The sequence below is a fragment of the Triticum urartu genome, chromosome 3A (assembly GCF_056163025.1).
Source record: "Triticum urartu cultivar PI428250 chromosome 3A, HENAU_Tu73, whole genome shotgun sequence".
Classification (NCBI taxonomy): domain Eukaryota; kingdom Viridiplantae; phylum Streptophyta; class Magnoliopsida; order Poales; family Poaceae; genus Triticum; species Triticum urartu.
This window is the reverse complement of record NC_141875.1, coordinates 510,139,732-510,211,820: the sequence shown is the minus strand read 5'-3', so window position 1 is coordinate 510,211,820 and position 72,089 is coordinate 510,139,732. Positions and strand designations below refer to the sequence as shown.

Here is a 72,089-nt window from a genome sequence, read left to right as displayed (position 1 = left end):
GGATGTTATTTATGTACTTTGATGTGACATGGCGAGTGTAAGCCAACTATGTTTCTCCCCCTTTTATTATGCTTTACATGGGATGTTGTAATGATTGCCTAACTTGCGACATTGCTTTCAATGCGATTATGTCTCTAAGTCGTGCCTCGACACGTGGGAGCTATAGTCACATCGAGGGCGTTACAAGTTGGTAATCAGAGCCTTCCCCGACCTTAGGAGCCCCATTGCTTGATCGTTTTAGCAGCCGAGTTGTGTCTAGAAAAAATGTTTTGAGTCTTTAGGAATTATATATCGGAGAGCTTAGGAATTCTTTTTACTTCCCAGTCTCCTCATCGCTCTGGTAAGGCATCCTGACGTAGAGTTTTGACTCTTCTCTTCTCAAATTTCACTAAAAAAAATTTTAGGATCACGCGAGTATCTTGGAATCGTTCCGATGGCTTATGATGAGAACATTGTCTTGGTGCCTCCTGTCAGGGGTTTAGTGGAAGTGTCCCGGGGAGTTGAGCTCTGAGGTGTTGTCATCATAATTTTATCGTTGCAATTCTGGAATACTTGAGATATGTTCGCCGACATCGAAAATCTCTTTTATGCAGTTCGTTGGTGAGATAATCTCGACGCCACCCAGTACTGGGGCGGGAGTTCGGGAGTATCGCCATAACTTGTATAACGGATGCTTTTCGAAGGTTGAGGTAGATGGTTTCCGAAGTTTTCTTGGTTATGTGTTGAAGGATGGATACAACTGGATGTAGGATTTGCTAGTTTGGGTGAGATATTATGCTTCCCCTGTATCCCCAACACCTGATTGCATAACCGGAAAGGTTCGGGAGTTTCATAGGTGGGAATTCTAGTAGCTCTAGTTCTTCTTCCACGGATATTGGTTTGAGATTGGGATTTCTTACCGATTATTCGTTCTTGATCCGTACCTTGTTGATTTATTTCTCTACCTTAATTCTACGTGGCTTCTCAATTTATGGATATGTGACCATTTGAAGAGGAATGCATTCATTCATTTTGTTCGGATGTGAAGACTTTATGTTGCAATTTTCATTCCGTTGGTTTCAGCTTCATTTATCTGTCTATGTGCTAACGGTGGTCAACCTCTTCAGGATGGCTCCCGCTAAGAGCACCAGTCAGAATCAGAATCAAGATCCGCCACCGCCTCCACCTCCTCCAAAGGCATGGCAAGCTGTGATGGCCGCAACCAATGCAAACACTCAGCTGATCATGCAAATTCTTCAAGAGCGCAATCAAGGCAGCAATCAGAGTCACTTTGCTACACTCAACCAGTTCCTTGCTAACGGGCCAAAGACTTTCAGCAATTGTGTTGAGGCAACCGATGCTGATGATTGGCTTGTGGATCTGTGTAAGCATTTCGAGTGCAGCAACGTCAGGCCTGAGGACTTTGTGAAGTTCGCTTCCTTCCAACTCAAAGATCAAGCTGCAGAATGGTTCCAGCAGTACAAGGATTCCAGAGGTGGACGTGTTATCACTTGGGATGATTTCCGTCAAGATTTCCGAGCTCATCATATTCCACAGAGTGTGGTTGAAAGCAAGCGTGAGGAATTCCGCAATCTGAAGCAAGGTTCTTTGTCTGTCTGTGACTACAACAAGTTGTTCCAGAAGCTTGCCCGCTTTGCCAAGCAGGACGTGCCTGATGAGAAGAGCATGATATACCAGTTCAGGGGCGGTATCAGAGAAGATATTCAGCTCGCTCTTGTTCTCTTCGAGCCCTTGAGATACGATGAGTTCTACAACATGGCACTGAAGCAAGAGGCTGCTCAGTTGAGGTGTGATGCTTCCAGGAAGCGAGTCAGAGATGTTACTCCTTCTTCCTCTACTCAAGTGGCCAAGCAGCAGAAGTTTTGTCTTCCTCATCCTCCGTTCCGTCAGCCGTATCAGCAAAAGAGCAAAGGTGGCAGTGGTTCTTCCCACCCACCCAACCCTGGCTTTCAGAACAAGACTTCGTCTCAAGCTCCAAGATCGAGTGCTCCGTATCACCGTCCGCTTTCAGAGGTCACGTGCAACAAGTGCCAACAGAAGGGTCACTATGCCAACAAGTGTTTCAACCAGAGGCGTCTTCCTCCTCCTCCTCCTGTCAGATCGGCAAGTACAGCTGTGGTCAAGCATAACCCCAAGCATGCTAAGGTCAATTTGATGGATGCAGCTCAGGCAGAGGACTCGTTAGATGTGATCATGGGTAACCTTCCTGTTAATGATATTCCAGCTAAAGTACTTTTTGACTCTGGTGCATCGCATTCCTTCATGTCATTCCCATTTGCATCGGAGAACAATTTTACTACTAAGGCTTTACCTAGAGCTATGCAAGTTGTCTCTCCAGCTAAGCGTCTGAGTTCCAGTTTGATGGTTCCGGATATTTCTATCTTGATGGGTGACTTCAAGTTTCTGGCTTCTCCAATGGTTCTTGGTAACTCGGATATTGATCTTATTCTCGGGATGGATTGGCTTTCTAAGCACAAGGCTCAGCTTGATTGTGCAGCCAGACAGATTCAATTGACTCATTCGTCTGAGGATGTAATTGTCTTTGCCGCTCGGGATAATTCCATCCGTCTGTTTTCTCTCAATGAGAAGGGTGAATTGGACGGTATTTCGCAAATTCCAGTCGTTTGCGAATATCAAGACGTCTTTCCAGAAGAGCTCCCAGGAATGCCTCCGCACCGGCCAGTTGAATTCGTTATTGAGCTTGAGCCTGGCACGGAACCTGTGTGCAAACGCCCTTACAAGCTCGGACCTGAAGAGTTGAAGGAGTTGAAGAAGCAACTCGATGAGCAAGAAAGAATGGGTCTCATCCGGCCTAGTTCTTCTCCGTGGGGTTGTGGTGTTCTTTTTGTGAAGAAGAAGGATGGAACGGACCGACTTTGTGTTGATTACCGTCCGGTGAACAAGAAGACCATCAAGAACAAATACCCACTTCCCAACATCAATGAGCTGTTCGAACAACTCAAAGGCGCCCAAGTATTCTCCAAGCTTGATCTCCGTATGGGTTATCACCAGATTCACATTCGTGAAGAAGATATTCCCAAGACAGCATTCAGAACAAGCTTTGGTTCATATGAATACACTGTCATGTCTTTTGGCCTCGCCAACGCTCCTCCGACGTTCTCTCGCATGATGAACTTCATTTTCAACGCCTACACCAATGACTTCATTTTGGTCTATCTCGATGACATTCTGGTTTTCTCGAAGAACAAGGAAGATCATGCCAAGCACTTGCGTTTGGTTCTTGATAAGCTCAGGGAACATCAGTTCTATGCCAAGTTCTCCAAGTGTGAATTTTGGCTCGATGAGGTTCTTTATCTTGGTCATATCATCTCTGCCAAGGGCATTTCCATGAATCCCGAGAAGGTGTCCGCAATTGTGAATTCGGAACCTCCTCAGAATGTGAAGCAACTCTGCAGTTTTCTCGGTCTCGCTAGCTATTGCCGAAGATTCATTGAAAACTTTTCCAAGATCGCGAAGCCTCTCTCTAATCTTCTTCAGAAGCACGTCAAGTACGTTTGGTCTCCGGAGTGTGATATTGCTTTCAACACTTTGACAGAGAAGTTGATCACTGCTCCAGTTCTGACTCCGCCTGATGAATCCAAGCCGTACGAGGTCTTTTGTGATGCCTCTCTCCAAGGTCTTGGCGCAAGAGAAGAAAGTTGTTGCTTATACATCTCGCCAGTTGAAGCCTAATGAGAAGAAATACCCCACTCATGATCTCGAGTTGGCGGTAGTTGTGCATGCTCTGTTGACTTGGAGACATCTTCTATTGGGAAGAAAAGTGGACATTTTCACTGATCACAAGAGTCTCAAGTACATCTTCACTCAGCCTAATCTCAACCTCAGGCAGACTCGATGGGTCGAAATGATTCAAGAGTATAATCCGAGTATCGAGTATACTCCAGGCAAGGCCAATGTGATTGCTGACGCTTTGAGCAGAAAGGCTTACTGCAACAGTCTGATTCTTAAGCCTTATCAACCCGAGCTTTGTGAAGCTTTCCGCAAACTTAATCTGCAAGTTGTTCCTCAAGGTTTCCTCGCCAACCTTCAAGTCTCTCCTACCTTAGAAGACCAGATTCGCCAAGCCCAGCTTCTTGATGCTATGGTGAAAAAGGTGAAGATTGGGATTGCCAAGAGTCAGTCCAAGTACAAGTGCTACCGCCTTGATGACAAGGACACTCTCTTCTTCGAGGATCGTATTGTTGTGCCCAAAGGAGAACTTCGTAAAGTGATCATGAACGAGGCTCACAATTCTCTCCTCTCCATCCACCCTGGGAGCACGAAGATGTATCAGGACCTCAAGCAAGCTTATTGGTGGACTCGAATGAAGCGCGAGATCGCTCAATTCGTGAATGAATGTGATGTCTGCAGAAGAGTGAAGGCAGAACACCAAAGGCCAGCAGGTCTCCTCCAACCTCTTGCCATTCCAGAATGGAAGTTTGACCACATTGAAATGGACTTCGTGACTGGGTTTCCAAAGTCCAAGCGTGGCAATGATGCTATATTCATTGTCATTGACAAGCTCACCAAAGTGGCTCACTTTCTGCCTATCAAAGAGTCGATCACTGCAGCTCAATTGGCGGAACTCTATACCTCTCGTATTGTCTCTCTGCACGGTATTCCTCAAGTGATATCTTCAGACCATGGCAGCATCTTTACCTCGAAGTTTTGGGATTCTTTTCAGAAGGCCATGGGCACCAACATCCGCTTCAGCACTGCTTTCCATCCTCAAACAAGCGGTCAAGTCGAGCGTGTCAACCAGATTCTTGAAGATATGCTCAGGGCTTGTGTGATCTCCTTCGGCATGAAATGGGAGGATTGTCTTCCTTATGCTGAATTTTCCTATAACAACAGTTTTCAAGCAAGTTCGGGCAAGGCCCCATTTGAAATTCTGTATGGCAGGAAGTGCCGTACCCCTCTCAACTGGTCTGAAACCGGTGAACGTCAGCTGCTGGGTAATGACTTAATCACAGAAGCAGAAGAAATGTGCAAAGTCATTCGTGATAACCTCAAAGCAGCCCAATCCCGCCAGAAGAGCTACTATGATAGTAAACACCGTGATTTGGCTTTCGAGATCGGAGATCATGTTTACCTCCGCGTTTCTCCTATGAAAGGTACTCAGCGCTTCGGTATCAAAGGGAAGCTTGCCCCTAGATACGTGGGACCTTTCAAGATTATCAGCAAGAGAGGCAACCTCGCCTATCAACTCGAGCTTCCTTCAAACTTTGCAAATGTTCATGACGTGTTCCATGTCTCTCAGCTTCGAAAGTGCTTCAAGACTCCTGACCGCACCGTCAACTTCAAGGACATTGAGCTCCAAGAAGATCTCTCTTATCGTGAGCACCCAGTTGCTATTCTTGAAGAGACTGAACGCAAGACTCGCAACAAGTCAATCAAATTTCTCAAAGTCAAGTGGTCACACCATTCCGACCGTGAAGCTACCTGGGAACGCGAGGATCACCTCCGTTCTGAGTACCCGGAGTTCTTTCAGTCCTAGATCTCGGGACGAGATCTTTTCGTAGTGGTGGAGTGTTGTAACACCCCGGATGTAACTTTCGCTTTTTGTACTCCAACTCTTGTCGTTTCCGGCGTTAAGTTATATTTATTTCACGGGTTCGGGTCTTTGTCTCGTGTGTTGTTTTCGTTGTCATGCATCTCATATCATGTCATCATGTGCATTGCATTCGCATACGTGTTCATCTCATGCATTCGAGCATTTTCCCCGTTGTCCGTTTTGCATTCCGGCGCTTCGTTCTCCTCCGGTGGTCATTTCTAGCTTTCTTTCGTGTGTGGGGATTAAACATTTCTGGATTGGACCGAGACTTTCCAAGCGGCCTTGGTTTACTACCGGTAGACGGCCTGTCAAGTTTCGTATCATTTGGACTTCGTTTGATACTCCAACGGTTAACCGAGGGACCGAAAAGGCCTCGTGTGTGTTGCAGCCCAACAACCCTCCATTTTGGCCCAAAACCCACCAAACTCTGCTCCATCTCCTAGAGCGTTCGATCACAATCGCGTGGCCGAAAACCGCACCTCATTTGGACTCTCCTAACTCCACTTATGCCTATAAATAGCCCCCCCCCCCCCCCCCCGTTTTCGGATCTCTCTCCCCCTCTCGAAACCCTAAAAATCCCTCTCCGCCGCCGCCGGACGTGTCCGGACGAGCCGGACAACGTCCGGATTCCGCCGCCGCCACCCAGCACCCGCCACGTGGCACTCGTCGCCACCTCGCCGCCGCGGGCCCGAGAGCCCATCGCCGGCCCGCTCCCGCGCCCGACCGGGCCACTCGCCGCCTTCCCAGCTCGCCCGCGCCGCCGCCCGTCTTCCACGGCTCCGGGATCCCGCGCCACCACCGCGCCATCGACGCCGGCGCCGGAGCCCGCCGCCTCCTCTGCCCGACGCCTCGCCGCCTCCCCGGCGCTCGCCGCCGCCCGCCGCCCGAGCCGGCCTCGCCTTCCCTCTCTCTGGCCGCCTCGGCGTCCACACCGGCCGGCCATCTCCGGCGACGTCGAGCTCGCCGGCGTCCTCGGTTTCCACGTCGATGAACAGTGCAGCCGGCCAGATCTATATCCAAAACAAATATCTCGGTTGACTTTTCCCTCTCCCCCCTAATTTTTATGCCTACTTTGACCTATCGTAACTTTGCATCCGTAGCTCCGATTTGGGCATATAGCATATCAAAATGTTCGCCTCGACGAGTACATCATTTCATTACATTGCATCATTTTCATTTGAACTCATCTTGATGACCAAAATGCTGTTAGAAGGAGGCTTCGTGAGTTAATTGTCAGATCTGCTAGTTCATCTTAGACTTTTGTCATTTTTGCCATGATTATTGTGTGCATGATATGCCTGTGAGTCCTTCATATGTTTTGTTAAGCATTTTGTCTTCTTTCCAAAGGTGCAACCCATGCATTTTTAGGATGTGTGTGGTGACTTGTGCAAGCTTGCGAAGTGAGGCACCCGGTAAATCTGTTTTCAGGGACTTAGTTGTTTTCACTAAGTCTGGGATATTTTAGTTCATGATGCCATGTGTTCAGCTTGTTTCCTAGTGATTCGTGCCTCTTTTGAGGATGATAAGTAAAGGAGTTTTGTTAATTATGTTATGCTCTATCCATCCATATCTTTGTTTGCAATTATGGAGCACCCTAGCTTGAGTCAATCGAGCTCTACTTTTGCTTCGTGGTGAATCTGGGCAGATCGTCAACTTGTTTGCGATTTTGCCGGTGCTATTGTAGTTGATCCGTGCATGCCATGCCATTGTTCTTGCCATGTATAGCTAGAATTTTGTGCCTTCTTTATGGATGTATGCTTGCCTTGCCATGACTTGCACCGTAGTGAGTGCATCGAGCTTGTTTACATGCCATCGTGAGTTATATTTCAGCATGTCTCAGTTTTCACTGAGTCTGAAAACTGATTGTGTTTTAGCTATGTTCGTGTGCGCGTTAGTATATTTTGTGATCCCTTTTGGCCCCAGGTCACTTTGGGACTTTTGTTAAGCTTGTTGAGTAGCTCCATGCCATGTTCTTACTTGTCTTAATCAGGTCATGTATCATGTTGTTTTGCTGCTCCGAAGAGGGCTTCGTGATCTGAAATTTCAGACTAGTGTTAATTTCACTAAGTCTGGAATCTGTTTTGCATTTGCGTTTTTGCCATGCTTGTTTGGACCTCATAATGGATGAATTGGCCGTGGCTCAGTGCTAGTCTTTTGTTAAGCATCTTGTGTGCATCCCTGCCATGTATTTTGTTGTCATGTTTGGTGGCTGTAGCATGTTCGTTGCATTGCATTTAGATGCCTACTTGCTGTAAATCGCAGACCGGTGTCATATCTTAAAACGCTTGCCATTTCCAAACCGTAACTCCGATTCCAATGATCTTTATATTGTTTTCAAGCGATTTCATCCCCTCTTCCAGTGGCACACTTGGTTTTCCAAGTTGAGGCCAGGTTCATGCATTTCCTGTCATATCTTGCATTTTGCATCCCGCATCGCATCCCGCATAGCATATCATCGTTGCATATTATTGTTTGAGCTTGCACGTGGTTGATTGTATCCTTGTTGCTTGTTTGTCTTGTTTGGGTAGAGCCGGGAGACGAGTTCGCTACCGAGGAGCCCGTTGAGTTTGCTTGTGAAGATCCAGTCAACTCTGACAGCTTTGCAGGCAAGATGATCATACCCTCGAAATCACTACTATCTTTGCTATGCTAGTTTGCTCGCTCTTTTGCTACGACAATGCTACGATGCCTACCTTTTGCTTGTCAGCCTCCCAGTTGCCATGTTGAACCTCTAACCCACCTTGTCCTAGCAAACCGTTGATTGTCTATGTTACTGCTTTGCTCGGCCCCCTCTTATAGCGTTGCTAGTTGCAGGTGAAGGTTGGAGGCCGTTCCTTGTTGGAACATCTTTTATTTGCTTGTTGGGATATCATTATATTGCCATGTTATCTTAAAGTATCTATATACTTGGTAAAGGGTGGAAGGCTCGGCCTCTCGCCTAGTGTTTTGTTCCACTCTTGCCGCCCTAGTTTCCGTCATATCGGTGTTATGTTCCCGGATTTTGTGTTCCTTACGCGGTTGGGTTATAATGGGAACCCCTTGATATTTCGCCTTGATTAAAGCTTTTCCAGCAATGCCCAACCTTGGTTTTACCATTTGCCACCTAGCCTTTTCTTTCCCTTGGGTTCTGCAGACTCAAGGGTCATCTTATTTTTGCCCCCCACGGGCCAGTGCTCCCTCTGAGTGTTGGTCCAAACTGAGCTGCCTGCGGGGCCACCTCGGGGAAACTTGAGGGTTGTTTTTACTCGTAGCTAGTCTCATCTGAGTGTGCCCTGAGAAAGAGATATGTGCAGCTCCTATCGGGATTTGTCGGCACATTCGGGCGGTGTTGCTGGTCTTGTTTTAACCTATCGAAGTGTCTTGAGTTACCGAGATACAGAGTCTGATCGGAACGTCTTGGGAGGAGTTCTATTCCTTCATTGACCGTGAGAGCTTGTCATGCGCTAAGTTGGGACTCCCCTGCAGGGATTGAACTTTCGAAAGCCGTGCCCGCGGTTATGGGCAGATGGGAATTTGTTAATGTCCGGTTGTAGATAACTTAAACCTTAATTAATTAAAATGAATCAACTGTGTGTGTTACCGTGATGGCCCCTTCTCGGCGGAGTCCGGGAAGTGGACACGGTGTTGGAGTTATGCTTGCGCAGGCTGTTCTTCTAGTTTCTCGCTCGCGCCTTGCCTCCTCTTCTCGCTCTTTTTTGCGTATAAGTTAGCCACCATATATGCTAGTCGCTTGCTGTAGCTCCACTTATATTTGCCTTACCCATTCCTATAAGCTTAAATAGTCTTGATCGCGAGGGTGCGAGATTGCTGAGTCCCTGTGGCTCATAGTTACTATAAATCCAGATGCAGGTCCAGGTGATTCCGCTCCAAGTGACGAGTACGAGCTCAAGTGGGAGTTCGACGAGGACTCTCAGCGTTACTACGTGTCTTTTCCTGATGATCAGTAGTGGTGCCTAGTTGGGGTTTGATTCAGGGCCTTGTCGCATGTTGGGTTTTCTTCTATTTTGGCGCCGTAGTCGGGCCATGAGTGTTTGTATGATGGATGTTATTTATGTACTTTGATGTGACATGGCGAGTGTAAGCCAACTATGTTTCTCCCCCTTTTATTATGCTTTACATGGGATGTTGTAATGATTTCCTAACTTGCGACATTGCTTTCAATGCGGTTATGTCTCTAAGTCGTGCCTCGACACGTGGGAGATATAGCCGCATCGAGGGCGTTACAACTTTACTAGTGTTTATAGCAACCCCTCAGTATTTGATACTAGTTCAGTTGCTAAGATTAGTAACTCGAAACCGGAGTTGCAGAATAAACAGAGACTAGTTAAGGGTGAAGTGACGATGTGTGTTGGAAGTGGTTCCAAGATTGATATGATCATCATCGCACACTCCCTATAATTTCGGGATTAGTGTTGAACCTAAATAAGTGTCATTTGGTGTTTGCGTTGAGCATGAATATGATTTGATCATGTTTATTGTAATACGGTTATTCATTTAAGTAAGAGAATAAATTGTTGTTCTGTTTACATGAATAAAACATTATATGGTTACACACCCAATGGAAATAGTTTGTTGGATCTCGATCGTAGTGATACACATAATCATAATATTGAAACCAAAAGATGCAAAGTTAATAATGATAGTGCAACTTATTTGTGGCACTACCATTTAGGTCATATTGGTGTAAAGTGCATGAAGAAACTCCATGCTAATGGGCTTTTGGAATCACTTGATTATGAATCAGTTGATGCTTGCGAACCATGCCTCATGGGCAAGATGACTAAGACTCTGTTCTTCGGGACAATGGAGCGAGCAACAGATTTGTTGGAAATCATACATACTGATGTATGTGGTCCGATGAATATTGAGGCTCATGACAAGTATCATTATTTTCTGATCTTCACAGATGATTTGAGCAGATATGAGTATATCTACTTGATGAAACATAAGTCTGAAACATTTGAAAAGTTCAAAGAATTTCAGAGTGAAGTGAAAAATCATCATAACAAGAAAATAAAGTTTCTACGATCTGATCGTAGAGAAGAGTATTTGAGTTACGAGTTTGGCCTTCAGTTAAAAACAATGTGAAATAGTTTCACTACTCACGCCACCTGGAACACCACAATGTAATGGTGTGTCCGAACGTCATAACCGTACTTTATTAGATATGGTGCGATCTATGATGTCTCTTACCGATCTACCACTATCTTTTGGGGTTATGCATTAGAGACAGCTGCATTCATGTTAAATAGGGCACCATCTAAATCCGTTGAAACGACACCGTATGAACTATGGTTTGGCAAGAAACCTAAGCTATCGTTTCTTAAAGTTTGAGGTTGCAATGCTTATGTGAAAAAGTTTCAACCTGATAAGCTCAAACCCAAATCGGAGAAGTGCGTCTTCATAGGATACTTCTATCACAGATCCGAAGGCAAGATATTCGTTGCTTTGAATGGATCCTTTCTAGAGAAGGAATTTCTCTCGAAAGAAGTTAGTGGGAGGAAAGTAGAACTTGATGAGGTAGCTGTACCTGCTCCCTTATTGGAAAGTAGTTCATCACAGAAATCTGTTCCTGTGACTACTAGACCGATTAGTGAGGAAGCTAATGATGATGATCATGTAACTTCAGATCAAGTTACTACCGAACCTCGTAGAAAAAAAACAGAGTGAGATCCGCACCAGAGTGGTACGGTAATCCAGTTCTGGAGGTCATGTTACTTGACCATGACGATCCTACGAACTATGAGGAAGCGATGATGAGCCCAGATTCCGCGAAATGGCTTGAGGCCATGAAATCTGAGATGAGATCCATGTATGAGAACAAAGTATGGACTTTGATTGACTTGCCCAATGATCGGCGAGCCATTGAGATTAAATGGATCTTCAAGAGGAAGACGGACGTTGATAGTAGAGTTACTATCTACAAAGCTAGAATTGTCGCAAAAGGTTTTCGACAAGTTCAACATGTTGACTACGATGAGAGTTTCTCACTCGTATCTATGCTTAAATCTGTCCAAATCATGTTAGCAATTGCCGCATTTTATAAAATCCGGCAAATGAATAAACAAAACGGCATTCCTTAATGGATTTATTAAAGAAGAGTTGTATATGATACAACCAGAAGGTTTTTTCAATCCTAAAGGTGCTAACAAAATGTGCAAGCTCCAGCGATCCATCTATGGACTGGTGCAAGCATCTCGGAGTTGGAATATGCGCTTTGATGAGATGATCAAAGCATATAGTTTTATACAGACTTGCGGTGAAGCCTGTATTTACAAGAAAGTGAGTGGGAGCACTACAATATTTCTGATAAGTATATGTGAATGACATATTGTTGATCGGAAATAATGTAGAATTATTCTACAAAGCATAAAGGAGTGTTTTGAAAGAAGTTTTTCAAAGAAAGACCTCGGTGAAGCTGCTTACATATTAAGCATCAAGATCTATAGAGATAGATCAAGACGCTTGATAAGTTTTTTTCCAATGAGTACATACCTTGACAATATTTTGAAGTAGTTCAAAATTGGAACAGTCAAAGAAAGAGTTCTTGGCTGTGTTACAAGGTGTGAAATTGAGTAAGACTCAAAGCCCGACCACGGCAGAAGATAGAAAGAGAATGAAAGTCATTCCCTATGCCTCAGCCATAGGTTCTATAAAGTATGCCATGCTGTGTACCAGATCTATTGTATACCCGACACTGTGTTAAGCAAGGGAGTACAATAGTGATCTAAGAGTAGATCACAGGACAACGGTCAAAATTATCCTTAGTGGAATAAGGAAATATTTCTCAATTACGGAGGTGACAAAAAGGTTCGTCGTAAAAAGTTACGTCGATGCAAGTTTTGACACAGATCTGGATGACTCTAAGTCTTGATCTAGATACATATTGAAAGTGGGAGAAATTAGCTAGAGTAGCTCCGTGCAGAGCATTGTAGACATAGAATTCGCAAAATACTTACGGATCTGTATGTGACAGACCCGTTGACTAAAATTATCTCACAAGCAAAACATGATCACACCTTAGTACTCTTTGGGTGTTAATCACATAAACGATGTGAACTAGATTACTGACTCTAGTAAACCCTTTGGGTATAGGTCACATGACAATGTGAACTATGGGTGTTAATCACATGGTGATGTGAACTATTAGTGTTGAATCACATGGCGATGTGAACTAGATTATTGACTCTAGTGCAAGTGGGACTGAAGGAAATATGCCCTAGAGGCAATAATAAAGTTATTATTTATTTCCTTATATCATGATAAATGTTTATTATTCATGCTAGAATTGTATTAACCGGAAACATAATACATGTGTGAATACATAGACAAACAGAGTGTCACTAGTATGCCTCTACTTGACTAGCTCGTTAATCGAAGATGGTTATGTTTCCTAACCATGAACAAAAGAGTTGTTATTTGATTAACGGGATCACATCATTAGAAGAATGATGTGATTGACATGACCCATTCCATTAGCTTAGCACCCGATCGTTTAGTATGTTGCTATTGCTTTCTTCATGACTTATACATGTTCCTATGACTATGAGATTATGCAACTCCCGTTTGCCGGAGGAACACTTTGTGTGCTACCAAACGTCACAACGTAACTGGGTGATTATAAAGGAGCTCTATAGGTGTCTCCAAAGGTACATGTTGGGTTGGCGTATTTCGAGATTAGGATTTGTCACTCCGATTGTCGGAGAGGTATCTCTGGGCCCTTTCGGTAATGCACATCACATAAGCCTTGCAAGCATTACAACTAATGAGTTAGTTGCAAGATGATGTATTACGAAAGGAGTAAAGAGACTTGCCGGTAACGAGATTGAACTAGGTATTGAGATACCAACGATCGAATCTCGGGCAAGTAACATACCGATGACAAAGGGAACAACGTATGTTGTTATGCGGTCTGACCGATAAAGATCTTCGTAGAATATGTGGGAGCCAATATGAGCATCCAGGTTCCGCTATTGGTTATTGACCGGAGACGTGTCTCGGTCATGTCTACATTGTTCTCGAACCCGTAGGGTCCGCACGCTTAAGGTTTTGATGACAGTTATATTATGAGTTTATGCATTTTGATGTACCGAAGTTTGTTCGGAGTCCCGGATGTGATCACGGACATGACGAGGAGTCTCAAAATGGTCGAGACATAAAGATTGATATATTGGAAGCCTATATTTGGATATCGGAAGTGTTCCGGGTGAAATCGGGATTTTACCCGAGTACCGAGAGGTTACCGGAAGCCCCCGGGAGGTATATGGGCCTTAGTGGGCTTTAGTGGAAGAGAGGAGAGGTGGCCAGGGCTGGGCCGCGTGCCCCTCCCCCCTAGTCCGAATAGGACAAGGAGAGGGGGGCGGCGCCCCCCCCCCCCCTTCCTTCTCTCTCTCCTCTTTCCCCCTCCCGAATCCTATTCCAACTAGGAAAGGGGGGAAATCCTACTCCCGGTGGGAGTAGGACTCCTCCTGGCGCGCCCTCCTCCTGGCCGGTCGCACCTCCCCCTGCTCCTTTATATACGGGGGCAGGGGGCACCCCTAGACACACAAGTTGATCCACGTGATCATATTCTTAGCCGTGTGCGGTGCCCCTTCCACCATAATCCTCGATAATATTATAGCGGTGCTTAGGCGAAGCCCTGTGATGGTAGTACATCAAGATCGTCACCACACCGTCATGCTGACGGAACTCTTCCCCGACACTTTGCTGGATCAGAGTCCGGGGATCGTCATCGAGCTGAACGTGTGCTAGAACTCGGAGGTGCCGTAGTTTCGGTGCTTGATCGGTCGGGCCGTGAAGACGTACGACTACATCAACCGCGTTGTGCTAACGCTTCCGCTGTCGGTCTACAAGGGTATGTAGATCACACTCTCCCCTCTCGTTGCTATGCATCACCATGATCTTGCGTGTGCGTAGGAAATTTTTTGAAATTACTACGTTCCCCAACAGGCAATCCATAAGTGGCTCTCATAATAGATTCATAAGGTAATTTAATCTTCTTTCTAGGAAAGTGTTCCATGCCTTTCCTTAACGGAAATTGGAATCTAATATTTCCTTCCTTCATATCAATAATTGCACCAATCGTTCTAAGGAAAGGTCTACCAAGAATAATAGGACATGAAGGATTGCAATCTATGTCAAGAACAATAAAATCTACGGGCACATAATTTCTATTTGCAACAATAAGAACATCATTAATTCTTACCATAGGTTTCTTAATAGTGGAATTCGCAAGGTGCAAGTTTAGAGAGCAATCATCAAAATCACGGAAACCTAACAAATCGCACAAAGTCTTTGGAATCGTGGAAACACTAGCACCCAAATCACATAAGGCATAGCATTCATGATCTTTAATTTTAATTTTAATAGTTGGTTCCCACTCATCATAAAGTTTTCTAGGAATAGAAACTTCTAATTCAAGTTTTTCTTCATAAGATAGCATCAAGGCATCAACGATATGTTTAGTGAACGCTTTATTTTGACTATAAGCATGAGGAGAATTTAGCAAGGATTGCAACAAGGAAATACAATCAATCAAAGAGCAATTTTCATAATTAAATTCCTTGAAATCCAAAATAGTGGGTTTAGCAACATCTAGGGTTTTAATTTCTTCAATCCCACTTTCATTAATTTTAGCATCAAGATCTAAAAACTCCGAATTCTTGGAACGTCTTCTAGGTAAAGGTGGATCATATTCAGTCCCATCATTATTTTGATTCATATTTCAAAACAAAGATTTAATAGGGGACACATCAATAACTTTTAGATCTTCATCTTTATTTTCATAGGAACTAGAAGAACACACTCTTATAAAGGCATCTTTCTTAGCACGAATCCTAGCGGTTCTTTCTTTGCACTCATCAATGGAAATTCTCATGGCTTTGAGAGACTCATTGATATCATGTTTAGGTGGAACAGATCTACGTTTCAAAGAATCAACATCAAGAAAAATTCTATCAACGTTCCTAGCCAACTCATCAATCTTAAGCAATTTTTCTTCAATCAAAGCATTGAAATTCTTTTGCGAGGTAATAAATTCTTTAATATTAGATTCAAAATCAGAGGGCATCTTATTAAAATTTCCATAAGAATTGTTGTAGGAATTACCATAATTATTAGAGGGATTACTAGGATAAGGCCTAGGATTGAAATTTCCTCTATACGCGTTGTTACCAAAATTGTTCCTACCAAAAAAATTTACATCCATAGATTCATTATTATTCTCAATCAAAGTAGACAAGGGCATCTCATTAGGATCGGAAGAAACACTCTTACTAGCAAATAATTTCATAAGTTCATCCATCATTCCACTCAAAACATTAATTTCTTCTATCGCATGCACCTTTTTATTACTAGATCTTTCAGTATGCCATTGAGAATAATTAACCATAATATTATCTAGGATTTTAGTAGCTTCTCCTAAAGTGATTTCCATAAAAGTGCCTCCCACGGCCGAATCTAAAAGATTTCTAGAAGCAAAATTCAATCCGGCATAAAAATTTTGTATAATCATCCACAAATTCAAACCATGAGTAGGGCAATTATGTATAATTAATTTCATCCTCTCCCAAGCTTGTGCAACATGTTCATGATCAAGTTGCTTAAAATTCATAATATCGTTTCTAAGGGAGATGATCTTAGCGGGAGGAAAATACTTAGAGATAAAGCATCTTTGCATTTATTCCATGAATCAATACTATTTTTAGGCAAAGACGAAAACCAAGCTTTAGCATGATCTCTAAGCGAAAAAGGAAATAGCTTCAATTTAACAATATCATTATCCACATCTTTCTTCTTTTGCATATCACACAAATCAACGAAGCTATTCAGATGGATAGCGGCATCTTCACTAGGAAGGCCGGAAAATGGATCTTTCATGACAAGATTCAGCAAACCAGTATTAATTTCACAAGATTCAGCATCTGTAAGAGGATCAATCGGAGTGCTAATAAAATCATTGTTGTTGGTATTGGTAAAGTCACACAATTTAGTATTATCTTGAGCCATCGTGACAAGCAAGCAAACTAACACACAAGCAAACAAAAAGCAAGCGGGCAAAAAGAGGCAAATAGAGAAAGAGAGGGAGGATAGAGAGAGAGAGAGGGTGAATAAAACGGCAAGGGTGAAGTGGGGGAGAGGAAAACGAGAGGCAAATGGCAAATAATGTAATGCGGGGGATAGGGATTGTGATGGGTACTTGGTATGTTGACTTTTGTGTAGACTCCCCGGCAATGGCGCCAGAAATCCTTCTTGCTACCTCTTGAGCATTGCGTTGGTTTTTCCCCGAAGAGGAAGGGATGATGCAGCAAAGTAGCATAAGTATTTCCCTCAGTTTTTGAGAACCAAGGTATCAATCCAGTAGGAGGCTACACGCGAGTTCCTCGTACCTGCACAAAACAAATAACTCCTCGCAACCAACACGATAAGGGGTTGTCAATCCCTACACGGCCACTTACGAGAGCGAGATCTGATAGATATGGTAAGATAATATTTTTGGTATTTTTATGGTAAAGATGCAAAGTAAAATAAAATCAAAGTAGAAAGCAAAGGAAATAACTAAGTATTGGAAGATTAATATGATGAAGATAGACCCCGGGGCCATAGGTTTCAGTAGTGGCTTCTCTCAAGAGCATAAGTATCCTACGGTGGGTGAACAAATTACTATTGAGCAATTGACAGAATTGAGCATAGTTATGAGAATATCTAGGTATGATCATGTATATAGGCATCACATCCGAGACAAGTAGACCGACTCCTGCCTGCATCTACTACTATTACTCCACTCATCGACCGCTATCCAGCATGCATCTAGAGTATTAAGTTAATGAAAATAGAGTAACGCCTTAAGCAAGATGACATGATGTAGAGGGATAAACTCATGCAATATGATGAAAACCCCATATTGTTATCCTCGATGGCAACAATACAATATGTGCCTTGCTGCCCCTACTGTCACTAGGAAAGGACACCGCAAGATTGAACCCAAAGCTAAGCACTTCTCCCATTGCAAGAAAGATCAATCTAGTAGGCCAAACCAAACTGATAATTAGAAGAGACTTGCAAATATAACCAATCATACATAAAAGAATTCAGAGAAGATTCAAATATTATTCATAGACAGACTTGATCATAAACCCACAATTCATCGGTCTCAACTAACACACCGCAAAAAGAAGATTACATCGAATAGTTCTCCACAAGAGAGGGGGAGAACATTGTATTGAGATCCAAAAAGAGAGAAGAAGCCATCTAGCTAATAACTATGGACCCGTAGGTCCGAGGTAAACTACTCACACTTCATCGGAGGGGCTATGGTGATGATGTAGAAGCCCTCCGTGATCGATGCCCCCTCTGGCGGAGCTCCGGAACAGGCCCCAAGATGGGATCTCATGGATACAGAAAGTTGCGGCGGTGGAATTAGGGTTTTGGCTCCGTATCTGATCGTTTGGGGGTACGTAGGTATATATAGGAGGAAGGAGTACGTCGGTGGAGCAACAGGGGGCCCACGAGGGTGGAGGGCGCGCCTGGGGGGTAGGCGCACCCCTACCTCATGGCCTCCTCTTTTGTGTCTTGACGTAGGGTCCAAGTCTCCCGGGTCTTGTTCGTTAAGAAAATCATGTTCCTGAAGGTTTCATTCCGTTTGGACTCTGTTTGATATTCCTTTTCTTTGAAACCCTAAAACATGCAAAAAACAACAATTCTGGGCTGGGCCTCCGGTTAATAGGTTAGTCCAAAAAATAATATAAAAGTGGATAATAAGCCCAATAGTGTCCAAAACAGTAGATAATATAGCATGGAGCAATCAAAAATTATAGATACATTGGAGGCGTATCACTGATCATCTCCCATTGCTCATCACGGCGCCCACAAATCTGGTAGATAGTATCCTTAAGGTCCTTTTGGTAAACTTCTCCAATGCGTCCCATGGTGATGTGAGCTGCCATACTCTTTCCTAGACTCCAGGTTGGTGCATCAAAGGAAAACTCTATGGGCTTAGTGACTGGCGTGAATGTCCTTCCTGGAACTTGAACTTGAATCATCCATTGCTCCTCTTTTGGTAAAGTGGCGGTGTAAGTCCCGGTGAAGCTTGGTATTCCTATGTTCAGGTACCTAGTGACTTCCTTCAAGTGTCATCCAAAAGGTGCGTCTTCATCCGGTTGTGCAAACTTGGTCCTTGCAGCCGCCATTCTAAAGAGTAGAAAATGGAGAGGAGTCAGAAATGAGAAGAGAATAGTGATCTAGGGCTTTAGCTTAGTGGTCGTGTCCTACACTCAGCGTGTGCTCTGATACCATCTTGTAGCGACCCGACCTCAAACGGTCAAGTCTCTGTGCTTGAGTGTCGTCCCTGGATCGGTAATGCTAACACACACAGTACTCGAGGATTTATAACAGAGTAGCAATCACACACTTATTACATCGAATGTCTCAAAAGAGAACTTATTACAATAAATATGGCTTAAGGCCATCTAATACGATAACAACGGAAGGCTTGGAAGATAAAGTGAGTCCATCAACTCCAACGGCATAGCTGAGCTGCACGGCAACGACCTAACGAACCTTACTCCTTGTCTGAAAAGTCTGCAACATAATACGTTGCAGCCCGAAAACGGGTCAGCACATTGAATATGTTGTCAATATAACACAGTAGAGCAAGAACAGAATAATGCTATCACTACATGCATATTTGGCTGGTGGAAAGCTCTATGGTTATAGTTTTTGCGAAAAGCCAATTTTTCCCTACAACAAAGGAATAGATTTTATTTAACTATCATGGTAGTTGAAACATCATTGAGAAGGTTCCTCCAACTCAATCCCAATTAAAAGTAATTATCAACCCAACAATATTAATTTAGAGTGATGAGATACACATGATAATCCAAGTACTAGATACTCAAGAATTGTCCATAACCGGGGACACGGCTAACCATGATTAGATTGTACACTCTGCAGAGGTTTGTGCACTTTTCCCCACAAGACCCGATCTCCTCCGTTGGATTTCTCGCACTACAGGGTGTTTGAGAAACGGATGACCGAGACACAGCCTTTCAGAAACATTTACTCTTTACTCCGGGTAGACCGTACCAACCTACATCCATCTACATGCTGATCCACCTCTTCGAGAGCTCATGTAACTTACTCAGCTATGCTAGATACCATAATAGCATGTGGCTGCACACGGAAGTTTCTAGCATGAAATATCCCAGTTCCCTTTGAGCCTGGGTGGCGGACCTTAGGATTATCACACGGGTACTCCGGGATATCCTAGGACAACACTGGATTCTGCAGGTGCCCGACAAACAATCCACCCAGATGTGTATTCAAGTTGCCACCTTAAGTTGAACCATTAATTAACAATCTCACATCTGTCATGGATTTCACTCACCCAAACCACGTCTACGAGCATAGCATAGCAATGTAAGCAATACGTAGAAATAACTCCCAAGGGTTTGATAATAACAGGGCAATAGGTTCTACCTCATTAACTACTTCCCAACCCACATGTTAATCACATCCTAATCATGCAATGTTTGAGGATTGGAGCTAATGCATAAAAACTGGGTGATAAAGGGGTATGATCAAAGTGTTACTTGCCTTGCTAATGATCGGCAAAACCTAAAGATTCGAAGTAGCACGCTTCGCACTCTGGGTGTTCTATCGCAAACAAGCAATAGCATACATAAGCAATCAAGCAAAGAAGCATGGATAAAACTCAAATAAGAAGGTCTAACCAGAAAGTTCAATTTAAGAACTCTGGTTTGCAAAAAGAATCAAATCAAACGGGGCAACGAAACTCAAACTGCGAAAGAAACAAGGTCCGTTTACTATTCTGGACTAAAGTCAAATTTTACAGTATCAAAACCTTGTTCAAGTTGATTAAACAGAAAGAGGGTTTCGAGACGAAGATCTAGGCATTTGAATCGCCTGATTCCGACAAACGAGCGAAAAGATAAACTAAAACGAAAATCGGATCAGAAATCGCGATCGAAAATAATCGCGGAAAATCCGAGAAAAAGAAAAATTGACGAACAGACTAACGAACGAATGTTCGCTGTCTGAGGCTAACGAGTGAACACCATTCGTTAAAACGAATGTACGGACGAACGTCCGCTAAATAACTAAGCCGAGAAAAAAATCGACGAACCGATCTATTCAAAAAAAACCTAGGGTTTTCAAAAAAACCGGATCGGTTCTTTAAAAAAACTGAACGGCGGCTTTACCTCCGGCGAGGCAGGGCGGCGACTACGGCGAGGCGGGGCTGCGGCGGTGGGCAGCGCGGGTGGCAGGGGCGGCGTGGCAGCGACGCTCGGCGGCGGTGACGTGGCAACGGGCGGCGGCGGCGCGGCAAAGGCGGGGCGGCGCGGGGCGGCTCCGGTTGCGGCGGGGTGCGGCGGTGGTGGCGGAAATCAGGGCGGGGCGGGGTACTTATAGGAGGGGGTGCTTGCTTGGGCGAGGGGGCAAGCGGCGCGGGGAGGGAGAGTCCCGGCCGGACTCGGCCTCGCGGGCGGCGGCGCGCTCCTGTTCTCCTCGAAGGAGACGGCGCGGGGAGGTGGGCCGGCTGACTTGGGCTTCGGCACAGTCGGCGGAGGAAACTTTTTTTAAAATAATTTTGCCAAACTAAAAAAATCCTATAAAATAAAATAAAAAAACTAACAAATGTCAAAACAAATTTTCTCCGTCTAAATAAAATATTTAGAACGAGATGAACATTTTCTTGGCCCTAAAATGCAACTTTGAAAAACGTGCAATTTTTCTAATTCAAATAAAATAGCAATAAACTCCGAATAAAATCAAATATTTGGTTTTAATATTTTTCCTCCAATATTTCATTTATTTTGGAGAAGTCATATTATGTCCTCTCATATATTTTAATATGAAATATTTTCGAAGTGAAAAATAATTAAAACCAAAAATCCTTATTTCAATATTTGATAAAACTCAAATATGAAAACAGGGAAATCCCTAACTCTCTCTCCGAGGGTCCTTGAGTTACTTAGGATTTCGAGGATCGCGAAACGAAATGCAATAAAATATGATATGCATGAATAATCTATGTATAACATTCCAAATTGAAATTTTGGGATGTTATAGGCCCGCCCCCTCCCCTAGTCCAATTCGGACTCCCTATAGAAGGAGGGCGCGGCTAAACCTGGCAATGGTCATATAACTAAACTAAACCTAAACCATAACCAATCAATGCGGAGTTTAAATCAAAACTAAACCAAACCTCCAATCACCATGCACAACCAAAACCAAACCAAACTGTACGCTCTATCCACCTTCGCCAAAACCAAACCACTCTTGGATCTATGGGCTTAACCTGGTTCTTAGTTTTGGGTTGAAACCAATTCAATCTGTTGTATGTGCAAGCTAACCGGCAAGCAAGCTAGCTAGAAACGTAATTGATCTATAGTAGCAGCTCAATACGTGTGTCCAGCCGAGTCGCGTAACGTATGTACGTGTCTGTCCAGTCGCGGCGTGTCGTGTGAGTACGTCCAGTTTAAGAACCGGTTCTAAACCACGATTCACAACTGTCAATGACCAAACCATTTAGGCCCAAACCCAGCTATACTCAACTTGTTTTTACGCAAAACCAAACCAAACTAAACTGATAACAGTCTGGGTCCATCACAACCCAAACCAATCAAGCCTAGGGTAAAAAAACCAAACTATTGGCCCCGGTTAATCAAAAACCATTCTCAGATATAGGCACGGCACCCCTTCTGGGCTGCTTCCCCTCTCCCCATATGGCCCATGAAGGTCCATTACTTCTCCCGGAGGGTTCCGGTAACCCCCCGGTTCTTCGATAAATATCTAAAACATCCCGAAACCATTCCGGTGTCTGAATACCTTGGTCTAATATATCAATATTTACCTCTCGTCCATTTCGAGACTTCTCATCATGTCTGTGATCTCGTCCAGGACTCCGAAATATCTCCGGTCACCAAAACACATAACTCGTAATACAAATCGTCATCGAACATTAAGCGTGCGGACCCTACGGGTTCAAGAACTATGTAGACATGACCGAGACACATCTCCGGTCAATAACCAATAGCGGAACCTGGATGCTCATATTGGTTCCTACATACTCTACGAAGATCTTTATCGGTCAAACCGCAATGACAACATACATTATTCCCTTTGTCATCGGTATGTTACTTGCCCGAGATTCGATCGTCGGTATCATCATACCTAGTTCAATCTCGTTACCGGCAAGTCTCTTTACTCGTTCTGTAATGCATCATCCCGCAACTAACTCATTAGTCACATTGCTTGCAAGGCTTATAGTGATGTGCATTACCGAGAGGGCCCAGAGATACATCTCCGATACTCGGGGTGACAAATCCTAATCTCGATCTATGCCATCCCAACAAACACCTTTGGAGACACCTGTAGAGAATCTTTATAATCACCCAGTTATGTTGTGACGTTAGATAGCACACAAAGTGTTCCTCCGGTATTCGGGAGTTGCATAATGTCATAGTCAGAGGAATATGTATAAGTCATGAAGAAAGCAATAGCAATAAAACTGAACGATCAATATGCTAAGCTAATGGATGGGTCTTGTCCATCACATCATTCTCTTAATGATGTGATCTCGTTCATCAAATGACAACACATGTCTATGGTTAGGAAAGTTAACCATTTTTGATTAACGAGCTAGTCTAGTAGAGGCTTACTAGAGACACGGTGTTTTTGTCTATGTATCCACACATGTATCAAGTTTCCGGTTAATACAATTCTAGCATGAATAATAAACATTTATCATGATATAAGGAAATATAAAATAACAACTTTATTATTGCCTTTAGGGCATATTTCCTTCAATGATAGCCCCTTTGTAAAGAGATCCACCAGATTCTTAGCCAATTAATTATAGTCTAACGCTATTAGTCCGGAGTTCCTTAAGTGGCTTATAGATACCAATCTTCTTCTTATATGCTTTTTGGATTGCATGCTGTCATTTTAACTTCTTGCCTTGACAAACACTTTCTGATTGTCACGGTTCATGAGGACAGTCATTATTGACTTTTCAATCACTGGCAAGTTCATCAAAAGCTCCTGAAGCCATTCTACTTTAGTGCAAGATTTTTTTCATGATGTGAATTATCCTTCCGTCATAGAATTAGTTAATATGGTTTGCTTGCCAGACTTCCATGAATTAGTCTCACCTCTAAGTGTAAACACATATTTACTTGTGGCCAACATCTCACCGGCATCAGAAATCCAATCTACATCACTATTCCCTTCAATTATCGTCGTGTATCAGCCTATCAGGTATAGTGAAGTACATGAATCATGGTATTTTTAATGGAGCATCACAGGCAATGCGGGGCTACATCTCACAATAAGCAAGATATAGCCTGCGTGTAACAGAATTTCCCATTAGCCGCTTAATGCGGCAAATTGTCATCGTTTTGCACAGGCGGCGTGTCATGAACCGGCCCTGTTCGTGCTACAAGTTCTTTTTGGTTTTAGGATTCTTCCTAAAGGTTCCGGTCAGTTTCAAGTTTTTTTTGAAAGAATTTCTTATTTAAATTTCATTTCCCTATTTAACACTGAAGAAATATTGCTTCCCTATCTAACATCAACTTAAATTTTATTCTCAATATAACACTTCCGTCCATTTTTTAACCTAACGGTGTTAAATGACGCATGAAATGACAAGTTTACCCCTAGTTCCGGCTGCAAACACTCCTCTAGGCAAGGTGGTGGGAACGGGCCAAGGTGCGGCAGATGGGAGCAAAACGAGTGTTGCGTGACCCCGTAGTGGAGTGTTGATTTTAGAATGCCAGATGGATTCACCCAAGTAGCGTGGGTACGTGCAATGCTAACTCAGAAACACATGCAGCTTGATTAATTTTCCCTAGAAACAGAACATGTTCGTCTCTAGCTGCGTATGTACGTATGTACTTGAGCCTTGGGTCTTGCTTGCGCTAGCTTGGCAAATAGGACAAACATGCCGAAGAGATTTGTTAGTCATGTCGCTCCTGCATTTTTATTATAGATCTTAATCTTTTTTGTTGTATAAAGCAGTCTTGACGGTGCTTATATACACGTCTATGCACGACGAGAGACTTGATTAGAACTAGAAAACTTAAGTCTTTAATATAAAGAAAATAATTGGATAGATATTTGAGGGCAGAACTGTCATTTCATGTGCCATTTAACATAGTTTGCACAAAAGATGGATGGAAGTGTTATATTGGGAAAAAAAATTAAAGGTTGTGTTAGATACGGAAGAAATATTTTTTCAGTGTGAAATAGGGAATGCAATTTATAGACAGGGTCAAATAAGGAATTCTCTCTATTTTTCTTCTCTTTTTCCTGTTTCATTTTATAGCTGTTTTCTTCTTTTTTTTTCTTTTTCTTTTTTTCCTTTTTTCAAGTTTTATTTTCTTTTTAACAAAATGCTTGAAGATTTCAAATAATTTTTGTGTGTTCCAATTTTTTCTTGCAAATTCAAAAATTGCTCGCCTTTTCAAAAAGTGTTTGGAATTTAAAAAAATCACCCATTTTCAAAATTTGATCACAAATTTAAAAATATTCAAGAATTTCAAAAGATACTCCCTATTTTTAAAGTTTTTTTTGGAATTTTAAAATATTCCTACTTTTTAAGAAAATCACTTTTTCGAAAAATTGTTCACATTTTCAAAAAATATTCGAAAAATGGAAAATTATTCATAATTTTCAAGAAATATTTGAAAACTCCAAAAATGTTAGACATTTCAAATTTGTTTTATTTTAGAAAATTTGAAATTTTCAAAATGTTTGCGTTTTCAAAGGATCTATCCTTTTTTTAATCACAAAATTAAAAAAATGTTCATGTTTCCAAATAATGGTCACTTTTTTCAAAAAGTGACCTCACATTTTTGAACCACTAGCTACAATACAACGCAAGCTATAGTAAACAGGAAAAAACACAGCATCAACCACGAGTTAGTCTGCCACATGTGCGTCATGCTGCTATTGGACACGAGACCTCCTATTCAGCGCATTTAGCGCCGGTTATCGCTACGCGCTCGCACGCTTCTCCCGCATGGGCTAACCTAACAACTGAGCTCCTGCTCAACTACCCCTTTCATTCGCTCAGTTGATCGGTCCACCGTTGAGCGGTTTACTTGGTCGACCATTGAATAGTTGACCATTGACTTTCGAGAAAAACATGAATCATAAAAATACAAAAAAATGTTACCTATTTTAAAAAATCACAAAATAAAAAAACCATGATTTTGCAAATAGTTCACAATTGTCTTTCAAATAAGGAATTTGAAATGGTTAATTTTTTCAAAAAATGTGAATTGGGAAGAAGTTCACAAAGCTTGAAAAAAGTTGACGAATTTGAGAGAAAAAATCACGGATTCAAAAAATACTCATAAATTTGAAGAAAGTTCTGGCATTTGGAAAAAGGAGAAAAAGAAAAATGTGAAAACCGAGCAAAACCCAGGCTGGGAAAACCAAAAGAAAAATCGGCCGAAAAAGCAGACAAATACTTCAAAACCGGTGACAGTTTTTTTACATGGGCTGGCCATTTTTTACGTAGTGCCTAGGAAGGGGTTACAGTTCGTCATGGGCCGGCCCAGTTAGGGCTCCTCTGTGCGGGGAGGCCGCCAGTGGAGGAGGTCCCCGTTCGTTTGGTCGCAACTCGCAAGACTTGTTCCGTTCCCCGCAGCAGCAAATGCCCCTGACCGCGGGCGCGACCAGCGTGGGCGGCTGCGCGTCGCCGTGGCCGGAAGTGGTCGCCGGTGCCGATTCACCAGCAGACAGAAGACCTGCCGCGCTCGCCGCCGCTGACCCTTTCCCAGTGGCCCGGACGCCAACCTCGCATGCTTACCTGACGCCGCGGCGGGTCGCGGCATCATCTTTACGCCGATGTGGTAGGTAATCAATCCCCTTGACTTGTGTGACTAGTAATGTTGATCCGCCCTGTTCTCAGTAGTAATGTTTGATTCGCTCTCATCTGGTTGAAGAAGAGTGTTCCAGTTGTAGCATGTCTGGCTCTTTCACAGAGGAGCACAAATGCACAATTATTGGTACAATACAGTGCAGTCGACCAGTCGAGCGCGGCAAGATGTGACATGTCATCTGTCTACCACTCTAGTATCTCAGTGTCATTCTTTTTTTTAGCATCAGTACAGACACAAGCGCTCATATACACGCGCATACACTCATCCATATGAACACACACACGCACACCCTACCCTTATGAGCACCTTCGAGAGACTGAGCCGGCATATTATTTTAAGATTTACGAAGTCACCGTAGGCGCCTCGTCGTCGACTGGAACGTCTCCTCCCACTGAAAGCGCATCGCCGGAAATCCTGAAATAAATCCAGGAATAATGCGAGCACCAGGATTTGAACCCTGGTGGGTTGGGAATACCACTATCCACCTAACCATCTCAACCACAGATTGGTTCGCCTCAGTGTCATTCTTTGATGACAACGTGTCAATAACCCCCCGCAGATGTAAACCATAATACTCCTTCCATTCACAAATATAAGATGTTTTGACTTTTTCCTTTTTTTGAATTGGACCTATATAGAAACGTTTTACTGCGTTTGTTCACTCATTTCAATCCGTATGTAGTTCATATCGAAATATTCAAAACATCTTATATTTGTGAACGGAGGGAGTATCGATTAGCTTTTGATTTGAGCGTAGTACCTACGGGCAGCTGCTACATTTTCATCAGATTGTTGTTAGTGTCCAGGAGAGCAATACAGGTCTTTTTATGTGTAGAGGACTAGATATATGACGATGGATTTCTGGCTACTTAGTATTTCACTTCCTAGGTTTGGTAATTGGCATCATATTTTACGCCTTCTTGACGTGTTCTTATAATATAAAACCAACATGTATGATTATTAGGATCTATGTTAATTTCTTCTGGCATCCAAACCACCAACTGCCCCTTTCCAGTCACCACTCTGTTTTGCTGTCTGTTGGTGCCATCCTTCCCCTTTCCGACGCCGATCCATCCACCCCGAAAGGGATTGGCAAAACCCTGCTAGACCGTAGGAGCACTCTACCACTAATTGTAGCACAGCTCACGTTCCTTTTCGGACGCAGTAGTCCAAAATAGTGGTAAGTACACTGACACTGTGCGGTTTTCTCAACTCTCAAGGCAATGTAGAGGGTTCATTTCCTTCTGATGTGTACCTGCCGTCTTGGTTCTTCTCCTCGAAATAAAAGCAGCTACATGTTCTGATGTTGCTCGTTAATAAGACAAACAGGCAAGAGCCACATCCAGGACAACGCTACTTTACACGCGGATGTTTATTCTTTCTTGGTGGCATTGCTGCGGAAGAAATCAATCTAGTCGTAGGTGTTCATTTCATATCTTGTAATGGTTTGACTGTGCTTGCCCATATTCTGTACTCTGCTTGTTGATTTTTTTGGCCTCGCTGCCTTACATCAATTATAATAAAATATGGCTGTGTGCATCAATGATTGGGGGTTTCAACCTCCTTTTTGAAAACAGTTGATCTTGGTTCCGGGACTCTACCAATTAGCAGAAGAGCTATTGATGTTAATTATTTTTCGGGACTCTAGCAACTATCAGATGGTAAGACAGTGATATGTTAAAGAGGGTCATTAAAGAAAGACTAGAGAAACCTGGCATATTAGACGACCACCACTTGATATCTCCGTTGCCATTTCATTTCATTGCGGCAACTTCGACGGAGGTTCACAATGGATATAATTGTTCCTGCAGTCGTAGGTGATATTGTCAACAGAGCTGTATCCTTTGCCATCAAGAAATGCTTGCAGCTTCCAGACATCGACAAGAATCTGGAGCGGCTACATCAGTTGCTTCTAAGAGCCCATACCATCACCGAGGAGGCCGAGGGAAGGCTTATCAACAATCGAGAGATGCTTCAACAGCTGGGGATATTGATAGAAGGGATGCAGAGAGGCCACTATATGCTTGATAACTTCAAATGTCGAGCCCTTCAACAAGGGAGAGGGGATGAGCAGGAGGTGAGTCAGTTCTCTGGATTATCTATGTTCAGTGCAGCAAAGTGTCTTCGTTTGTCCAATAACTACGGAAAATCAGTGCTCTTTGGTAGTAACAACATAGAAGATCTACAAGGTATGATTGCTACCCTAGAAAAGGCCATTGCTGACTTGAAGGAGTTTGTTATTTTTCTGGGGAACTATCCTCCAATCTGCCGCTAGCCTTTTCCGCATACTTTATTTTGGGAAATTGGTTGTTCTTTTGCCTGAAGGGATGTGAATGGTTGAACCACAGAAGCTCTTCGGTTAGAGTTTGCTTGCATCAAGAAGCTTACTGGTAGATTTTCAGGATGCTTGCATTTGGAAGCGCAAATCCTGACCTGATGAGCAACCAACGCCTGCATGGTTAGCCACAGTTATTGCAACAGAGTCTGAGGGTCCTCCCTTGCCTTGATTCGTTGATCAGCAAGAGACAATTTCAGTGCTCGAGTCTGGTGCTTGGCTCGTGGATATCTGATGGCATACACACACAGGCAGCTCCTTCTGTTTGATGAACACCCGAATAAACTTCTGTTGAGAGATCAACCATGACACTGCTTGAGAATTGCCTGAATCCAGTGATGTGTTCTGGATTTCAGATTACTACTCCATGGCGCTTTCCAGCCAGAACCAACTCCTCCAAGAGCAAGATCACTGTGTCAGTAGGATTCATGTCATGATGTGATATGCGCTATTGCCTATATGAGAGATTTGATGCTCTGAAAGGCGAGGGTGGAGAACGAGAACACGCCGTGGGCAGGATGAAGAGAGTCTAAAAGCTGCATTTGATCTCTGTGTAAAAGCTGCATTTGCTGAGTAGTCTAAAAGCTGCAGTTGATATATGCTAATTAGTTGTGTGAGTAGTGAAGAGTGATTAGTGATTGTGATGCATGCTAGCACTCAAGCATTTGCTGGAAATGCTATATATATCTGTGGCATTTTGGATTCATTCTATGTCTCCATTTTTATTGTGTTCTTGGCGGGTTTTGTGTGTGTGTGCGCGCACGCGCGTGCGCTCTCATAATTTGTGCACTGAGCCTCAGCCGGAGCGGTGCTGCTGCGCCGTGACCGTGAGCTTGCCGGCAAAACAGCCATCGCTGCAGCGCTGCTGCTGCTGCTGGGCCTTCTCTGATGGCGCCAGTGAGGAGAAACACAGCCAAAAATCCTGAGCGCACCCGATCCAGTCGGACGAGCACAGGACCTGCAGAAAGGCACCGACAGCGCCGCCGCCGTCGCGCCGGGATTCGCACGGTGCCTGCCGTCCGTCTAGAAGCCACACCGCCGCAAGTAGGGACCGTACTTGCCTATCATCCGGTCCGACGATGCCGACTCATAATAATGCAGCAAAAGCTTGGATTGGCTCCAACATGGCCATGCTGATTGATGAGGAAGAAGATGCAAAGTCTCAGGCCAACCACACCCGACAAACGGGACAGATTGCAGTGAATCGCGTTCTACGCGGTGACAATGAAATCCGCCTTTAGGTGCATGCATCCGCGCCCGGCATCTTCTCTTCTTTGTCCTGCAACTGCAATATCAACTTGCTTGCTAGCAAGAGCCGGATAAGCTCATGATGCCCTGATCCCGATGTGTGCGGATAGCCTGGGGCAAATGGGTAATACGGAGTAGTACGCACGCGCCGGCAAGGTCGCCGTCGACTGAGCGCCGGACCCTGCCGATGTGACGGCTAATTAAAAGAGCCAACGTGCATAGCCGCCGTTCCGACGGCGAAACTTATGCTCCTTTCTTCCATTCCATATTTCCATTCCGCTGTTGAGTGGTCAGAGCTCATGAACATGGGCGTGATGTGCATGTGGCCACCCGACCCGCGCGTTGCCGCCACACCTGCAGCACAAAAGCCAGGAGCAGAGGAGAGGCGAGGCGAGGGTATCCCGAAATCCTGGAACGGGCCGGGACGATTATTCCAAGCACAAACGACCAGAGCAACCCTACCTTGATCACTGCTCCTGTGACCATGGAGATGTTCCTGCCCGCGATCCTCAGCGACCTGCTCGGCAGGTCCGTGTCGTTCCTGGTCCAGAGGTACCTGCAGCAGCAGGGCAGCGCGGAGGACAGCGTCCAGCAGCTGCGCCTCGCGCTGCTGCGCGTCGGCGTCACCGTCGAGGAGGCCGAGGGCCGGCGCATCACCAACCAGGCCATGCTCCGCCAGCTCGACGCGCTCAGAGAGGCCATGTACGGCGGCCACTACATGCTCGACGCCCTCACGTGCGGCCGCGGCCACGCCGACGACGACGACGCGCCGGCGGCGGCCCCGTGCCGCCTCTCGTCCGTGCTGTCCAGGCTCAACCCCGCCAAGCGCCTCTGCTTCGGTGCCGCGGACGGCGCCGCGGAGGTGCGGCGCGTGGTCGACAGGCTCGGCTGCATGATCGCCGACATGAAGGAGTTCGTCGTCTTCCTCAAGGGCTATCCTCGCGTCTGCCGCCAGCCCTACAGCGCGCACCTGCTCCTGGAGAGGTCCATGTTCGGCCGGCAGAAGGAAATGGAGCAGATCGTCGGCTTTCTGCTGCGACAAGGAGAAGCGGAGGGTGGAGCCGGCGTGCTCCCCGTCGTCGGTCCGGCCAGGGTCGGGAAGAGCACCCTCGTCGAGCATGTCTGCCATGACGACAGGGTGCGCATCCACTTCTCCTCGATCCTCCTCATGAGCGGCGACGACCTCGAGGACGACGAGAAGCTGAGCGACCCAGGAGACCACGGCCTGATCAAACACCACGGCCGTGCCTCGCACCCGCACAATAAAGGCTCGCTCGTGATCGTCGAGCTGGCCGGAGACGAGGTTCCAGACGAGGCGATTTGGAGGAGGCTCCGCTCCTCGGCATTCTGCAAGGGGGGTGTAACCAAGATCATAGTCACCAGCAGGTCGGAGGCGGCCCAGAGGCTGGGCACAGAGCGCGCGCTCAGGCTCAAAGTCCTCAGCCCAGAGGCCTACTGGCACTACTTCAAGACGCTGGCCTTCGGCGGCGCGAACCCGGAGGACCACCCGGGGCTGGTGGCCATCGCCATGGACATCTGCGCGGAGGAGAAGGGGTCGTTCATCGGCGGCAACATCGCGTGCAGCCTGCTGAGGGCCAACCCGGACGCCCGGTCCTGGCGCAGCGTCCTCCGGAACATGCGGGAGTACACGGAGAAGCACCGGCACCTGTTCGGCAAGCACCCGCACGACCTCCTGCGGAAGAACCGGCACGTCTACCTGTGGCGGCTGGCGCGGACGTCCAAGGTCTTCGTCTCCTACGGCTGCTACCAGGCGCGCCCGGCGCAGGAGGACGCCCCCAGGATGACGCTGCAGGAGGTGCTGTCCGGGCGGCCGGCGCCCAGCGGGAGGTTCGAGGCCCTGGCGTGGAGGTCCCAGATACCCCCTTGCTACAGCTACCTCATGAGCTGCTCCGTGCAGACGCCCGTCGTGCCTCGTGTGCTGGCCAGGAAGAAGAGCTCCCGGCTGGTGGTCTGATTCTGTTGACCTTGTGATTGTCACTCCATGCATGATGTAAATTCATCTTTTGCTCGGAAGGCTTCGGACTTGTACACGTGTGTTGGCCAGTCTGCTAGTGTTCTTCAGCTTTGTACGGTCGCTCTGTAAAGTCGCGCTCTGTAATTGTGCGATTGGCATCTCCATCTTCTCAACTAAGTTTGTCACTTTAATATATTTCACAAAAGAGCAGTGCTATACGGACGACACAAGATAGACGATTCATGCACGACAGTGAAATCCAGCCGCACATGCATGTGTACAGAAGAGCAATGGCCGCCCGATTCTTAATCGTCTTCACATCGTCTACGCTTTTGTCGTCCGTAGGACGGTTCCGTTCACAAAATGACAGCAAAGTTAGAGCTTTACTTTTTTTTTATAAAAGACATTTTTATTAACTCAAAATATGACATCAAGAGGATAAAAAGCATAATAAGCACACACCAATAGCAATATACACACACAAAAATAAAAAGGGACACGGTTAAGTCAAATAGGACCGAAAGTAGCCAAAGACAATTAGGATGAATGGCATATCCATAAATTATGTTGTCATCCATGTAGGATGAACACATCTCTGACCTCCTACTCCATGCGCGTACATACTGTCGTAAAAGAGGAGTGTTGTTTCACTCACATGTAAAATAGGGGTGTTGTTTCACTCGCATAGAGAAGATCACAAATGGAGCCAGTGCGCACACTTGTAGATAACCTGCATAGGAGATATAATTTTATCACTAGAAACCACGTCATTTTCAAATAGCCACAACGACCATAACAAGACATACGCTCCCGCCTAATTAGCATCCTGAAATTATGAGGAATCTCATATGGCTACTGACTATACATGTTGGCAACATTGCAAGTTAGATAGAAGTTCAACACGAGTTGGATAATTGATTATGCAACACTCAAAAAAATGCATTGCAAAAGATGTTTAATTATCTCATCACGACCTGGTAAGATAGTTATTTTGTTTAGAGAGCTCTCCACACGACATGAATTTTTGAGACATGCAGCCACGCGCTGCCGAAATCCTGGGCGTCCGTCCGCGCATCATGATTATTACTTTTTATAGCCCGTTTGCAATACGTGACACGTTAATCACCAGCTTTCGCGAATACGCCGTGGTATACGCCACATCAATGGCCTAGGCGTCATTCAATTCTTTGTATGAATACAAGGTCCACGATGGCTCAGGTGGATGTAATTGAGCTCTCGCACTACTTTATAAGCAGAAAACGTTTGATCCTGATGGAAACGGGCCAGATCTACTGCTGTAACTGTACCACATTTATGGCCAATTGTCATGTAGTCTGGACCCATGTGTCATTGGTAGTACTGCACGTAAAGTTACTGCAGAGGAACCTGGTGGAAACCTAACCAGCCAGAAGTGACGTTTTGTGGTAAAACCCCAGGGAAAATGCTTCCATGTATTGTAAAAAAGTTATTTGTTAAATTGATACTAAAATGGACGGTCTTATGGGCTACCAAGATATGTCATCGTTGCGAATCAACCTGTGGTTGAGATGGTTAGGTGGACAGTGGTATCCTCAACCCATCAGGGCTCAAATCCTGGTGCTCGCATTATTCCTGGATTTATTTCAGGATTTCCGGCGATGCGCTTTCAATGGGAGGAGATGTTCCCGTCGATGACGAGGCGTCTACGATGACTTCGTAAATCTCAAGATGATATGTCGGCTCAGTCTCTCGGAGGTGCTCATAGGGGTATGTGTATGCGCGTGTATATGAGCGCTTGTGTCTGTACTGATGCTAAAAAAAATGTCATCATTATAGTTTGATTGCACCACTAGCAAAATGAAAAAAAACAGTTGGACCCAAACTTGTTTCATTGCTCTATCAGGCGGAAGTGATATTATATAAGGTGGGGCATAAACTAAGCCATTGTACTTTTTTGCCAGAAGTAAAATCAATATAGTTTTTTTAAACAAGGCATTTTATTTACTATTTTGCAGTAATCAAGGGAGAATAACTCCATTGGGTATTTGGAATTGGCCTCCATGTGTTGTGCCAAAAAGACATATCTCAAAATGGTATACAAAATGTTGAATATCTTTTCATGCAATGATAATTCATTTTAGTTGATAATTTTTTTACCCCAACGTGTGGAAATGCCAACACAGGAAATGCTCAAAAGATTTATATGTCAATTTGATACTATAGGGGGTGGCACGGTTTCATCGGCTACCCATATATGTCATGGTTTTAGTTGGATTGCACCACTATAAAAAAAACAATCGGACTGAAACTATCGAATGCATCGGTTAAATTCCTTTCATTGCTCTATCCGGCGGAACTAATTAATGTTATATAGGAGGGAGCATGAACTAAGCCATTGCACTCTTTTGCCGGAAGTAAAATCAATAATGGTTTTTCTTTGAAACAAGGTAATTTGTTTGCCATTTTCCAGTAATTAATGTATTAATATGATCAGAGAACCTTGGTCATGGTCCGATCACGCCCCAGTGCCCCACCGTGATGATGTGGCCGCTTCATGGAAACAGTGTATGGAATTTTGAATTAGGGACGGGTACAAGGTTGGATGGGTATAGACGCTGGCCGCTCCACCCATGTTGGTGTGTTTGCATGCAAGAGTTTGTTCCTTCCATAGGTCTTGCTCTCATAAAAGTCACAGCTAACTTTTAAATGCCCGTGCTAATTAGAGCGAGTTATGGAGCATGTCAGGTCATCTGCTGCGCATGTCAGGTGAAAAAATGCGCGGCTATACTGAGGCTGGCCATAGTGGGGGTAACATAACTAGTATCATATACTTGGTACTCGCAAACATGCTTACGTGGCAGGAAATTAAAAAAGAGAGAAAGAATCATAGTAACATAGGTAAATATCGTAACATAATAAATGTTATGCTACTATGTGTTATGTATGGCAATAAATAAGACCACCTATGATACTACTTTATGATACTATGCACTATGGATGTAGTATCATACACTAGTATCATATGCATGATACTAGTATATGTTACTCCCCACTATGACCAGCCTGAATGATCTACATGGGCTTGAAATCATTATACGGCTCACGCGTATTCAAGTTGCACGAATCACACGAGCACATGCGGTGTGGATTCTAGTCGCGCGTGGCCGCATGTCCACTCGTGATTATTCGGCTCTCCACGACATTATTCTAGGAATGAGGGTCTTTGCAGTCACGCACATCAAGGTATGTACACAATCTCTGCTCGACTATACTGCAATGGAATATATCCGTCACATGATCTTCACTTGTGAGAGGGCAACAGAAGTCTAGCAAGCTTTAGGATTGGATGAAATCGTTAGTAGAGCTCTTTCGGTGGACAAATCTTGAGACTTCCATCAATGGAATCTCCTATTCTTGAACAAATCTTGAGACTTTCATCAATGGAATCTCCTATTCTTGTTGTCTACAGGAGTTGATTGTGACCGGGGCCTGGCACATATGATGGCGAAAGCGTGAAGCTTCTAATGGAAACAAATTGCGTCGGCGATGAGAACGACGTTTGCGATACAAACCATCACCATGAACTATTATGTAGCTTCACATACGACTTAGTCACATGAAATAATGTAGCAGAAGACCCACATGGGATCAAACAAGTTTAATATAGATCTCTCATAATTAATGATGGCTCGGGTGCCTTGCCGGTAGTGCTTCGTGATGATCATGACCTAACTGTCGTCGATGTTACTTCATTGTTGCATCATGTTCTGGACGCTACAGCCGCTGAAGTGCTATCGAAAAAACTTGATTGTTTGTCAGTGCCTGTCAAGTTTGATTCCATGAAACTAGTTCAGGCATGCAATGAAACAATCCAAATTCGGGGCGTGTATACGATGAATTTGGTTGAATGCTTCCCAATTGCTCCCATAATTAGTTCCATCTCCTTCCAGCATTGTTTGAGGGAGGCAACCCGTATGGCCCACAAGTCTAGCATGGCATACTTTTTAGTCTAAGGGTTCTTTGTACTCGGGGAGGCGGGTTCTTCAAGTTTTATTTTGCATGATGTAAATCTGTTTAAACCTCAATTAATCGCACCATATTCATGTCAACAAATAATATTTATTTTAGGGAGAAAGGTAAATTCCAATTTTAACCCCCTACTTTGGTATTTTTATGCGAATTACCCATTTAACATATTTTAATACAGGTCACCCATTTAGCGATTTCCCCAATTTATTACTCTTTTAATGTATTTTAGGTCGCACATGGCTCCTCTATTCATTCTTTTGCTGGAAAAGTGTTGTTGGAGTTATTTCTAAAATGATGCAACCTAGAAGCAAATGTGATGAATAAGAATAAGGTGAAATCAACGAATAAGGAGTTGCATGACATGAAGAAGAAACTCATCAAGGTGGGGTGGTGTGTATGTACACCAGATGACCGTTATAAAATAATACTCCCACTGTAACACTACGCTAGTGTCAAAAATGTTCTTATATTATGGGACGGAGGGAGTAGTATATGACTAAGCCATTGGACCCCGCGCTTGCTTTACGAAAAAAGAAGAAGCAGAAGGATAGCATCTGGCCCATTCAGAAAATGTGAGCCCACAAAGGGCCTATAGATATCTGTCGTCGCAAACCACTTCCTTCGTTCGGCTCTTCCTAACGTCAAGGCCCGCTTTCCCCCACCCTCTCGGAGTATCGCGGCGTCCGGGAAGCGCCATCAGCGGAGGCGCGGCAAGGGCGGCCGCGGTCGCGTGGTGGCTACAGCGCCACCAGCGACTGCCTCCGCCGGCGGACCTCCTGCCACGCAGCCTCCTTGACCACGCGGTGGAGCTCGCCAGCAAGACCGCCGCCGCCGCCGCCCCGGATCTGGACCAGGACCTGCCCTGCTCCCTCGGCTCGTCCTCCCTCCCTGACCTCTGCGACGGCTTGGTTGGTAATTAGTGCGTACGGGTCTAGCAGGAGGGTGGCGGATTCGTTGTGCGGTTCCGCGATGTTCTCAGATTGGATAGCCAGAGCTAGACTACCCTAAATGTTGTTCTAGTATGTCAATAACGGTCCCTGGTTATGCTTGATTTTCATCCTTATGTGAAACTCATGTCTATTCACCGAGTTAATTGAGGATCCTTGGAATACCTGATTTCTGCCTGCCTTTATATAACCCGTGTGTTCCAGCTCTGTATACTTTGTTTTGGTAAAGAAAGCTGCTACCTAGAAATTCTCATGCTATTCCAGTACGCAATAAGAAGTTGATTTGGGCTACGAAAGTATGAAAATATACATAGGTGTGTCAACGATAAATGAATTGACTGAAATAATAGAGTTTGTGTTGCATATGGGCCAGGCTCCATCCTAGTTTAGAACACATCAAATATGTGCGCTGAGCTGACCCTGCATTGTATTGAACATAATTCCTTTACATATAGACTACATGCGCAGTGCGGTAATTTCGCTGGGAAAGACACAATTGCTCAGAAATCTTGTAAAATGCTCCAGCGCTTCTGTAGTGTTGGACTACTAACTGTCAGGGTTTTGTATCAGTAACATCTCTTCCTTCCTACTGGTTTTCTCTGTCAGCCTGCCTTGCAGATAAAAAATGGTTCTGTCAATCTGGCTTGTAAGCAGTTCTACCAGACCGGTTATGCCGTGTGATGAGTGTGGACTGTCAAGTTCAGTACCCGGCTTGTGGAGATATAGCTGGAGATCCATGGAGCAAGCTGCTACACACAAGTGAGGAGATGCAGGGCATTGACGAAAAAAGGGTAAGACGTGCACTTTGCAATCGCATTAGCTATACATTATTGCATTTTACATCAAATCCTCTCCTGCCTAGACCGCTTCTTACCAAGCACCGCATGCTCGTCTGTCCGTGACACGACGAAGCTCACCAAGTAGGTGTAGCAAGGAGGTATCCTGGACCTCCATGCCACTGCTTGGAATGTCCCTTCAGACGTAACTCGCCCAGACAAAACATCCTGTGCCGTTATCCTGGGAACCTCACTGATCTGGGGAGATGGCTCGTCATAAATATCTCGCATCACGAAAACATTGGTTGTCTTGGCCATTGTCCACATGTACACAGGCTGGTCCTTTTCTAGGAGATTGGTCGGGTGCTCTCCAAACATGCTGAGGTGCTTTCTTGCGAAATCTCTCAAGCATCTCAGCACTCTGCGCCAAAATCGTGTGTCAAGATTGGTTCTCAGTAAGCTGGCAACGATGTTCGCTGCCACGAATGATCTGTTCATGTGGACGGCGATCTCCATGCCGATGGCTGCCAAGTTAGGATGCTCACCAGGGTTTGTGCTTCCGAATGCAACCGTCTTGAAGAAATACCAGTAAGCTTCTTGGGACAAAAATTTCAGCATAAGAGACTCTGCCGTTCCTAATGATGCTATCTTCTCTGAACGGCTGGTGAGTATGATTTTACTGCCTGGCGTCAGGTGGCTTGCTGCCGAGGTGTACAACCCCCTCCATGTTTCCTCGTCCATGTCCCCTGCTAGCTCAATCACAGCCAGGGAGTCTCCATGCGGGCTGGAGGCAAGGTTCTGATGCTTGATCACACCGCTACCTTTTAGAGTGGCCAAGTTTCCACCATTGAGATCATTCCCGCTGAAGAAGACGATCAACGAGAAGCGCCTGTGCACCCTCTCGTCGTGGCAGACATGCTCAACAAGTGTACTCTTTCCAACTCTCGCTGGACCAATTATCGGCAGCACACCCAGACTTCCATTCCTTGCAGCCTCCCTACAAAGCAGAAAGCTCAAAATTGTCTCCTTTTCCATCTGCCGGCCAAACATAACCTGATCATGAAACAAATATGCGCTGTAAGGTTGCCGGGAGATTCGAGGATAGCTGGCCAAGAACATCACGAACTCCTGCATGTCACCAATCATTCTCTCAAGGCTGCTGAGCATCTTGTCGAGATTGTTGGAGCTCCCGTCATCAAGCACCAGGTCCGTGCTCGGGGCATCGCACACGGAGAAGAAGGTACGTCTGGAACTGGAAGGGCTGAATCTGGACAGGGCAAGCGAACGGCGAGTGCTCGCCTCGCCATCGGCCTCATCCCTGTGCGCTCGGTATCTGAAGGTGTCGAGCGTGTAGTAGCCTCTGTACATACCTCGTCTCAACATCTGGAGCTGCTGGAGCATTGCCTGGTTGGTGATGTGCCTCCCCTCGGCCTCCTCGACGGTGGCATGGATCCTTAGCAGCACCGCCCGTAGCCTCTGGAGCTTCTCCTCCTCTGCTCCCTGGGACTGCAGGTATCTCTGGGTTACCATGGACAGGGCTCTGCTGACAAGATCACCCACGATTGCAGAGAGAAGCGTCTCCATTTTGGAAGGCCCCTGCAATATTCCTGGTGGGACAGATGAATCCACCAAAGAAGAGAAGAGGGAAAGGCCAACTTGTGGTTCTGGTTGAGGCATAGAAGTCCTGACTTCTGCCCATGGACGGATGGACCCGTCGTAACTTTGACAACAAAGCCGTCAAGATTGACCCAATACGTCAGTGAGTCAGTACTACCAATAAAGCAATATTCTTCCCTAAAAAAAGAAACAATTTTCTTTATTTCGATACATGAAAAAAATGTATCTGAGATATAGAACATTGATTCATGTCCCAATAAGCCTGCTAAATTTTCCAACCAAACCGGCACGTCTACCTGTGGAGGCTGGCCCGGACGTCCAAGGTCTTCGTCTCCTACGGCTGGTACCAGGCGCGCCCGGCGCAGGAGGTTCTGTCCGGGCGGCCGGCGCCCGGCGGGAGGTTCGAGACCCTGGCGTGGAGGTCCCAGATACCCCCTTGCTACACCTACCTCATGAGCTGCTCTGTGCAGACGCCCGTCGTGCCTCATGCGCTGGCCAGGAAGAAGAGCTCCCGGCTGGTGGTCTGATTCTGTTGATCTTGTGATTGTCACTCCATGCATGATGTAAATTCATCTTTTTTTTTGAAATGAGACAAAAGATTTGCCATTTTTATTGATTAAGAAGAAGAGAGTTGCCTGATTAATTAAAAAAAACCGAGCGAAAACCTAGATTACAAACCCCACAAAGGGGACACGCGGATGACCTGGCCACAAACGCCAAACAGTCGACCGAAGCATCGAGGACAAGGCAGCTCCCATTTTGCAAACGAGCTTCACAAAGAAAGTTGCAAGCCTCGCACCGTCCTAGTCCAGCGCAACATCCGGAGAGCACCACCCGCTAAAAACCGCCCTCGTGGAGTCATCGTTGCTGCAGTGGCCCCGCCGCCGCAGCTTCGACTTCTCTGTCACAGCCAGAAATCAGCATAGACGCACCCATTGGCGCACCGGACCGTTAGCATCAGAAGGAAATGCCGCGACTCGGCTCTGCTCGCCACATAGTCGTTGCCACACACATGCAACGCCACACCAACCTCACACCGCCGGCCAGGCACCTACCGACCGCGGTGTTGTGCTCGTCCAGCCCATGGGGAAGCGCGTAGGAGACCATGACCTTCAAGGTGACGCCCCCAAGGGGGGAGCGACGTTGAAGCGACGCCGTCACCTGACTCATGTGGAGTCTTGAGCTTCCGCACGAAGGACATGACTCGGGATGGAGGAGGGAGGAGAGAGCTCCACAATGACCCTCCCGCGAGGAGAACGACGCCCATGGGCGACGCGTCGTCGGCACCGACAAAGTCGGGCAGATTCTCATCCGGAGCATCCCAAACCTCTCCAACCCATGCAGCCGACGATAGAAGAGCCACATGCCCGCACACCCGCTGGCCCAAGCACCTCAAACATGGAGACGGTGCCATCCCACGCAAGAGCAACCACCTCGCCGCCGGCAGACACTGACGAGCCGGATCCGAAGACAGATCGGGCAACCTCCTGCTGCAGCATCAACGCACAGGCCACCAAACGCCCGCGGAAAGGCCTCCAAAAGGCAGGAAGGGGGGCCGCCACCCCGCCCCGACGCGCCGGCGAGAGGACCGAGCATTAGCCCAGGAGCCCGCCAGCGCCGTCACCACGGCAGCAGCCGCCGGCAACGCAACACCATCGAAAGAAGAGCACGCGCGAGGAGGAGCCTCCAGATGGCTGGAAGGGGGGGGGGGGGGGGGGGGGCGCCACCCCGCCCCGACGCACTGGCGAGAGCACCGGGCCGTAGCCCAGGGATCCGCCGACGCCGTCACCTCGACAGCCGTCGCTGGAGACGCAGCCCTGGAGGGCACTGCAGCAGAGCCCGACGCGACACTGCGCAGGAGGGCGAGCCTCCCTCCACCGCAGGATCCTGCCACAGGACAATGAGATGCCCCGCCGCCGCCGCCCGCCGCGTGGACTTAGTTCGGCGGCCTCATCCGGCGACGGCGAGGAGGGGTCGGAGAAAGGAGGGGGGGCTCGGCGGCGGCTCGATCTAGGGTTCCGCCCGAGCCGCCCCTAAAGGCGACGCTGGGGACGGGGGAGGAAACGGGCTCCGAGAAGACTTTAGGGCTTGCTAGGAAGGCTTCGGACTTGTACACGTGTAATGCCGTCCGCTAGTGTTCTTCAGCTTTGTATGGTCGCTCTGTAAGTGTGCGATTAGCATCTCCATCTTCTCAACTAAGTTTGTCTTCTAGTGCAGAGACCCATGACAAGTAAAGGACAGTTTTCCGTGGAATCATCGGGCGAGATCCCGAATATATTTCACAAAATGATTGTAAAGTTAGAGCTTTACTTTTTCTTTACAAAGGAAATTTTTATTAACTCAAAATATAGCATCAAGAGCATAATAAGCACACAAATACATTTTGGTTTCTGGTTGTATATGCACCCTATATGGGGATTTTTTTTAATATTTAAATAAAAAGTCAAAATAGGTAAGAACTATTTTGACAAAAAACTTGACTTACTTTTGTAATAGTATATAAATTTTCACGAAAAAAAACAAAGTTGACTCCACAGCGAAAAAGACAAAATTTATTTGCTATTACAGGTCACTATTTACACCATTTTGACCAAAAAATTGTCTTTTTTAAAAAGAAGTCAAAGGGTGATTTTCTTTTTGTGGATTTTTTCTCACGAGTACAATGAAAGGTCAAGTTTATTTCAAAAATATTTTCAGGAATTTTTGACTTTTTGTTGAATTGCTAAAAAAATCCATATAGGGTGTAGATGTCCTCATAGACCAAAAATCTGCTTCCCACACACCCATAGCAATATACGCACACAAAAACAAAAAAAGGGACACGTTAAGTCAAATAGGACCGAAACTAGCCAAAGACAATTAGGATGAATGGCATATCCATAAACTATGTTGCCACGCATGTAGGATGAACACATCTTTCACCTCCTACTCCATATGCATACATACTGTCGTAAAATAGGGGTGTTGTTTCACTTGAATAGAGAAGATCATGAATGAAGCCAGTGAGCACACTCGTAGATAACCTGCATAGTAGCTATAATTTTACCACTAGAAACCACGTCATTTTCAAATAGCCACAACGACCATAACAAGATATACGCTCCCACCTAATTAGCATACTAAACTTATGAGGAATCTCATATGGCTAGTCACCATACATGTTGGCAACACTGCGAGTCTGATAGAAGTTCAACACGAGTTGGACAATTGATCATGTAGCGCTCGCAAAAGTGCATTGAAAAAGCGTTTAATTATCTCGTCATGACCTGGTAAGATGGTTATTTTGTTTAGAGAGCTCTCCACGACATTATTCCAGGTATGAGCGTCTTTGCAGTCAAGCACATCAAGGTATGTGCACAATCTCCGCTCGACTGTACTGCAATGGAAGATATATGTCACATGATCTTCACTTGTGAGAGGACAACAGAAGTTTGGCAAGCTTTAGGATTGGATGAAATCGTTAATAGAGCTCTTTCGGTGGACAGATCCAAGTTGATGTTCTTGAACAAATCTTGAGACTTCCATCAATGAAATCTCCTATTCTTGTTAGGTCAGTCTACCGGAGTTGATTATGGCCGGGGCCTGACACATATGGTGGCAAAAGAGTGAAGCTTCTAACGGGAACAAATTGCGTCGGCGATGAGAACTACGTTTGCGATACAAACCATCACCGTGAACTATTATGTAGCTTCACATACGACGTAGTCACATGAAATAATGTACCAGAAGACCCACATGGGATCAAACAAGCTGAATATAGATGTCTCATACTTAATGATGGCTCTGGAGTCTCGGAATGGCCTAGAGGTAAAGATTTATATATGGGAAGTCATATTTTGGGTTCTGAAAAAAGTGCACTTTTTCGGTATTGTACCGGGAAGCTTCTAGAAGGTTCTTGAGGATTTCGGAGGGGTCCGGAAGTCCACAAGTGGGTCCACCATGACCCAAGGGCTAGAATGGGCTGCGGGGAGGTGCCCTGGCCTTATTGGGCTAGGCGCACCAAGTCCTCAAAAGCCCATATGGCTAGGGAAGGCAAAAAAAGAAAGAGTCCTAGTAGGAATATGATTGGACTTGGAGTCCAAGTCCTCTCTCCCTTAGCTGCGCCCTAGGGCTTGGAGGGGCTGTTTCCCACGCCCCTCCACCTATATATAGAGGGGAGGGGGCACCCCAAGAGGACACACCAAGACCTTGGCACCCCTCTCTCTCCCGTTAGTCCGTAGTTTCACCGCCTCGTCCCGGCGACGCTTAGTGAAGCGCTGTCGGTACTCCACCACCACCATCACCACCACGCCATCGTGTTAGTTGTGATCCCTGAAAGATTAGAGGCAATAATAAAGTTGTTATTTATATTTCCTTATATCATGATAAATGTTTATTATTCATGCTAGAATTGTATTAACCAGAAACTTAGTACATGTGTGAATACATAGACAAACAGAATGTCACTAGTATGCCTCTACTTGACTAGCTCGTCGACTCAATGATGGTTATGTTTCCTAACCATAGACATGAGTTGTCATTTGATTAATGGGATCACATCATTAGAGAATAATGTGATTGACTTGACCCATCCTTCAGCTTAGCACGATGATCGTTTAGTTTGTTGCTATTGCTTTCTCCATAACTTATACATGTTCCTATGACTATGAGATCATGCAACTCTCGAATACCGGAGGAACACTTTGTGTGCTACCAAACGTCACAATGTAACTGGGTGATTATAAAGGTGCTCTACAGGTGTCTTCGATGATGTTTATTGAGTTGGCATAGATCGAGATTAGGATTTTTCACTCCGATTGTCGGAGAGGTATCTCTGGGCCCTCTCGGTAATGCACATCACTATAAGCCTTGCAAGCAATGTGACTAATGAGTTAGTTGCGGGATGATGCATTACGGAACGTGTAAAGAGACTTGCCAGTAACGATATTGAACTAGGTATTGAGATACCGACGATCGAATCTCGGGCAAGTAACATACCGATGACAAAGGGAACAACGTATATCGTTATGCGGTTTGACCGATGAAGATCTTCGTAGAATATGTGGGAGCCAATATGAACATCTAGGTTCCGCTATTGGTTATTGACCGGAGACGTGTCTCGGTCATGTCTACATAGTTCTCAAAACCGTAGGGTCCGCACGCTTAACGTTCGGTGACGATCGGTATTATGAGTTTATGTGTTTTGATGTACCAAAGGTAGTTCGTAGTCCCTGATGTGATCACGGACATGACGAGGAGTCTCGAAATGGTCGAGACATAAAGATTGATATATTGGACGGCTATATTCGGACACCGGAAGTGTTTCAGGTGATTTCGGAGAAAACCGGAATACCGGAATCTTACTGGAACCCCCCGGGAGAACTAATGGGCCACATGGGCCTTAGTGTAGAGAGAGAGGGCCGGCCAGGGCAGGCCATGCGCCCCCTCCCCCTCTGGTCTGAATTGGACCAGGGAAGGGGGGCGGCGCCCCCCTTTCCTTTCCCTCTCCTCCTTCCTTTCCCCCCTCCTAGTAGGAGTAGGAAAGGGGAGTCCTACTCCTACTAGGAGGAGGACTCCTCCTCTCCTGGCGCGCCCCAAGGGCCGGCCGGCCTTCCCTATTGCTCCTTTATATACGGGGGCAGGGGCACCCTAGGACACACAAGTTGATTGTTTCCAGCCGTGTGCAATGCCCCCCTCCACCATAATCCACCTCGGTCATATCGTAGCGGTGCTTAGGCGAGGCCGTGTTCCGGTAGCATCATCATCACCGTCATCACGCCGTTGTGCTGACGAAGCTCTCCCTCGACATTCTTCTAGATCCTGAGTTCGTGGGACGTCACCGAGCCAAACGTGTGCAGATCGCGGAGGTGCCGTACTTTCGGTACTAGGATCGGTTGATCGTGAAGACGTACAACTACATCAACCGCGTTGTCATAACGCTTCCGCTTACGGTCTATGAGGGTATGTAGAAAACACTCTCCCCTCTCGTTGCTATGCATCACTATGATCTTGCATGTGCATAGGAAATTTTTGAAATTACTGCGTTCCCCAACAATCCCATCTACTTCTCCTCTCTCGCTTGCTGGATCAAGAAGGAGGAGACGTTATCGAGCCGCACGTATGCTAAACTCGGAGGTGCCATCCGTTCAGCACTAGATCAGTTGGATCGTGATCTGATCGTGAAGAGTACGACTACATCAACCGCGTTGTTAAATGCTTCCGCTTATGGTCTACGAGGGTACTTAGACACACTCTCCCCTCTCGTTGCTATGCATCTTCATGGATAGATCTTGCGTGTGCGTAGAATTTTTTTGTTTTCCATCCAACATTTCCCAACAGTGGCATCACGACCCACGTCTATGCGTAGATGATATGCATGAGTAGAACACAAAGAGTTGTGGGCGTTGATAGTCCACTACTACAGGATGGTGCAAACGCGACACTATGACCAGAGACCCTTCGATGAAACTGTGTGCGATGCCATAATCGCAAACGGGGGTGTAAAAAACCGTCAAAAAAGGTGCAAAACATTTGGGATGATGGATGCATCAAACACGGTTCAGATTTTAGTTGCGTGTGCGATGCAGGGCGTATGGTTCAGTTCAATTAACTATTTGGGATGAGGAGGAACAAAAGAAACGGGCAGCCAGATGAAGACGTGTGCGATATATAGCATACGGTTCACTAGGATGGACTGTGTGTGATTAGGCAACACAATGGAAATGGTTCAACTGAATAAGATGTGTGTGATACGCGGCAAACAGGTCCGTAATCAGAAATGTGTGCAAAGACCAATAATAACACATACGATTGCTACTAATAAGCTATGTGATTTGCTCTGTCTATAGTAGAATAACATGTATATATATATAACCAAAATAAACATCCAATTACATAAGTGACTACAGATCATTCATTCGCACACACCTCAATAAACAATTGCGTGCATTCTAAAGTAGGAGAAACGATCGTCTAGTCATCTACTTCTTGTGACGCTCCCACCACTGCTATGTGGCTCGATCCCTCGTTTGGGTCAGGAAGAAGACAGTTCCTCATGTCAACGATCCACCTATACATCTCGTAGCTTGTGTACGCGTCCATGGCCGCGTACTTGACATGTTGTTCATCCAGTCTCTTATGCCACACACTGTGCAAGGCGTTCCTGTCCTTATTGCTCTCATTCTTCATCGTCATGTAGTAGGGGTCGATGATAGCCGAGGCAAGGTCTACCAGGGAGTTCAGTTTGTTTTTTTCGTTGGCCCAGACCTTGTAGTGGCTTTGGATGTTGACAAGATTCGGGCATTTCAAGCACGAAACCTTGAGTGCTTTTAGATCGTTGGTGGTGTCCACTGCAGCAAAACTGTAGTCGGAGTTGTTGATAAACCTGGAGAAATGCTCGCAAGGCGTTGTGGCCAGGTGGTAATGGTAGACGAGGACGTCATGTCGCACGCACAACTAGGCGACGACAACCTTCCGATCATGCCCGGCACGACCCATGGTGTACTCGAGGTCGAAGCCGACCACTTGCTACTTGTCCTCGGCAAGGAACTGCTCCATAGTTTGGATGGATCTCTCCACCAGGACCGGATCATTCGTGTACACCACTGAGAGAGCCTTCCCCCTCACGTGGGTGTCCACGACGTGTTGCGTGGTGAACTGCCCGCCATTGTTGTCGTCGGCCGCTGTTAGCGCCATTGGAGCCACGGAGAGCGCCATTGGAACCGCTGGATGTCCTCTCTGTATGTGTCCTCATGGATGTGCTTATTGTGTCGTGTGAGACGAGAGATGAAGGTAAATGGCCACAGGAATAAAAGGGGGCTGGGCGGCGTGGATTCTCGGCGCGTCCGCATGGCAGCTTTTGCAGCGGGTAACTGCATCGTCGCGTCGTGCCCGGTGCAACCGCATGCACACGAACGTGCGTGATCATGCACCGGCCTCAAACACTGGCAGTGCGCGTGGAGGGACGAGGGCAGAGCACCCGGAGGGACGCGATCAGAGTGCGCCGCGGCTGCCTGAACAGCAAGCAACCACACGCATAGAGCAGTTGAACACGCAGGAAATGGTCGCCTACAAGCCGGCCGACAGTTGCGTCGCTCCGTAGAGAGCAGCCGTGTGCTACCACCTTCGTCTAGTCTATAGTCCCCTTTATATTCTATGCCATACTTTGCCCTCAAATTTAACCAACAAAATATTAATGCATGTTATAAAAATTATGTAATTGGAAACTATGTTCAAATACGAATCCAACTATATAATCTTTGGCGACATGCATTCATATTTTATTAGTTAAATCATACTTATAAACCAGGACGGGGGTATAGTAGGTAACTTAATCGCAAACGTTTTTTTATTAACCGTATGTGTACGTGGCCTTTCGTCCTCCTCTGGCACGTCTTGTCACCCCGCTGCCGCAGACGGCTTACAGCGCAAACTTGCACAGCGCGCGGGGGGGGGGGGGGGGCATTCTTTTGGCCAAATGGTGGCGCCAATGAATCGTCGTGAGCCCGTTCCCATGCAATCTCGCAGGTTCCCACGCAAGCTTCCCCCCGACTCGGTGAAATCCCCCAAAATCCCAATGCTTACCGGCCTGCTATAAAAACCCTCATGGGCGGCGAGTCCTGCGTCGCATTTTCTGCCCCCTTCCTGTAGCTTATCTCGTCTGCTTCTCTCACAATTGCCAATGGCACCGGTCCGTCATCGTTGCTCAGCCACTCCGCTGTCATCAGAGGACAGCTCCAGCTGGGAGGCTACACCGCGGCGGCGGCGCAATCCCCGGCGTAGTGTAGTGCGCGTGGCGTCCCTGTTAGGTGTGCGCGGAACACCCACCACACGCTCCGCCGCTAGTGCCCGTCTGCAGCTGTTGCCGGCCGCCGTTGCCGCCACACCACCGTCGAAAGCCAGGGCCATCGCCCGCTCCGCCGCCGCGGCCTGAAGGCGGGAGGTGGCTGTCGTGGCCACCACCCCACTGCCGGCCACCGTGGCCATCACCCGCTCCCGCCACCATGACCCGAAGGCGGGAGGTGGTGGTCGTGGCTGCCACCCCGTCGTCGGCCGCCGTGGCCGCCAGCCCATCGTCGACCGCCGGGGTCATCACCCGCTCCGCCACCGCCGCCCGAAGGCGGGAGGCGGAGGTGGATGCCCGCACGTGCGTCAGTGACCTTGCGCGCTACACCGAGTTCCTGTGGGAGGAGGAGGAGGAGCGCCTCGTCGAGCACGCAAAGAGCCTTACCGCCGTCATGGCCGCGGCACACGCCGCCTCAGAGGCGAGGAATCAGGAGATCTATGAGGAGAACCATTGCTTCGAGAGGGGTCGTCTGGAGCAGCAGAGGGCATTCGAGGTGAGCATCGTTGAAGCTGCAACAGCGGCAGGCACCGTATTGCGGTTGCCCAGCTCGTCGATAGGCTCCTCCTCCTCCGCCTCTTACTGAGCGCGCTCGGCAGAGGAGAGGCAGCCGGAAGTAGTACAAAGCCCCTCTGCAGTAGTAGTAGTATTTAGGGGCTATTTTTTTCAGTTCATCTGACTATAGATATGGTGGAACTGTACAACGTACTTAAAATTAGCTAGTATATATACTTGAACTAGCTATTTCAATACGTGGTTGGCAACAATTGGGGAAAAGTTTGGTCGGTTCAGCTGTCGAGTTGAACTGTTTGTATAAATTAAGAACGAATGCTTAATCTACGAATGAAATCTATGCTTAATTACTGAATTTTAGTTACAAAAATTAGATACTGCTAGTGATTTTTAGCTTCATATTTTGACAAATTTCCTCGACACTCTACTGGATCGTGAGTTCGTGGGACGTCACCGAGCCAAACGTGTGCAGATCGCGAAGGTGCCATACTTTCGGTACTAGGATCGGTTGATCGTGAAGACGTACAACTACATCAACCACGTTGTCATAATGCTTCCGCTTTCGGTCTACGAGGGTACGTAGACAACACTCCCCCCTCTCGTTGCTATGCATCACTATGATCTTGCGTGCGCGTAGGAAAATTTTGAAATTACTGCGTTCCCCAACAATCCCATCTACTTCTCCTCTCTCGCTTGCTGGATCAAGAAGGAGGAGACGTCATCGAGTCGCACGTATGCTAAACTCGGAGGTGCCATCCGTTCGGCACTAGATCAGTTGGATCGTGATCGGATCGCGAAGAGTACGACTACATCAACCGCGTTGTTAAACGCTTCCGCTTATGGTCTACGAGGGTACGTAGACACATTCTCCCCTCTCGTTGCTATGCATCTCCATGGATAGATCCCGCGTGTGCGTAGATTTTTTTTGTTTTCCATCCAACGTTTCACAACAGTGGCATCACGACCCACGTCTATGCGTAGATGATATGCACGAGTAGAACACAAAGAGTTATGGGCGGTGATAGTCCACTACTGCAGGATGGTCCAAACGCGACACTACGACCAGAGACCCTTTAACAAAACTGTGTGCGATGCCATAATCGCAAACGGGGGTGTAAAAAACCCGTCAAAAAAGGTGCAAAACATTTGCGATAATGGATGCATCAAACACGGTTCAGATTTTAGTTGCGTGTGCGATGCAGGGCGTACGGTTCAGTTCAATTAACTATTTGGGATGAGGAGGAACAAAAGAAACGGGCAGCCAGATGAAGGCGTGTGCGATATATAGCATACGGTTCACTAGGATGAACTGTGTGTGATTAGGCAACACAATGGAAATGGTTCAACTGAATAAGATGTGTGTGATTCTCGGCAAACAGGTCCGTAATCAGAAATGTGTGCAAAGACCAATAATAACACAGACGATTGCTGCTAATAAGCTGTGTGATTTGCTTTGTCTATAGTAGAATAAGATGTATATATATAACCGAAATAAACATTGTCACAGCCCTAGCTTTGGCCTTGCTTGTCATTGCATCATCATCTTGCATCATGTTTAAATTTCTTAGAAACTTGAAATGGGGATGATCAAACCCTAGCAGCAAATGGATTTCAAATAGGTTCAACCAAAATAAATTCCAAGAGCCCAAAATGGTCTTAGAAAAATGTTCATGATTTTTGTAGATGCTGGAAACAACAACCAGAGGTGATGCACATTTTTCCTTGCCATCTTGGATTTTACCTCAACACATATTGTATTTGATTGGGGCTCCAAAACATTGCTATAAATATTTTGACAGCTCCAAATATTCTGAGAAATATTGAGGGACACTGGATTAATTCAGAGAGTTTCCAAAAAAAATATTTTCAGAATTATATAAAAATGATTTGGTGTTAAACTAAATCAAAACAGAGGCAAACAAATAGAAAAACAGAAACAAATAAAAGGAGAGCAAACTTACCTGGCGCCTACCTATAGCCCAGAGGCTCAGCACTATGCAGCCCAGGAGCTGGCCCAGCCCACCACCAGTGCCAGTCGTCTTCAACCCAGCGCTAGAAGGACGCTGGGCGCGTGCTCGTCGCGCGCTGGCCACGTGCCGGGCCACCTCCTGCTACCCGTCGCTGCCTCGACGCCTTGGACGATGCCATGTTTTCCCCTGGACTGCCTCGTCCTCTCCCGTGCCTCTCTTCTCCTCTGCTCTCCTTCTCCCGTTGCTGCTGAGCGCCTCGCAGCGCGCCGACGACCTCCACTGCGGCCACCGGCCACCCCACGCCTCGCTGACACGCCAGGAAGCTCCGCCTCGTTCCCCTCTTCCTCCTCCCCGAGCCACATGGTGCCTGAAGCCCCTGGACGCCGCCAACACCGCCGTTCCGCTCGTCGGTCGCCGTGGATCCTCGCTGAGGGAGTCCTGGATTAGGGGGTCTCCGGTCAGCCGGACTATCTCCATTGGCCGAACTATTAGACTATGAAGATACAAGATTGAAGACTTCGTCTCGTGTCCGGATGGAACTTTACTTGGCGTGGAAGGCAAGCTAGGCAATACGTATATGGATATCTCCTCCTTTGTAACCGACCTTGTGTAACCCTAACCCTCTTCGGTGTCTATATAAACCGAAGGGTTTTAGTCCCTAGGACAACAATCACAACATACAATCATACCATAGGCTAGCTTCTAGGGTTTAGCCTCTCTGATCTCATGGTAGATCTACTCTTGTACTACCCATATCATCAATATTAATCAAGCAGGACGTAGGGTTTACCTCCATCAAGAGGGCCCGAACCTGGGTAAAACTTCGTGTCCCCTGCCTCCTGTTACCATCTTGCCTAGACGCACAGTTCGGGACCCCCTACCCGAGATCCGCCGGTTTTGACATCGACATTGGTGCTTTCATTGAGAGTTCCTCTGTGCCGTCACCGTTAGGCTTGATGGCTCCTATTATCATCGATAGCGATGCGGTCCAGGGTGAGACTTTTCTCCCCGGACAGATCTTCGTATTCGGCGGCTTTGCACTGCAGGCTAATTCGCTTGGCCATCTGGAGCAGATTGAAAGCTACGCCCCTGGCCACCAGGTCAGATTTGGAAGTTTGAACTACACGGACGACATTCGCGGAGACTTGATCTTCGACGGATTCGAGCCACAGCCGGGCGTGCCGCACTGTCGCGATGGGTATGACCTAGCTCTGCCGCCGAACATTACCCCATAAGCCGCGCCCGCATCAGCTCCGACCCTTAGTTCGGAGCCAACTGCGCCAATCGAGGACGGGTGGTTAGACACCGCCTCAGGGGTTGCAGTCTCAACGGCGATCGAGCCGAACACCAGCATAATCCTCTGCGCAGCCCGTGACTCCAAGGTGCCAGACTCTTTTTCTAACTCCGAACCACCCGCTCCCTGCCAATCAAATCCGATTGGGCGCCAATCATGGAATTCACTGCCGCGGATATCTTTCAGCACTCGCCCTTCGACGACATTCTGAATTCACTAAGGTCTCTCTCTTTGTCAGGAGAGCCCTGGCCGGATTATGGCCAACAGGATTGGGATTCGGACGATGAAGAAATTCGGCGCCCACCCACCACCCACTTAATAGCCACTGTCGATGACTCAACCGACATGATCGACTTCGACTCCGAAGACATCGACGGTATGGACGATGATGTGGGAGGCGAAGAGGAACCACCGCCCACAGGGTGCTGGACGTCCACTTCATCATATGACGTATGCATGGTGGACACACCAAAAGAAGACGACGAGAAACGAAAGGACGCACCGAAGGCTTGTTCCCTCGAGAAGCAGTCAAAGCGGCGGCGCAAGCACCGCCCCAAATCCCGCCTCGGCAGAAATAACGATCAAACAGACCCAGCGTTGGAGCAGGGCGAACCACTGCCGGACCACGGCAATACGGAGAATCAAACCGAACAAACCAATTCTGTCAAAGATAATAGTCCGGACGACATAACGTCGGACATGCACCCAGAGCAGCAGAATGCCCGTCAAAGGCTTGTTGCCACCGCGAGGAGTCTGAAAAAGCAGAAGCAAAGGCTCAAGGCTGCGCAAGACACACTCCAAATCAGATGGAGCAAAGTACTCAACACAGCAGCGAGGTACGGCGACAATCGCCCCACCAAGAGCTACCCAAAGCGGAAGTTGCTACCTGAATTCGATGAGGAGGTCTCAGACCCCCCACAACCAAAAATCAAAACAGCCACCTGTCCGAATAGACGACCTCACAGCCAACATCGAGCGGCAAACAACGCCACTCACAAACCGATACGCGATCCACGCGAGGGCTCGCACCAAAAGGACGGCGCAACCAGATCCATCTATGGACCACGCAAGCGCGCCCCAGCATACAACGTAACACAATGAACATCCGAACAATGCGGTACACCCAGATACAGGGGTGCCGCACACCCCCTATGTTTCATCGATGAGGTGCTGGACCATGAATTTCCAGAGGGATTCAAACCCGTAAACATAGAGGCATACGACGGAACAACAGACCCTGGGGTTTGGATTGAGGATTATATCCTCCATATCCATATGGCTCGAGGAGATGATCTCCACGCCATCAAGTACTTACCCCTCAAGCTCAAAGGGCCAGCTCGTCACTGGCTTAAAGGCCTCCCCGAAAACTCCATAGGAAGCTGGGAAGAGCTCGAAGATGCTTTTCGGGACAATTTTCAAGGGACTTATGTCCGACCTCCGGAAGCAGACGATTTGAGCCATATAACTCAACAACCTAGAGAGTCAGCCCGAAAACTTTGGAACAGGTTTCTTATTAAAAAGAACCAAATTGTTGATTGTCCAGACGCCGAAGCCCTGGCAGCTTTTAAGCATAGTGTCCGTGATGAATGGCTCGCCAGACACCTCGGCCAAGAAAAGCCGAGAACAATGGCAGCATTAACAAGCCTCATGACCCGCTTTTGCACGGGTGAGGACAACTGGCTAGCCAGATGCAGCACCAGTGACCCCAGTACATCTGAAGCTAGAGATGGAAACGGGAATTCACGGTGCAACAACAGTAACAAATGCCGAAACAAAGAAGACAACATGAAGAGCATGGCAGTAAACGCCGGATTCAAAAGCTCTCGGCCAGGTCAGCAAAAGTCGCCCTCTAAAGGCGCCAGAGACGAACTGTCCAGCCTAAACAAAATTCTGGACCAAATATGTCAGATCCATAGCACCCCTGGTAAACTTGCTAATCATACCCACAGAGAATGTTGGGTCTTCAAGCAGTCCGGTAAGCTCAACGCCATCCACAAAGGGGAGGATACACCAAGCGAGGACGAGGATGAGCCTCTCAAGCAAGACACTGGGGAACAAAAGAAATTTCCACCAGAAGTCAAAACAGTAAACGTGTTACACGTGATCAAGGGAAGAAACAAAACGGCACTCCCAGAACAATATGCCCAAGGGCCTATCACCGCGGAGTCCTGCCACTGGTCGTCTCAACCGATCACTTTCGACCATCGTGATTACTCAGCAAGTACCTGGCGTGCAGGATGGGCTGCCCTGGTATTAGACCCAATAATTGACGGATATCACTTCACACGAGTCCTGATGGACGGTGGCAGCAGTCTAAACCTGATATATTAGGATACAATCCGCGAAATGGGGATAGACCCAACAAAAATTTGCCATAGCAATACTACCTTTAAAGGAGTAACGCCAGGCCCAGGGGCTCATTGCACGGGCTCCCTGCTACTAAAAGTTATATTCGGCTCCCCCGATAACTTCCGTAGCGAACATTTAACCTTCCACATCGCTCCATTCCAAAGTGGCTATCAAGCACTACTCGGACGCGAAGCTTTCGCTCGCTTTAATGCAATACCGCACTACGCTTCCCTCACACTCAAGATGCCCGGACCACATGGCATCATTACAGTAAATGGAAGTATTAAGCGATCTTTGCGCGCGGAAGAGAGTGCGGCTGCCTTGGCAGCCGCACACTAAAAACGGCCTCACCAACTAAAGCATTTAACAGGTCATCAAGACCTCGGACACAGTTAGACGAGTCGGGCACATGTATATGTAATTCATACCAGATCAATGGTCACACCCTATACAAGGGGCTCAACGCGCGCAGACAAGTGGCAATTTTTACTCATTTGAATTATACTTGGTCCCTTTAAAAACTATCCTTTTGCACGACAACTTTTTCACCTAAGTTCCTCTCTTTTACAGATGATCATCGTGCTACACCCGTCCAGGATACGGCACAACGGAGACACAGGCGCAGACGTGCATCAGGGACCCGCTCCAAGGATTCTCTTTAGATTAAGACCCTGCGTAAACCTTTTTTACTGTCTCTTGTTTATACATATCCACCGAATTCTCAGCACAGTTGAGAAGGATGCTGACGTCTTGGCACGTGGCCACGTCAGAATAATGCACGTACCTGGACACAAGGGGCTTCTTACGAAGGGCACTATTTAGGCCCGATTTATACCATAAAGACCGAATACCTTAGGGAGTGTTCGGCGTCGCGAGTTTGGCCTTATATGCATCAGCTCCGAATCATTGTCTTTGGTCAAATGTTGGGTTTGCCCGGCTCCTGTGTTTTGGTGCCTTACGTTCCGCTTTACTGGCTAAGATAGCACCAGGAGAACTACTACGATTGTGCCCTAGTTCATCCGGACGAGCACCTCAGTAGAGAAAGCCGAAAACTGACTGTCATGATATAGCGTGAGACTGGTCAACCACTCGGTGACCTATCGGAATGTTAGAATTCCTCCGCCTTAACGAAGGGCCGTTTTCCGGACAGGCATGTACGCACCCCGCGACCGGGAGAGTGCGGAGCCACTAGGGGCTACCTAGTAGCTCCACTGTCAAACTCCTATGGCTAAGTGAAAGTGTTAAAGCATTATAGTCCGGTTGCCTCGCTCGCTACGCTATCACCTCCTTAATAGGACCAAGATGTTGGGTTAAGTGTGAACACGCGTTTTTTGCAAGCACCCCCGCATTCTATGCGTGGGGGTTGAAGCCGACGGCTGCAATCTTTCAGGTTATACACAGGTATACATAAACGGCCGCACATGAGACATCATACTACTTTCAGGCAAAAGTATAAAAATAACCTTATAAAAAATTCATAAAAGCATTGTGCTTACAATGAGAATACATATCACTCAAACATAATATTTTTCGAGCACTGGGCCTCTATCAAACGAGCACCCTCGAGAACCTCCTCGAAATAGTGCTCGGCAGCCACCCGGCCTATGGCCGAACCCTGCGCCGCAACAGTGGTAGCGACCATCTCCGCCCAGTATGCTTTAACACGGGCAAGGGCCATCCGCGAGCCTTCTATGCACGCCGACCTCTTCATCGCATTAATGCGCGACACCGCATCAAGGAACTGCTGCACTAAGCTGAAATAGCTGTTCGGCTTTGGCCTTTCCGGCCATAGCTGATCCACAACAGACCTCATGGCGAGTCCGGACAACCTATTCAGTTCGGCCCATTCGGCTAGCTGATCAGTCAATGAAAGCGGACGCTCTGGAACATGGGATTGCGTCCAGAACAGCTTGTCCACTTCATGATCTGTCTGACCTTGGAAGTACTTGGCCGCATCGGCAGCGCTCGCCGCCAAATCCATATACGCATCTGCCGAACTCCACAGCCGATCCAGAGGGGCATACCGTGGATCTCCGAACTTCCTCCGTAGCATGAAGGGTTTCCCAGCCGCAATATCCCCGGCTTCCCGCAGCTCCTCCTTCTTCGCTCTCATAGCAGAACGGGCGTCTTTGTCCGCCGCCGCGGCCTTCTCAAGGTCTGTTGCCTTCGCTCGGTTTTCTTTCTCAAGAACCCGGCAACGGTCGGCAGTGTCTTTTAATTCTACGGCCATCTTGGCCATCTTCTCCTGGCTCTCGCAATGTGCGGCCTTCTCGGCTTTCAACTCTTCGGCCGCCTTCAAAGCAGCCGCATTACTAATCCTCGCTTGTTCCTTGGCTCGGGCAAGTTCCGCCCGCAAGGCTTCCACGGTGGCAGCTACATCTGCAGTCACAGCATTATGCTGCTCTTACTATGTGGCATTCACTGGATAATAACACTTACCCTGTGCCTCGTCAAGCCTCTTGTTAACAAGCTCAATGTCGGCGTCTGCCGCATCCAGTTGCTGTTTTAATTTGGCAAACTCACTAGTCCGGCTAGCCACCGGAGCTTCCACCACCTGCACATAGGGGCAATATGGTTATTGCCTGGGAATATGATCCTCTGTTCGCCGCCGTTCTCGATGACAACCAGAGTCTCAGGGGCTACTATCTATACAGGGCACACCTAACATGTGCAGTACTATCACATACTATCTCACGTACCTCAAAGCCCGTCAGTAGACTCATAAAGGCTTCATGTAATCCGCTTTTGGCGGACGAGATTCTCTCCATCACCATACCCATCAGCATACGGTGTTCTTCTGAGATGGTCGCTCGCCCCACCAACTCCCTCAGAACGTCCGACCGCACACCAGACGGTGCCGGACTCTTTTGTATGCTCTCTTCGGGAGCTGGACACTGGGGACTTCGGGGGTCTACGGGATTATCTTCTGGCCTCACCGGATCCAGAGAGGCCCTCCGTGACGACACTTCGGGGTCACCCGCTTCTGGAGCGGAGGAGTCCGGGGGAGGCGTTTCGCTCTCCATCATCTCTGGAAGAAGATCCCCCGAAGACAAGCTCATTTGAGAGGGGCTAAGGCCCTAACTGCAAGATATATGCGGTGGTTATTTTCTCAGAGAAAAAAGATAGCATAACTTTACTATTGAAGTATTTTGGATCACTTACGACTCATTGGAGGGCTGATCCCCCCGCGGACTGTGTGCGGCAAAAGCACCCCCCCGAGGCAGGACCCTCTGTGGGAGACTTCTTCTCTCGTTTGGAGGCTTCGGCTTCCGGATCCTCGGAAGCAGTCCTTTTCCTCCCCCGGTCGTCCTCCTTCATGGAGACGCTCGTTCCCTCGGTTGGAACGGGCAGCGATGGGGGCCCGCGTCCGCTCGTATTATCCCCCCGGTATCTTCCTTCAAGGGCTCCGGGCAATGTGCGACCTCGAGCATCTTTTCCAATACCGGATTTTCCAAACCCTCAGGGAGGGGGGCCAAACACCGAATCATCTTTGCCTTTGTTAGCCAGTCCTGGTCAAAAAGCAAACTCTCAGAAATTACTTCGAATAAAAGACAGTGTGTTCGGCTAGAGGGTTTCTTACTTGTCTGGCGGCGTGGTTACTGCTCAGGCCCGCGTCCTCGGTAATATCCGGACATTCTACTTGAGGTCCGAAGAATGACTTGTACATCTCCTCGTGCGTCAGGCCGAGGAAACTTTGAATAGCACGTGGTCCCTCTGGGTTGAACTCCCACAAGCGAAGGGGCCGGCGTTTGCAAGGCTGGACTTGACGAACCAACATAACTTGTATTACTGCAATCAAATTAAAATCTCCCTCGAAGAGATCTCGGATGCGGCTTTGGAGTATAGGCATGTCCTTGGCTGGACCCCAGCTCAGACCCCTGCTAATCCATGACATCAGTTGTGGTGAGGGGCCCGAGTGGAAAGCGGGGCAGCCGCCCACTTGGCACTTCTGGGAGCGGTGACGTAAAACCACTCCCGTTGGCATAATTCGGACACCTCTAGAAAGGAACCTTTCGGCCATGGAGCTCCTGCCATCTTGCCTATTGATGCACCTCCGCACACTGCATCTTGCCCCTCGATCATCTTCGGCTTTACTTCAAAGGTCTTGAGCCACAGGCCGAAGTGAGGGGTAACGCGGAGGAAGGCCTCACACACGACGATAAATGTCGTGATGTGGAAAAAGGAGTCCGGAGCTAGATCGTGGAAATCTAGCCCGTAATAGAACATCAAGCCCCTGACAAAAGGATCCAGAGTGAGGCCTAGACCTCGGAGGAAGTGGGAGACGAACAAAACATTCTCGTTGGGTTCGGGAGTAGGGACGATCCGCCCTCGAGCAGGCAGCCGATGCGAAACCTCGGTGGTCAGATATCTGGCCTCCCTCAGCTTCTTAATGTCCTCTTCCGTAACGGAGGAGGGCATCCATCGGCCTTGAAGGCTGGATCCGGACATGGTTGAAGATCCGGAGCACCCAACCTGGGCTTTGGGTGTTAGAACTCGAGGCGGGGGAAGGGTTCGATTGAGCACGAGAGGGAAAAAGCGAAAACCTTGTCCCCTTATAAAGAGGGAGAATATCAAGCGTCCTCTCCGTAGCCGTTTGGGACTTGCCTATAATCTAGGAGTCCTAGACACGATTGGGTTACCCACGACCGCATTAATGAGAATCCCGTAATTAGGGGAACACGATCTCCGCTTCGGCAAGACGTGTCAAGAAACCGCCTCGCGTTATGTGTGGAGCTGGTTAAAAGAAACGGTTCGAATAATCACCGGGCCATGACATAACATCATGCTGCCAAAACAAGCCAGCAAATTAGATCTGCGGAAAAATTATTCTCTCTGCGGTGGAATGTGGAACTTATTTTGCAGGGTCGGACACTATCCTCGTATTCAAATTCTTCTGTGATGTATTCGGAGAAGGAACCCGCCTTGCAATGCCGAAGACAATACTGCGCACCAGACTCATCGTCATTGAAGCCTGGTTCAGGGGCTACTGAGGGAGTCCTGGATTAGGGGGTCTCTGGACAGCCGTACTATCTCCATTGGCCGGACTGTTAGACTATGAAGATACAAGATTGAAGACTTCGTCTCGTGTCCGGATGGAACTTTACTTGGCGTGGAAGGCAAGCTAGGCAATACGTATATGGATATCTCCTCCTTTGTAACCGACCTTGTGTAACCCTAACCCTCTTCGGTGTCTATATAAACCAAAGGGTTTTAGTCCGTAGGACAACAATCACAACATACAATCATACCATAGGCTAGCTTCTAGGGTTTAGCCTCTCTGATCTCGTGGTAGATCTACTCTTGTACTACCTATATCATCAATATTAATCAAGCAGGACGTAGGGTTTTACCTCCATCAAGAGGGCCCGAACCTGGGTAAAACTTCGTGTCCCCTGCCTCCTGTTACCATCCGGCCTAGACGCACAGTTCGGGACCCCCTACCCGAGATCCGCTGGTTTTCACACCAACACTCGCCGTTGATTCGGGAGCTACCGGGCGTCCCCGACCTCGCCCTCGCGCTCGTTGGACTCGCTGTGAGCCTCCGCAGCGAGCCCCCCTCTCCCCGATGCTGATTTCTTCCTCTAACTGCGGGCTCCGTCGAGCCCGAGAGCTCATCGCCGCCGGCCACGAGGTCGCCATGGCTAGAGCCCACACACGTCGCGTTCGAGCACGCTGTAGTCCTCAGCGCGTTCCCAGGAACCTAGAGCACCTACCCACTCTTCCTCCCGTGCACCATAGCACTTTGTCCATCTTCACCGAACTCCGGCCGCCGCGCAAGTTGCCGCCGCCGTCGACCTAGGCCACCGGAGCTGCTGCTGCGTGCACCACCCGACGCGGACGAGCCTCCTCATCGCGTAGACGCACTTCGCCGCCCATATGGTCGCCGGAAAGCAAAACCCGAGCATCGCCGCCGTCTCTGGACGTCGCCGGCGGCTTAACTCCGGCCGTGCCGATGTGGCACCGTCATTAGTGGCTAATGACGGTACTTACCAACCCCCTAGTTACATTGACAGCCGGGCCCCACCGCTTAATTAACCACAGGGTTATTTCCCTTCTTAAATTAAGCTAATGCTTTGACCCCGCCACGTCAGCTTTGACCGGGTCCCACATGACATACTCTGTAGCTGACTATGTGTCACTGACTAGTGGGCCCTACTGGTCAGGTTTGACCTGGAGGCGCCCAGTTGACCAGCTGACGTCACAGTGACGCAATGCTGACGCAGTTAACATTTTTCTGGATTTAAAATAATTCAGAAAATTGCAGAAAATATCCAAAACTTCAAAAATTCATAGTAATTCAACCGTAACTCCAAATCAAACAAATTATATATGAAAAATGATCAGAAAAATCTAATCTATCCATATGTACTGTTTTCATGCATGTTTGAGCAAGTTAACCTCGCTGTTTAGGATGAAACATGATTAGGACAAATTTGATAATAGATTTGGAGTTGGAATTTGATCTTGCTTTGAATTCCACTTCAATTAAAATGACTTTTTGTTGCATTAGACCAAATCACAGCATATTGCCATGTCATGCTCATGCATCATATTGTGCATTGCATTGATTGTGTTCTTCCTTGTTTCCCGGTAATTGTCCCCACTCGGTAGACGACGTTCCGATGATGAGATCGATGACACCGATGAAGAACTATATTATCTTCAGAAGTGCCAGGCAAGCAAAACCCCTTGTTCATTCTGATACAATCCCACTGTCTCGCTCCTGCTCTCTTTTACTGCATTAGGACAACAACATTTCAACCGTTACATGCTGCGGTAGCTGAACCCCTTTCCTCTGCATGACCTATCATTGCCACAGTAACTAGATGAAACCCACTAGCATGAGTAGGAGTTGTTTGAGCCCTGATGTGCCTACTCATTCATGTTTGTTTGTCATGCCTGCTACTGCTTAGAGTTGAGTCAGGTCTGATTCATCGGGGATGAATTGGAATGTGGTGAACATGTCCTACTGTTGAGAGCTAAGTGTGTGAACACGATTTGGTAAAGGTAACGGTGAGAGGCCATGTAGGAGTACATGGTGGGTTGTCTCATTGCAGCCGTTCTTAGGAACTGAGTTCTGTGTTTGTGATCCATGAACATTTACTACCACACATTGGGTTCCGGTAACTCGACCCCTCTCGACTTATTAATCCACTCGATCTCTGTCCAGGAGTTGCAACTAGTTTCTAGTGTTTGTAGGTAGTGTTAGTAGTCTACCAAGTGGCACCCGGTACAGGTGGGCTTGGGACAGACTAGGCACAGTGGCACGGTGTACCAAGTGGCACCCGGATGGTGGGCTTGGGAACGCTGCACACATCGTTTGGGGCCGTGAGCGACACCCCGGCCGGATCTCCTTGTGGATGGAACCCGAATAGGAGATAAACCTGGACGAGAGACTTGTGTGGTTAGTCAGGTCGTGGCCGACTCCCTCGCCAGGCTTCTGCTTGAAGGTTGCCGAGATACACGACGTGTACATGGTGGTAAGTGGCGAGAGCGTGTGTGAAGAAGTACACCCCTGCAGGGTTACCATTATCTATTCGAATAGCCGAATTCCTCGGATATGGGAACTTGGACCCCTTGCATAGTTCATAGACAAGTGAAAGTGGATACTCTAAAATGCGCAAGATAAGCGTGAGTGCTATGGATGGCGTTCTCGTAGGGAGACGGGAGCGGATCCATAGTGGAGTATTGATATGGTGAATATGTGGACTCGTGTGCGCCACCTCAAAAGAGTTACTTGCAGTCATAGTTCAGGTTAGCCACTGAGTCAAAGCTGGCTTGCTGCAGTTAAACTCCACTACCCCTTTGATGATACCGATGCATATGTAGTTAGTTCTGATGTAAGTCTTGCTGGGTACATTTGTACTCACGTTTGCTTAATTTATGTTTTGCAGAGAGACGTCAGTCTCACTAGTAGTTCCGTGTGGACTTCGACGTTTAGCTTGATACCTCAGCTACGATCTTGTGCCCTCGGTAGGATCTGGTAGATAGTCCGGCTTCTTAGCCTTTTTCATTTGTAGATGTCTGTACTCAGACATGTTAAGCTTCCGCATGTGCTTGATTTGTATGCTATGATTGTTGGGTCATGAGACCCATGTTTGTAATATCTCGCTCCTCGGAGCCTAATGAATAAATACTTGAGTTGTAGAGTTATGTTGTGATGCCATATTGTATTTACACATATCGAGCATATTGTGTGTATGATTGAAATGCTTGGTATGTGTGGGATCCGACAATCTAGTTGTTTATCCTTGGCAGCCTCTCTTATGGGGAAATGTAGTCTAGTGCTTCCATGAGCCATAGTAGTCCGCTACAGCCCGGTTCACCGGAGTCCTGTTAGCCTAGCACTACTGCTCAGGACACTTGACTGGCCGGCATGTGTTTCACTTCGTTCCTGTGTTTGTCCCTTCGGGGAAATGTCACACGGTGACATCCGGAGTCCTGCCTAGCCTGCTACAGCCCGGGTTCCCGGAGTCCTGTTAGCCCAGTGCTACAACCCGGATTCACACGCTGCTGACCGACATGCTCGATGTGATTCATGTATGCCTGTCCCCATAGGTTAGTGCCGCTTTGGGTTCACGACTAGCCATGTCGGCCCGGGTTCTCTGTCATATGGATGCTAGCGACACTATCATATACGTGAGCCAAAAGGCGCAAACGGTCCCGGGCCATGGTAAGGCGACACCCATGGGAATACCGTGCATGAGGCCACAAAGTGATATGAGGTGTTACCGGCTAGATCGATGTGAATTGGAATCGGGGTCCTGACAGCTTTGGTATCAGAGCCTGACTGCCTGTAGGATTACTAAGCCAAGCTGGTCGAAGTCGTGTCTAGAAATGCTCTAGTTATATAAGGGAATTGATTGCAGATGGGAACGTAAGGCTCTTTTTACTCCTTATCCTCACGACCTTCTGATCTGAGTCATCTTATCTTTTCTACGGGGTTAAGAACTAGGCTTCTCTTCTATCTTTGAGGATGACGTGTTACTAAACCGTAGTTGCCTAGGATTGTTGAGTTCAAGCCTTAGTTCAATTCCTACTACTTCCATATGTTCATAGCTGGCCTCAGAACCTTGATTTTGTGATGTTGAGTGGTTATGCCACCATTTTTGCAGGATGTCTCAAATCATTTTGAGCATTTACAGCCGTTATGCTGTCCGAGTCATCCCAGGTTTCTAAACAGTCTGATGCATATGCAAATCCCTTCCTCCCGTTCCTGATGTCCTTTTGGGCCAGATTAAGCACACTAATTGGTGAGTTGAGGTACTCTATTGCCTCGACATGTTTGGAGTTGTTATTATGACACTAGGGTATCTTAGAGTTAGTAATCTAGCCATGTTTGGTGTTCCCAGTGTGATGATTCTGGCCATCATTCTTGAAAGCATCCCGTGATGCCATTTAGTAGTAGGTATTCTACTCCTGTGTTCTTGACCCAAGAATCACTCTGTTCACTCCTTGTTGATATTGTTGCTAGTTCCTTTAGGATATTATTAACCTTTGCGATAGTCCTCGAGGTCCGTGGTATTTCCTTCTTCCAAATACCATGAACCATTAAGGCAGAAGTTCTTTGAACCAAAAGATCACCATTAGAGTACTCCTGAGGAGTTCTCCATCCATAATTGTGATTCTGCCAGTTCTACCTTTCTGCATGGGTTACCCGGAAGAAATATGTTGAACTCATTCGACATACTAATCTATGCGTCCACAACTCAGAAAGTCATATGTTCCTTTGAGTTGTCCCCCTTCAATTATATTCCGACCTTCATCTATCAATTCATAGTCAGGAGTAGTCGTGCACTCGTGTTATCGATGCCTATTACTCTTGTGGTTCGTCAAGCCATTCTATTCCAGAATGACTAGGAGAAACAAACTCCAGTACCTCTTCCATATCCAGGATTGGGTCAAAGCAGTTGTAATCCGCAAATCAAATGCCAATCTAGCTTTTGATTCTGTTCTACCCCGAAGTATTGCTCTCTTTATGTCAGGAATATCATAGGAATTGCACAACCTCCTATGAACTTTTGATACAGTTATACTTCTTGCCATCATTATTCATCCCTCGGTCCCCGTGTTATTGTAACTGGATCACCGACAAGTGAACCGTGATGCGTGAAATCTACACTCCTAGCAACTCCGTTGCTAGGTAGTTAAATGGACAATAACCTCATTCTTAGCGTGTTGATTTCTGAATCACCACCCTAAGGTTGATCGTGTTACCTAGTCCATTTTCCCTGGTGCACTCCTCGATCAATGAGATAGGATTGTTTCAATCCATCACTCTCTTGATCACATCGTCTTGCCCTGAAAAGCAAGATTGTTCTCGAGCTTAGTAACATATCGGTGGTTCGTGACTTTCTGATTATCTTCTCGGAAGTGTTACCAGGTTGTCGCCTGACCGTTATGTTGAGCTCGTGATCAAGCTGGTTTCTTGTAAACCACCCCTTCTCCAAGAATTTGTGTTGGATACCCCTGAGCTAGTTGTTAAGCTAAACAACAACTTGGAGAGTTGGAAGATAAAAGCTTGCCTAACTTAGTTCATTTTAAAGGGATATCTTTTATGTGTGTGTGTGTTGAAGAAAGATGATATCTTCATCGACTGGTCCTCGTGATTAGTTGTTGGATCTATTGTCTTATCAAAATTTCGACTTGAGTATGGGCTATCGTCAAGTCAAATCAGAACCAACGATGTTCGTAATGTTGTCTTACTCGTGGTTCATCCCCCGAGCATACACCATTACATCTTTTGGTCTGACCAATGTTATCACCGTGTTCACATGATGGTGGAAGTCCAGTGATATGGAAATTCTGATGAGTTGCTATTGAGCCCATCAACAACATTTTGTCTCCCCCATGATTCATGCTGAACATCAACCTAGTGTTGAAAACTTGTGTAAGCATTTTCTTCATGCCCCGTTCATGAAGTATATGTTTGGATGAAAGAAGTGACTTCCTCTCATTCATGTGCATTTGATGCAAGTTGCCGCCGTGAATGTGAGAGAGTTAGTTTTGCTTCCTATGGAATCGTCCCAAGTCGGTCATGCATGTGCAAAGTATACTATGGTTTGGTAGATTAATTACCTCCACCCCATATGTATTCCCTAGCACTCCAAGCCACTGATTGATTTGCTCAAGGAAAAGGAATTTGTTGTGTTAACTCTAGATCATGCACAAGACTCCGATACCCTCGATGATGGTTCCCAACCAGAACTCGATAGTGTTTTATTGTAAGACTACTACATGGTCATGTTTGTCTCGGACAATGTGTTCACACGTATGTAGCAGAACCAACTCATGTTTTGGAGCTTACTAGCGTAGTTCATTTCCCGAGAATCTTGCAACGTCATCTCGCCGATTTGTGTTGCAAACTTTCATTTTTCCATCCAGACATGCTGTCTGAAATATTCTGTTACCATCCAGATCTGAATCTCAGGCAGATATGATGGGTGGAACTTTTCCAAGATCTATGATGTAGGTCCTGACAAGGTTGATGTTCTGGCCGACACACCTAGCCGGAAGATCTATTATTGTAGTATCTTGAATGAGCAATTTGGCCACCTCCCCATAAGGATTTCGTAGGATTTACTTCCGTAATTGTTCCTTATGGATTCTTGTGCTCCCGAAGTCCGACCTTTTACTTGATGTTCTAGATACCAAACCATATCAATAAATGGGTTACGTTAGCACATCAAGGAGAACATTACAAGCGGAGTGCTAAATGTCTCTCGGTCGATCATCCAGATTTTGTTTCCTTGGCATTGCTAAGGTAAAAATCTGAGAAGGTGTTGTCTTCCTTTGCATCTGCATCGTCCATCACTATTCATCATGGTAGTATGTTGTGTTGCCACGATCCTTGACACAGATGTTGGTAAAACCTTGATGAATATGGAAATGCTCAAGTTCTTGAAAGAACACTCAGTCACTAGGTTATATCATTGGTATCAACTGGAATGTGCCTTCCATTTGCCGAGTTGTTCTATAACCGTAGTTTCCTTTCCGAACTGAGTATGCCATCCTCTCAAATTCTTTCAAACGATCAACTGTGATTTGCCTCAGGCTGGTATGAAGAGTTTCCATGATCTATGGATCAAAAGTAATTCTTTTTGCCACTTAAGGTAATAATTTTATGAGTCACCTCCCCCAAGGTGCCCCATTGTGGAATCATGGCAATCAATCTCCTCGCTACTTTGAAACCATGCACCATCCTACTCCAACGTGGAATTGTTGCCTACCAAATTAAACCTTTGTCAATTGTTTCTTCCCATCCTCTCGATGTGTGTTTTGTGTCTCAGCTCAAGTGATGTTTCAACATCTCGCTCCATGAGTTGATCTTGAGTTACCCGATCTTTGAGAAGATCATTTTTTGTAGAGTTTCTTCCTATCGTCATCGTGTTGGTTGAAGATCTCGTAAGCAAAGATGTCAAGATTAATTTGAAGCAATAAATCAACATCTTCGAGGAGGACAGTCGGATCGTGAAGGTCGTTTTAGCCTCGTGTCCCCTCTGTCTTCTTACTCCACGTCTTGAATCTCAGGACGAGATTCTTGTTTAGTGGGGGTGAGTTGTCATAGCCCTAGCTTTGGCCTTGCTTGTCATTGCATCATCATCTTGCATCATGTTTAAATTTCTCAGAAACTTGAAATGGGGATGATCAAACCCTAGCAGAAAATGGATTTCAAATAGGTTCAACCAAAATAAATTCCAAGAACCCAAAATGGTCTTAGAAAAATGTTCATGATTTTTGTAGATGCTGGAAACAACAACCAGAGGTGATGCACATTTTTCCTAGCCATCTTGGATTTTACCTCAACACATATTGTATTTGATTGGGGCTCCAAAACATTGCTATAAATATTTTGACAGCTCCAAATATTCTGAGAAATATTGAGGGACACTGGATTAATTCAGAGAGTTTCCAATTTTTTTTCAGAATTATATAAAAATGATTTGGTGTTAAACTAAATCAAAACAGAGGCAAACAAATAGAAAAACAGAAACAAATAAAAGGAGAGAAAACTTACCTGGCGCCTACCTATAGCCCAGAGGCTCATCACTATGCAGCACAGGAGCTGGCCCAACCCACCACCAGTGCCAGTCGTCTTCAACCCAGCGCCAGAAGGACGCTGGGCGCGTGCTCGTCGTGCGCTGGCCATGCGCCGGGCCACGTCCTGCTACCCGTCGCTGCCTCGACGCCCTGGACGATGCCACATTTTCCCCTGGACCGCCTCGTCCTCTCCCGTGCCTCTCTTCTCCTCTGCTCTCCTTCTCCCGCTGCTGCCGAGCGCCTTGCAGTGCGCCGACGACCTCCACTGCGGCCACCGGCCACCCCACGCCTCGCCGACACACCAAGAAGCTCCGCCTCGTTCCCCTCTTCCTCCTCACCGAGCCACATGGTGCCTGAAGCCCCCGGACGCCGCCAACACCGCCGTTCCCCTCGTCGGTCACCGTGGATCCTCGTCGTCGATTCGGGAGCTACCGGGCGTCCCCGACCTCGCCCTCGCGCTCGTTGGACTCGCTGTGAGCCTCCGCACAGAACCCCCTCTCCCCGATGCCGATTTCTTCCTCTAACCGCGGGCTCCGTCGAGCCCGAGAGCTCACCGCCGCCGGCCACGAGGTCGCCATGGCTAGAGCCCACGCACGTCGCCTCCGAGCATGCTGTAGTCCTCAGCGCGTTCCCAGGAACCCAGAGCACCTACCCACTCTTCCTCCCGTGCACCGTAGCGCTCTGTCCATCTTAACCGAACTCCGGCCGCCGCGCAAGTTGCCGCCGCCATCGACCTAGGCCACCGGAGCTACTGCTGCATGCACCACCCGATGCGGACGAGCCTCCTCTTCGCATAGACGCACTTCGCCGCCCATATGGTCGCCGGAAAGCAAAACCCGAGCATCGCCACCGTCTCTGGACGTCGCTGGCGGCTTAAATTCGGCCGTGCCGATGTGGCACCGTCATTAGTGGCTAATGACGGTACTAACCAACCCCCTAGTTACATTGACAGCCAGGCTTCACCGCATAATTAACTACAGGGTTATTTCCCTGCTTAAATTAAGCTAATGCTTTGACCCCGCCACGTCAGCTTTGACCGGGTCCCACATGTCAGCCTCTGTAGCTGACGATGTGTCATTGACTAGTGGGCCCTACTGGCCAGGTTTGACCTGGAGGCGCCCAGTTGACCAGCTGACGTCACAGTGACGCAATGCTGACGTAGTTAACATTTTCTGGATTTAAAATAATTTAGAAAATTGCAGAAAATATCCAAAACTTCAAAAATTCATAGTAATTCAACTGTAACTCCAAATAAAACAAATTATATATGAAAAATGATCAGAAAAATCTAATCTATCAATCTGTACTGTTTTCATGCATGTTTGAGCAAGTTAATCTCACTGTTTAGGATGAAACATGATTAGGACAAATTTGATAATAGATTTGGAGTTGGAATTTGATCTAGCTTTGAATTCCACTTCAATTAAAATGACTTTTTGTTGCATTAGCCCAAATCACAGCATATTGCCATGTCATGATCATGCATCATATTGTGCATTGCATTGATTGTGTTCTTTCTTGTTTACCGGTAATTGTCCCCTCTCGGTAGACGACGTTCCGATGATGAGATCGATGACACCGATGAAGAACTATATTATCTTCATAAGTGACAGGCAAGCAAAACCCCCTTGTTCATTCCGATACAATTCCACTCTCTCGCTCCTGCTCTCTTTTACTGCATTAGGACAACAATGTTTCAACTTTTACATGCTGCGGTAGCTGAACCCCTTTCCTCAGCATGACCTGTCATTGCCACAGTAACTAGATGAAACCCACTAGCATGAGTAGGAGTTGTTTGAGCCCTGATGTGCCTACTCATTCATGTTTGTTTGTCATGCCTGCTACTGCTTAGAGTTGAGTCAGGTCTGATTCATCGGGGATGAATTGGAATGTGGTGAACATGTTCTACTGTTGAGAGCTAAGTGTGTGACCACGATTTGGTAAAGGTAAAGGTGAGAGGCCATGTAGGAGTACATGGTGGGTTGTCTCATTGCAGCCGTTCTTAGGAACTGAGTTCTGTGTTTGTGATCCATGAACAGTTACTACCACACATTGGGTTTCGGTAACTCGACCCCTCTCAACTTATTAATCCACTCGATCTCTGTCCAGGAGTTGCAACTAGTTTCTGGTGTTTGTAGGCAGTGTTAGTAGTCTACCAAGTGGCACCCAGTACAGGTGGGCTTGGGACAGACTAGGCATAGTGGCACGGTGTACCAAGTGGCACCCGGATGGTGGGCTTGGGAACCCTGCACACATCGTTTGGGGCCGTGAGCGACACCCCGGCCGGATCTCCTTGCGGATTGAACTGAATAGGCGATAAACCTGGACGAGAGACTTGTGTGGTTAGTCAGGTCGTGGCCGACTCCCTTGCCAGGCTTGCGCTTGAAGGTTGCCGAGATACATGACGTGTACATGGTGGTAAGTGGCGAGAGCGTGTGTGAAGAAGTACACCCGGTTATCATTATCTATTCGAATAGCCGGATTCCTCGGATATGGAAACTTGGACCCCTTGCATAGTTCATAGACAAGTGAAAGTGGATACTCTAAAATGCGCAAGATAAGCGTGAGTGCTATGGATGGCGTTCTCGTAGGGAGACGGGAGCGGATCCATAGTGGAGTATTGATATGGTGAATATGTGGACTCGTGCGCGCCACCTCAAAAGAGTTACTTGCAGTCGTAGTTCAGGTTAGCCACTGAGTCAAAGCTGGCTTGCTGCAATTAAACTCCACTACCCCTTTGATGATACCGATGCATATGTAGTTAGTTCTGATGTAAGTCTTGCTGGGTACATTTGTACTCACGTTTGCTTAATTTATGTTTTGCAGAGAGACGTCAGTCTCGCTAGTAGTTCCGTGTGGACTTCGATGTTTAGCTTGATACCTCAGCTACGATCTTGTGCCCTCGGTAGGATCTGGTAGATAGTCAGGCTTCTTAGCCTTTTTCATTTGTAGATGTCTGTACTCAGACATGTTAAGCTTCCGCATGTGCTTGATTTGTATGCTATGATTGTTGGGTCATGAGACCCATGTTCGTAATATCTCGCTCCTCGGAGCCTAATGAATAAATACTTGAGTTGTAGAGTTATGTTGTGATGCCATGTTGTATTTACACATATCGAGCATATTGTGTGTATGATTGAAATGCTTGGTATGTGTGGGATCCGATAATCTAGTTGTTTATCCTTGGCAGCCTCTTATGGGGAAATGTAGTCTAGTGCTTCCATGGGCCATAGTAGTCCGCTACAGCCCGGTTCACCGGAGTCCTGTTAGCCCAGCACTACTTCTCAGGACACTTGACTGGCCGGCATGTGTTTCACTTCGTTCCTGTGTCTGTCCCTTCGGGGAAATGTCACGCGGTGACATCCAGAGTCCTGCCTAGCCTGCTACAGCCCGGGTTCCCGGAGTCCTGTTAGCCCAGTGCTACAGCCCGGATTCACACGCTGCTGACCGACATGCTCGATGTGATTCATGTATGCCTGTCCCCATAGGTTAGTGCCGCTTTGGGTTCACGACTAGCCATGTCGGCCCGGGTTCTCTGTCATATGGATGCTAGCGACACTATCATATATGTGAGCCAAAAGGCGCAAACGGTCCCGGGCCATGGTAAGGCGACACCCGTGGGAATACCGTGCGTGAGGCCGCAAAGTGATATGAGGTGTTACCGGCTAGATCGATGTGAATTGGAATCGGGGTCCTGACACACATCCAATTACATAAGTGACTACAGATCATTCGCACACACCTCAATAAACAATTGCGTGCATTCTGAAGTAGGAGACGATCGTGTAGTCATCTACTTCTTGTGACGCTCCCACCACTGCTATGTGGCTCGATCCCTCGTTTGGTTCAGGAAGAAGACAGTTCCTCATGTCAACGATCCGCCTGTGCATCTCGTAGCTTGTGTACGCGTCCATTGTAACACCCTCGATGCGACTATAGCTCCCACGTGTCGAGGCACGACTTAGAGACATAATCACATTGAAGGCATATGTCGCAAGTTAGGCAATCTTCACAACATCCCATGTAATATAAATAATAAAGGGGAGATAACATAGTTGGCTTACACTCGCCACGTCAATCAAGTACATAAATAACATTACATCATAAAAACACTCATGGCCCGACTACGGCGCCAAAATAAAAGATAACCCAACAAGTGACACGGTCCCGATCACCCCCAACTGGGCACCACTATTGATCATCAGGAAAGGAAACATAGTAACGTTGAGAGTCCTCGTCGAACTCCCACTTGAGCTCAAGCGCGTCTCCTGGAGAGGAATCATCAGGCCCTGCATCTGGTGTAATAGTAATCTGTGAGCCACAAGGACTCAGCAATCTCGCACCCTCGCGATCAAGACTATTTAAGCTTATAGGTAAGCCAAGGTAAAATATGTGGAGCTGCAGCAAGCGACTAGAAAAATATGGTGGCTAACTTATTCACAAAAGAGAGCGAGAAGAGGAGGCAAAGCGCGAGCGAGGAACTAGAGAGCAACCTGCGCAAACATTACTCCAACACCGTGTCCGCTTCCCGGACTCCGCCGAGAAGAGGCCATCACGGTAACACACTCAGTTGATTCATTTTAATTAAGTTAAGGTTCAAGTTATCTACAACCGGACATTAACAAATTCCCATCTGCCCATAACCGCGGGCATGGCTTTCGAAAGTTCAAATCCCTGCAGGGGAGTCCCAACTTAGCCCATGACAAGCTCTCACGGTCAACGAAGGAATAGA

At 46.9% G+C, this 72,089-nt stretch overlaps 3 protein-coding genes across 4 annotated transcripts; 2 read left to right on the top strand and 1 right to left on the bottom strand.

Moving 5' to 3' along the window:
* Nucleotides 1-26,110: 26,110 nt before the first annotated feature.
* Nucleotides 26,111-29,504, top strand: LOC147980303 (uncharacterized). 2 transcript variants are annotated; one of them, XM_087547495.1, is made up of 3 exons: nucleotides 26,111-26,433; nucleotides 28,275-28,540; nucleotides 28,789-29,504. In XM_087547495.1, the coding sequence occupies exons 1-3, from the start codon at nucleotides 26,235-26,237 to the stop codon at nucleotides 28,855-28,857; spliced, it is 534 nt and encodes a 177-aa protein (XP_087403621.1). In that variant the 5' UTR covers nucleotides 26,111-26,234; the 3' UTR covers nucleotides 28,858-29,504. The 2 variants fall into 2 exon arrangements, with proteins under 2 accessions (XP_087403621.1, XP_087403622.1); XM_087547496.1 differs by having other exon boundaries at nucleotides 26,112-26,433; nucleotides 28,866-29,504.
* Nucleotides 29,505-30,077: 573 nt separating this feature from the next.
* LOC125544737 (disease resistance protein RGA2-like) lies at nucleotides 30,078-32,194 on the top strand. Its single transcript, XM_048708486.2, has one exon. The coding sequence runs from the start codon at nucleotides 30,531-30,533 to the stop codon at nucleotides 32,019-32,021; it is 1,491 nt and encodes a 496-aa protein (XP_048564443.2). The 5' UTR covers nucleotides 30,078-30,530; the 3' UTR covers nucleotides 32,022-32,194.
* Nucleotides 32,195-37,044: 4,850 nt separating this feature from the next.
* Nucleotides 37,045-41,588, bottom strand: LOC125544738 (disease resistance protein RGA2-like). The gene has a single exon (XM_048708487.2). It carries the CDS (start codon nucleotides 39,427-39,429, stop codon nucleotides 37,819-37,821), a length of 1,611 nt encoding a protein of 536 aa, XP_048564444.1. The 5' UTR covers nucleotides 39,430-41,588; the 3' UTR covers nucleotides 37,045-37,818.
* Between the last annotated feature and the right edge of the window lie 30,501 nt (nucleotides 41,589-72,089).

What these genes read in the sequence shown, in the direction of transcription:
- LOC147980303 (XM_087547495.1), top strand. Translation starts at nt 26,235, where the DNA reads ATGCCCCTGACCGCGGGCGCGACCAGCGTGGGCGGCTGCGCGTCGCCG. An exon ending in ATCATCTTTACGCCGATGTG is followed by an intron (nt 26,434 to 28,274) that starts GTAGGTAATCAA and finishes TTGTTCCTGCAG; the next exon opens with TCGTAGGTGATATTGTCAAC. An exon ending in GGAGAGGGGATGAGCAGGAG is followed by an intron (nt 28,541 to 28,788) that starts GTGAGTCAGTTC and finishes TTTTGCCTGAAG; the next exon opens with GGATGTGAATGGTTGAACCA.
- LOC125544738 (XM_048708487.2), bottom strand. Translation starts at nt 39,429, where the DNA reads ATGCCTCAACCAGAACCACAAGTTGGCCTTTCCCTCTTCTCTTCTTTG.
- LOC125544737 (XM_048708486.2), top strand. Translation starts at nt 30,531, where the DNA reads ATGGAGATGTTCCTGCCCGCGATCCTCAGCGACCTGCTCGGCAGGTCC.